Source organism: Notechis scutatus, chromosome 7 (genome assembly GCF_049901735.1).
Source record: "Notechis scutatus isolate UNSWTSFEM ecotype Mainland chromosome 7, rNotScu1.2, whole genome shotgun sequence".
Taxonomy (NCBI): domain Eukaryota; kingdom Metazoa; phylum Chordata; class Lepidosauria; order Squamata; family Elapidae; genus Notechis; species Notechis scutatus.
The window spans coordinates 4,557,621-4,629,046 of record NC_142015.1 but is presented as its reverse complement, the minus strand read 5'-3'; the positions used below and the strand labels follow the sequence as shown (position 1 = coordinate 4,629,046).

Here is a 71,426-nt window from a genome sequence, read left to right as displayed (position 1 = left end):
ATGCGACTATACATCAACACAGGGACTGCATGTTTTCTGGCGATCTATCATCTTCTATTGGGATTGCTTAGCTGCAGAATTTATAAACTTGCCCCAAATTGATGCAATGTTCAATTTTCTTTTCCAATTTATTTTTGGTTGAGCAAAGCAATATTGAGGTGTTTGCAAGACAAGGAGTATTACCAACCTATCCAGATGTTTCCAGTCTAAGCCGAACTTCTTATTGAGCAACTGTGCATCCATCATGGAAGGAATCGTAGTTGGCAACAGGAGAACTTTCTGACAAATTAATATTCTCTGCTCATGAAAATTACAATGTATCTCAGACATTTGTTTAAAAAAAAAACTTGGCTATTTTGGCTATTGAATCATTTGATTGAAAATGGGTGTATTACATCTTGCATCTATCTAAACCATGAGAGCGTAAGTAATGTTAATCCATTTGGTACACAAGTTTATTTATTTATTTTTATTTATTTATTTATTTATTTATTTGATTTGCCAATTGTTTACAAGATAATAAGTATAAGTGTATACATAGTTGTGAATACATGAAATGGGTACATATAAGAAAAATAAAAGAATAAGAGAAACAATAGGACAGGGACGGTAGGCACATTGGTGCGCTTATGCACGCCCCCTACAGACCTCTTAGGAAAGGGGTGAGGTCAATAGTAGACAGTCTAAGGTTAAAGTTTTTGGGGTTTGGGGAAGAAGTTGGTTTAAACAAAAAACAAGCATAGCTGAAACTTTTGGAATAACTGCATTTACAATAAAATACAATTCTGTTAATGTTGCTTTTCCAAAAATCACCAATGTGTAATAAGGAACAGCTGTCCAAGATATTCTAATTAAACCAATATGCCCATCCTTAAAATATGTGACATGCAGTAGATTCCTCTTACAGAATTAAAATAACATGTACTTCCGTTCTAACTGACATCTCCAAACTGGAGACAGGGTAAGTCTACATTTCTTATTTATATAGAAATGTATCCCTTCATTCTTATGCTAAAAAGGCTTCAAAAACAACTTAAACAATTGGTAATTTAGATCTGAATCTTGATATTAATCTTAGTTTTTCCTGCATCACAATCAGTGGTGGGATTCAATTTTTTTTACTACCGGTCTTGGGTGTGGCTTGGTGGGCGTGGCAGGGGAAGGATACCGTAGAATCTCCAGTCAGAGGTGGTATTTGCCAGTTCTGCAAACTACTCAAAATTTCCACTACCAGTTCTCCAGAACTGGTCAGAACCTGCTGAATACCACTTCTGAATAAGATGTACCCACATCTTTGGATAATTCAAAGTTATTCGTTATTTTGAATTATAGAATATGGTTTTTGTTATTTAAGAGTTAATCTTCCATTCAATTTGCACACTGGGACTGATAAAAATGTAACGGTTCAAGTCCTAACTGAGGACCTAAGAGCTGTTAAGGTAACATCTGAATATATAGACAGTTCCCAGTAAGATGGGTTTTTTTTTTCAAAGTCAGAATAATTAGATCTAATAAGCTCAAAATTTCCATATACCTAGGCAGCCCTTTGGGTCTTGTTCCAAGGGCTCCTATTACTACTGGTGCAACCATTTGATTTCTTTCTCCATAATTGCTCAACTTCAATTTGCAAATCACAATTATTAATGTATGGTGTTGTTACATTAGCCAGGAGATACAATGCTATTGCAGAGTAATAGTTTGGCTGCTAAGGTACTAGCTCTGTTGTGGTACATACTCATGTGTTTCCCAAAATATACCACATAAGGGCGAGTTAGTTTCGCACCAGAAAGATAGATAAGGGCTCTTCCTGCAGCCTCATCCAAAGCCCCCTCCCTCCACCAGGAGCCACCTTGCAAATAAGTGTTGCAACTGGGAAGGTTCAGGGCACCTACATGGCTCCTCCTACACGGCTGACGATTTACCAAAACATGACCAAGAGTAAGACTGTATGAAGAATTCCACTAGGGACTATTGGGTTTATATTGAACAATCTCCCAAGACAGCTTGCTGTCTGCTTATTTCTGCTTATTTATTTAAAAGATTTCTACAGTCACCTACCTCATGTAATCTTATGTATCATAACACTGAACAGCTCATAGTCAACAACAACAACAACAATAATAATAATAACAGATTTCCACCCCCCCCAAAAAAAATCCCCAATCACAGCCTTCCCAGCACCCCAAACATGGTACATAGCATACCCATGTATGCAAACAAAATGTAGAGCTTCCCTGGTCTCTAGCCTCATAGTTCCCCAAAGGTCAGGTCTTTATAGCTTTTTTGAAGGTTATAAGGGCAAAAGACTGCTGGATCTCAGGGTGTTTCAAAGGGTATTTCCAATCTATGGCATTCGCTCAAAGGTTCCAAGAGCCATTTCTGGAACATTGAAAACCACAAGATGGGTACCAGGGGATAGTGCTACATTCTGACAGCAACAGGAAATCTCACGGGGACTATGCTGCTGAAAATACACAAAAGAGCTCAACTGCCACCCTCAAATGCCTTAAAACGAGAGGTGACGGAAAAAAGAAGTGTTGCCAGAGTGAGCTAGATATTCCCGCTGAAGCAGGATGGAATTTATATCTGAGGTTGGATTGCCGAGTCCTACAGCAGGAATCAAAATTCATTGGATGATGATTTCTGCCATAAATTAGGCTTAATGAGCAGCTAGCTTACCATATCAGAGTGCTCTGTAATTTGATATAGTCTTCCACATACTAACCATTTATGTTCCCCTACATCCATTTAACGTTCCTATCCCTTCTTTTAGATTACAGATAACTTGACTTATAACTGTTCATTTAATGGCTGTTCACAGTCACAATGACTTTGGATGCTTCATAACTCGTAAACTGCTTCCATTCATCATAACATTTCATGCCAGCCGACCCACCCATTTCAGGGGTAGGATTCAAATTTTTTTTACTACTGGTTCAGTGGGTGTGGCTTGGTGGGCATGGCATGGCTTGATGGGCGTGGTAGGGGAAGGATACTGCAAAATCCCCATTCCCTCCCCATCCCACTAACCTGCTTTCCAACTCCGTTCTCCTGTGTAGGGCAACCAAAGAAGACCCAGCCGATCATCTGGGATTTAGAGAATAGATGGGGGCAGGGCCAGTCAAAGATGATATTTACTGGTTCTCTAAACTACTCAAAGTTTCCGCTACCGGTTCTCCAGAACTGGTCAGAACCTGCTGAATACCACCTCTGCCCTGTTCACATGACCACTTGATAAACTGTTTGCCAAATGCCCTGTGGTCATAGTTGTAGACTTTTCTAAATCAATTGCCTCTTGATATAAAGTGGGTTGGATAAAAATCAGTTACTTAAAATCGCCATTGACTTGAAAGCCATACCGTTCATGTTTTATTTTATTATACTTCTTCCTTTGCCCGATATATGTTTTAAAATATACAGTATTATCACATTCTCCAAACCGTAGCACTTTATGTGTTTTTCATTGTAATTCAAGAGACGCTTGTCTGGAAATCTACCAAGTTATTTGGGAGAAATTTAAAAGTGAGCCTCATATAGCATGTAGACAAGAGGTTTATAGATATATTATCCACGCTATGCTTTCTGCTGCCTGTCTGAATGTAACAGGCAATGAAAAACCTAGAAGTATTTAATATGTAGAGTCACTTGGGGACACTTGAACAATTACATAGTACATAGCAAAGCAGAAAGATCTTTCACATCTCGTTAACCTCCACCTTACAGAAAGATTTAGAACCTACTTTGGTTTAACATTTTAATGACCAGATAACCCAACGTAGATGTTTAAGTTCCACATTAGAAGATGCTAAAGATGCTATTTGAGGAATTGGGTTTTCTTACCACCATCCATCAATATTCAAATTGCATATGATTCTTTTTTTTTTTTAATAAAGTATTATTTGGGTTTTCACACATACAAACAAGTAAAACATCTTTTTTGAAAATAGCACGGTCCCGGGTTGAACTTTTTTATACAGACACAAAACTCAATTTCATGCTCCTTTTTGTATTCTATTCCATATCTTATACTATTTTACATTTTCTATATAGTTTTTCCCCTCTTTTAATTTTCTCAATTTTATTTTGATTATCTCATCTCAATTCAAATCATTATATTTATACTTTTGTCTGTTCTGTTTCAATTTCATATTATCTTTTCTCATTAAACAAATTTTCTCCTGTAGTTACTAATTAGAGTATGACACCTTTATATCTTTTAATTACATCCATTCAACTCTTATTTAAACTTCAATATATACCTTAAGTTTATGACCTTCAATATAATACATAATACATAACTTCCAATCGAATTCTGCTTGGTACATTCTTATAATACACACTATATTCTTTTTTTAAAAAAAGATTGTAAATATATGTAATTATAAACCGTCATTCCATTCCAGTTCAGTTCTATCATTAATAATCATTAAAATCTTAACATCTTTAACACTTCTGTTCAATTAAATATCATACTTCCTTAAAAACACATATAATCTCCATAATTAATTTTTCCTTATTTCTCTTCACATATGTTTTATAAATCATTAAATATACCTTTTGTTACATTTATTTATTGCCAAGCATTCCACTGAATTACGATAGCTATTTTATCAGACATTTTAATCATACATTGTTTCATATTTTCTAAAATTATTTCTGCTTCTAATATAACCATACTATCTTAAGTACCTTTGCAGAATCCCCTTTTCCATTAGATTTTCACCCATTATCTCTAAATAGGCCCTGTTTCTCTATATTTTGCTTTTGTCCTTTATACCTTCTTTTCCTTTCTTTCTTCCCTCTCATCTTCTTCCTCCCCTTTTTACCCCCTTGTGTCTCTAGTTCTAATTCTCTCTTCTGCATTTCCCTCTTCTGTTGCTTTATGATTTTATACTTATTTTCACTCTATTTTTTTTTTTGGAGTTGTTTTTCCCAATCTTAAACTTTCCATTCTCTTTCCCCCCTTTCCTTTTTTCCCCCATCTAAGATTACTTGTTCATTAAAGATGGCTTCTTCTCTGTCGCAATCTTCTTGTTCTGCAGGCATTTCTTGTTGTTTCTCATAATTCCAAATCTCCATTTCTAAAAACTGAAATACGAAGCCAAAAGAACCTCTCCCTTCTTGTGCATCTTCTTTGTACTTTTTAAGTTCCATTTTCAGTTCTTCTAAAAGTGGAGCCATTTTAAACAGTTTTAAACAACCACCCGATTGATTTTAGTCATTCAAAACAATAGCCAAGAATCCAGAAATCATCAAGTAATCCAGATAGTCCCGAGTTATATCTTCTTATTTCTTTTTCGACTTTCTCTTCCTGGGGTTTTTGTTCCGATATTTCAGTTAGAATGTATCTTTTGGAAGTCTTGTTGAGATTTTGCTGTAAGTTCTTTTTTAATTCCAGGCAGTCTCCTCCCTTCCAGATCCTACCCTTTTATTCTTTTTCTCTCCTTTCCTGTTTTCAAAAGCTTTTAATTATCCAGAAATCTTTATTATCCCTTTGACTTTTTATTTTCAACATTAAATGCCTATTGATGTCAAAGTGGATTTTTTTCCAATTTCTTGCATAAGTCTCTTAGCTGTCAGTATAGGAAAAGGAGAAAACCAAATCTTTTCCCTTTTCTCTCTCCTTCGCAGCTTAAAAATCTTCTTAGGGAACAATGTTATTGTTTTTTAACAGTTTCAATTCCAGGATACCTTATTTGTTGCTTTTGCTGTTTGACCCGGTCAACCAAAACTTTCTCCTCTTATCTTCCTCCTGCACATTCTTTTCCGGTCAAGTTCTTCTTTGTGGTGGCCATTTCTGACCACCGCTACAACCGCCTTCGGGAAGGGGAGTAATGGCCAGCTGGGGAGGAGAGATGAGGCTCTCCTCAACCCTGCTGGCAGTTTCCCCCCTCTTCACCACCTCTACGGGGTGGCTTAGCCCCGAAACTAGCCGGCTCGGGGCACTCCAGAGGCGAGCACGGATCGAAGCCTTGCAGAGACGAGGTTTCGGTCTGTCGCTGAAGAAGCTCAAACCGGAAGTCCCAAATTGCATATGATTCTTTTCAAACCTTAGTATTTAGTTATTATAAAATAATCATAACAAATAAAGTAATCTGGCTTTTTGCCACTCTGTTCAGGAACTGTCCCTGAGGAAATTGGGACTGTTAAGCCACCCGGGGCTCCTGCTTCTCTTGTGTGATTGTTTCCTAGGCAGCATCTCTTTCTCTCGCTTCCCAAAATCATCTGCACATTCCCTTATAAAGAGTCAGTGTATCACAGTGCTGGTCTAGAAACCAGAAGCCACAGAATCCTCCTTAGGCGGGAAAGCTAACTGGCTGACTTTGGGCTAAATCACCTGAAGGCTCTCAGTTCTAGTCTTGCCTTTGGCAAGAAAAACTGACTTGGTGACTGTGGGCCAGGAGAGAGAGAGAAAGCTCTAGTCCTGCCTTAGCAGTGGTGGGATTCAATTTTTTTTACTACCGGGTCTGTGGGCATGGCTTGGTGGGCATGTTGTGGCTTGGTGGGCATGGCTTGGTGGGTGTGGCAAGGGAAGGATATACTGCAAAATCCCCCTTCCCTCCCCACCCCACTAACCTGCTTTTCAGCTCCGTTCTCCTGTGCAGGGCAACCAAAGGAGACCCAGCCGATCAGCTGGGACTCAATGGGAGGCAGAGAAGAGATGGGGGCGGGGCCAGTCAGAGGTGGTATTGGCCGATTCTCCAAACTACTCACAATTTCCGCTACCGGTTCTCCAGAACTGGCCAGAACCCGCTGAATCCCACCTCTGTGCCTTAGGCATGAAAGCCGGCCAGATGATCAGGGGCCAATCACCAGGAGACTTCTAGTCCTACTTTAAGCATGAAAGCCAGTTGGGGAATTTTAGATTATTCACTGTTTCTCTCAGCCCAACCACCTCACATGTTTTGTTTTGTTTTTTTGTGGGGAAAATAGGAGGAAGGAGTATTATGTATGCTCACTGCCTTGAGTTATATATATAAAAAAAGAAGGATAAAATAGCAGCAGCAGCAGCATTCTGGAACAGCTGAAACTTCCAACTGTTTTTCAAGGCAGACCCATGTAGAGGGAATTTCACTAGTCCACATGTGAGGTAACTAAGGCAGGAGTGATTAATGAGAACACCAATCTTGACACACTTGCCTTCCGATTTCACTGGCTCTTCAACTAAGAGCTAAAAGTCGCAGAAGTTCCTAGATATGCCTTGTGCTCATAAGTGGAAAACATCCCACAACAAAGTTAACTTTTATCATCCCTGGGAAAATTTCATCTGTTATGCAATGTAATAACAAGGATAATAGTGCCATCTACTGGCTTTTTTCCCCCCCACTGTAATACTGTAAACATTTTACAATACACCATTGCTGCTCATTCATCTCCAGAATATTTCCAGGCAATTAAGGGCTTGATGTGGGAATATAAACCCACAACCAATACAGCAATAGAACAATCCGAATATCCTGCTGGAATTCTTCCTCCATTACAACTGTCCTGACAGAGGATATTCTACTGGAATGGTTGAAACAAAGCAGTCTGTGATATAGATTTGGTCGTTTTGGAGAGAACCTATGTAGCACGCTACAGTATATCTTTTCAGTCTACAGTCACATCAATGGGATAGCATTTTGTTATCCTATACCAAGATTAGTGAATAGCCTGTCCCCATCAATACCCTTTCTGCCCAATAGACTGACTCTGTTAACCGCTTAGAGAGAGCTGTAAAGCACTATGAAGCAATATATAAGTCTAAGTGCTGTTGCTAGATACAAACAGCTAATTCCACTCCTCCAAATCTCGACCCACAAATGCTCTGTCCTACACATTGGTAAAAACAAATATCAGTACACCAAATACAAGCTAGGTGGATATGACCTCATTCACGACCCTCACTCTGTCAAGGACCGTGGAGCACTCATATCAAATGACCTAAGCGCCAGAGCTCACAGCAACAGCATTCCCCAAAAGGCATTAAGAGTTGTAAATCTAATCTTACAAAGCTTCTCCTCCAGTAATACTGGATTGCTAACTAGGGCATACAAAACCTTTCCTAGACCAATACTCTAATACCATCTGTCTGGAATCCGCACTGTACATCGGATATTAATACAATTGAGCGAGTCCAGAAGTATTTCACGAGAAGAGTACAAGACTCCTCTGCTTGCAACGGAATACCCTACAACACCAGGCTTGAGATTTTGGGCTTGGACAACCTAGAACTACGCCGCCTATGGTTGGACATAACTGTAGTACACAAAATTATCGGCTACAATGTCCTACCAGTCAATGACTACTTCAGTTTCAACTGCAACAATACAAGAGCACACAACAGATACAAACTCAATGTAAACCACTCCAAACTTGATTGCAGAAAGTACGACTTCAGCAACAGAGTGGTCAATGCCTGGAATGCCCTACCAGACTCAGTTGTTACATCCTCAAACTCCCCACTCCTTTAACCTCAAACTATGCACTATTGACCTCACCCCATTCCTAAGAGGTCTGTAAGGGATGTGCATAAGTGCACAATCGTGCCTAATGTGTGTGTCCTCTTCTCCCCATTTATTTGTACCTATTTCCCGTATTCACACTCATGTTTACTCTTATATCTATTATCTTGTAAGTGATTGACAAATCAAATAAATAAAAAATAAATAAATAAAATACAGAGTTGTCCCATTTATTTTGGCCATGTCACGCGAGGGAGAAAGCAATCATGTTGGAATAATTCATGGGAAAACGAAACTAGGTCTCCAAAGACTATGGTGGCTGGCCTGGCTGCCATCGAAGCTGACACCAGTCAGAGCATAGATAAAATCAAACAAGCAGTGCATGATCTGGAGATGTGGAGGGACCTGGCCCATAGAATCGCCAAGAGTCAGACACGACTGAATGGGTAACATTATCATCACGCTTCAGGGGCAAGTCACATGCCAGTAATTCTACACAAGGAAATGATAATATAGTTGGTACAACTGTCTTTGCATTTATGTCCTCAGAGCTTGCTGAATTTACTACTCTACATATTAGTGTACGGCATTTATTAATAAACCAATGACTATTGGTACATTTAATATACAAAGTAATTTGATTTTCTTCTTTGGTCTGTTTGGTTTTTTAAAATATTTTTCTTTGTTTTGTGTTATTTTAAAAAAATAAAGTTTATACGTGGCCTTGTTTAATGGGGAGGATGTTAGTACATTTAGGTATTTGTCTAGTACAGTGGTTCCCAACCTTTTTTTTCACCCCGCGCCCCTAAAGAAATTTCACTCGAACCTTGCACCCCCTGAAATTTAGACTTTAGGAACTACTGAACGCGTTAAATATATGGTAGGATTGAATCTTTTCAGCTATGCATGTGACGGCCACTAAATAACGATACTTAACTCTAAAATGAAAACAAAGTTAATCCATTGCAAAAGAAAATAAAAATGCCAACATATAGCCAATATCCTATTATTTACCTGGACTTTTCTCGCACTCCCTGGAATATCGTCTCGCACCCCCAGGGGGTGTGAGCACCCCAGGTTGGGAACCCCTGGTCTAGTATTTCATTACTTCTTTGCTTGCTCAATTGCATACAATGCACTTATGTTATATAATGCTTTTTATAATGCAATGCCGTAAATAAATGAACAGACGTTGATTACTATACAGCTTCTATAGTACATAACTGCTTATATAAAAGCTTTAAAGCACTTTCTACAAATCAAATTCATAGCAAAGAACAGTCCTTTATAGTCATTAGTCTTCATTATTATTCTATTTATCCTTTTATACCCCATATGTAACACATATAAAATTTCTGCTTGGGCATAAAATTCAAACAAGCTCTTTGATGTTTTAACAATGTAGTAGATAGGAAAATTATTTGCTGGCTACCCCATCAGAGACTAAGGCAGTAGGGAAGACATATTGGCTGTTGACACACTGACTTCATGGCTAAACTAACTTCCACCTCCACAGGCCTATTCTGATTTCTTCCCCACTAGATCCCACTAACCACCACGCAATGTAGGGGTTCATTTGTGTGTGTGTGTGTGTGCATATACATTCAAACACAGATATATGTTACAGAGGAAACATCCCAAAGCATACATTTTTTACAGATATGATTTTAGGCACTGTTAAGAAAAAAAAGAAGAGCAATGTAAGAAAATGAATCAAAATATCTAATTGCCCCCAAAAATGTCTTCATAAAATGATGTACAAGTAGTTAAGTTCTTACCGTATCTGCCTGCTGATATTTAACTTCGGGGTTGATCCATTCCTTGCTGATCCGTTTACGATAGGCATTGCACCTTGGAATATATGTACAGCCAACATCTCCCAGTTCTGGGTAGAAAATTTCTAGACCCCCTCTGTCAGAAACCAACCATAAAAGTCAATTTGTAGGACCATGTTCATGTCTTACAGCAAAAATATTATAATAGTTAGCACCTTAGCCTTTTTTTAAAAGATATTTATTATTCTGGTTTTTATATTTGCAATTGCTGTTTTTATATTTTCTGTTTTATTTATTGTTGTATGCACTGCCCAGATTTGCCTTCAGTGAGATGGGCAACTCTATACATTTGATTAATAATTAAATTAAACTGATTTTTTTTCTTACAAAAGAGGAAAATGTCCAGAAAACATTGGGTAATAGAAGCAGAGGGCCAGTTTGGTACACTGTTGTAGGCACCATGCTAGAAACTGGAAAACCATGAGCTCTTAGCCTGCCTTTGGCATAAAACCAGCTCGCTGACTATCATTCTCTCTCAGCCATAAGAAGGAAGCAGCGGCAAAGCAATTCTGAAAATTGCAGAGATTTGTCAGGATTTGTCAATGTCTTATCAGGAGTCAAAAGGCGCACACATATGCACAAAATAGAAGCAAGGAATAAGAAGACTATGGGCCTTCCAGGTGTTGTCTGAAGTAGCTTAAATAATGGGTGAGCCAGGAAGCAGATGCTTCTTCATGCTTATCATTAATATTATTTTACAATTTGTAGGAGTAAATTCAGCAAATGTTCTCTTTTGAACAACCACAAATCTGGCAATTCTAGTTTCCTCAAATTAATTTTCATTAGACAATAAAATTACAATTTGTAATTACTGTTCTGTAATGGATGTATCCCTTTCTAGGTGCAAAATGAATTTCTCCTTGATGTTAGTGTAATGTGGCAACTCATCAACTGTAAAAGCAATTCAAATTTACTGGGACTGTTCATTTGTAATTCTGTCATATTATCTCTTGATATTTTGAAGATACCATTCGAAATCACAGCAGATAGACAGACAGAAGAAGGTGAGCTGGGAACTCGGGAATAATTTTTAAAGTACTTATATAAAATAATGTATATAAGGAGAAGCATTTATATCATACTTATTGGATTTATTAGGAGTTAAATCATAATGTAGTTTGCTTTCGGTTTAGCTATATAAACCAAGTTCATTTAACACAAACATATATTTGAAAAGTCCATATTTCGTAATAAACTATTTGATATAATTCAGTACTTCAGACACCTAAATGCAAATCTGTGCAAATATCGCTCAGATGAGTTCTGTATTTATGTCTAAAAACAAAAATACCCATCCTCTACACGCAAGAACATAATAAAAATAACGTTCTTGGGGGTAGAATGGGAGATCAGGAAGGTGTATTTTTATGAGGAATAGAAAACAATGAATGTGTTTATAATTATATAATTATCTTTATCTTTGTTTAAACAGTATAGGCTTTCCATAATTATTAAATTACTTAAATAATTATTACATAATACAATTATTAAAATGTAAGTTATTTCAGACAAGTATTTGGAGCATGAATTGATGCCATCTATTACCAATTAGTATCATTGGGATTGGTTGATTTTTATTTTGCAAGTTATACCATGGATATTTTAGTGCTTTTTATGGATGTTTTATTGCTATTTTAATGGATTATTGTAAACTGTTGAAAACCTCTTTTGATTGCAGCAGTCATTACAAAAGACTTTTGAAAGACTCAATGAGTTACAGTAAATAATAATCATTGGTATAGAAGTAGATTTCAAGGCCCTTTTGAATAACTGGCTTCTTTGGATTAACGACATGCTTTATATAAGGAATATTTCTGAGTGGATATTACATATTGGCTGATGTACAACCAAGATCAGATGCAGTCATACCCCTGAAGCTGGTGTTGGGATGATGGAAACAACCTAAGACTATTTTCTAAATCTAATCACAGGGTTGCCTTACTTGCCTTCCATTTGGACTACTACAGTGGAGTAGAATGAAAAGCTACAGTAGTTATTCAAGAAGTGCAGGATGAGGAGGAATAAAATAAATGGGAAATATACTGTATATACTCGAGTATAAGCCTAGTTTTTCAGCCCATTTTTTGTGCTGAAAAAATCCCCCTCAGCTTATACTCGAGTCAGATTCCCCTCTGAAAAAAAAAATGGTGTGGAGTCGCGGCCTCCGGCGGCAGCGACTCCCAACAGCCCCAGCCAGGAAGGGAAAGGCAAAAAGCGCTTTGCTTTTCCCTTCCCGAGGCGGCGGGACTGGGGCCGCGCCGGCGGTAGTGACTCCTGACTCAGGGGGCCTCCGAGGGAGGGGAAGAGAGTGACTCCTGCCTCCCGCTGTCATCATCATCTTCTTCTTTTGGGTTAGTGAATCAATTAAACCTTTCATGATAGTGAGATCGTTTCCCAAATTAATTATTTTTATTTTTGAAATTTACCAGTAGCTGCTGCATTTCCCACCCTCGGCTTATACTCGAGTCAATAAGTTTTCCCGGTTTTTTTGTGTAAAATTAGGTGCCTCGGCTTATATTCGGGTCGACTTATACTCGAGTATATACGGTAACACATTTTTGAAAGCTGTTGCCAGGTTTATTGGGGTGAGCGAGTACTTTTTAGAACATTCAGATCAATTTGAAAGTAGAATTCAGAAACATCCTCCTGTGAAATAAATAAAACAATTTGAAAGTTTCTAGATAGCCCACCATTTACTACTATCAACTATCTTCTGTCCTACTATAACTATGTCTACCCCACTTCCAATTCATCAAGGGACTTTATAATTATTATTTTTTAAATAGTTGCAGTGTTATTACTGATATGAGGAAAGATGGAGACAGAAACTCAAAAGTACACTGACTTCGCTAGCATTTTGTAAGCAAATCAATAAAATCTTATTTCAGTGTGTGCTTGGTCCTTAGTTTAGTTTCTTTAGTTTTATGAGTGTTTAAGCTTATTGTTGATGTTTTAAAATGACACTAACTGAATTGTTACCTTTTTATTTTTAATTTACTTTTTAAATACTAATTGAATTGCTACTTTTTAAACATTTTCTTTGTTTGACCTTGATATACCCCTGCTCAGTGCCTTCTAGAAATCAGCTAAGCCATAAATGTTGTGATGTAATAAATACTGCTTTTGCAAAAAATCTTTCTACATACAATTGACATATACAGAAAGGAGGCAAAATGTTGGATGATTCAGGGTCCAATTTATTGAAATATACTGATAAAAAAGTACATATCAAAACCAAAGATACCAATGTGAATGCTCATAAAACTATTTCATCTATATACTTCTTAATCAGATATAGGACTGATATTCTTTAAAAATTAGAAGCATATATCAGCTAAATTTAAAAAGTATGTCCTACAGTTTTAATATAGAGAGTAATTATATGCAGCTACTTCTATCCAGTAGTATCACTGGATAAATGCTTGTCTGTCAGAAATGCATTATTAATACCATGAAATGGAATAAATATTTTAATAGAATATTGCCAAAAAAGTTGTGGCTATCCCTAGGAAGTTAATTTACTGATGAAAATGTTACTGGTGTTGTATAAAAAATTTGCTTTATGAATGCCATGGAGATGATGAATGAAAATTGGTATAAAATGCCTATACTTATAAAGGAATCTGAGCTTACCTACAAAATGTTTTGTCTTCCCTGTCCAGTTTTCTAAAGGTGCATTCTTCCATTATGACACTGTCTTGTAAGACAATTAAAAGAAAAGAAACTGCCAGAAAATAGGAAACCAGAGGCATCATCTTGTCCTGCCAAAAACAAAATAGTGAAAAGTTAACAGATTCCACCAGACATAACTGTATTGCAAGCCTGCCTATATTTTTGCAAATTATTTTAAGCAATTCTTTCACCAACAGCACTTTAAATGTATCAGATCCATGAAACCTGATTTTACAGTATACCTTCTAATTGTTAACATGTATTTTATGTTTTGTATTCTGAGATGGCCTAATGGCTACTCAGTAACATGTTGTTACTAGAATAAATTAAATGCTTTTATACCCTACAGTAGGTTTCCCTCAATTTGAGCTCATCAGAGGGAAACAAAACAGATTAATTTGAACTGTTCTTCCTAATTCAGTAAATATAGAACAATCCCATAAAATGCAAAGAGCTGTCCACGTAGGCCTAGATTTAAAAAACGGTAGGGGTTGTGACTTGACTTTTTGACTTCTTCCCTTCTTGCAGACAAATGAGAATAAATAGTTCAGAAGCCCAGCATTCCTATATATTTTCAAATTTACTAGAGTTTGTATTTATAAGTAACTCAATGTGGGAAATATACCTAATACTATTTTTGTGTGTTTGTCTCTAATAAGCTAACCTAATGACCATTCTGCAATTCATGTGAATAAATTTCTGATCTACCAGTGTACATGCATAAAAATAAGATAATAAAAGTTTTAAATACTGTGGATGCGACTAAGCCTTGCAATCCTTCAAAATAAATACATTTTCTTTGTGTAAGAAAATCTGTAGAATAGTAAAATTTAAAACTAAGGAATTTATATCACAGAATAAGTGGTCTCATTATGTTTAACTGAACCACTGATGAGCTATTGTAAATGCACCTTACAAATTGCCAAGTATTTAAACACAGAAATGCCTAAATGTTTTAAGGATATTTACTCGAGTAAGATTTGAATAACTGGACACAATGGTTAAATATGGAAGGTTTAACCAAATTTCCCATGATCAAACTGTTTGTATTTGCAGAATCCCTGAGATACAGAACATAATACATACATTATTTGAATATCAGTGGCTTAAGACAAAAATATTGGCTAAAGATAAAAAGGTGATTAGAAGAAATAATAGCACAACAAATAGATCTAAAACCATAACTATTCTTATTAGGCATACTACTGGAAATATACAATAAAGGAATTACATCCTTAATGTTACATGTAATAACAGCAACTGGAATAAAAAATGCACAAAACTGGAAAAATGAATGTCAACTCATAAAATATTTCTCCAGTCTTTTTAGAGTTGCCAAAAGAAAGGGAGGGGGAGCAATGCAGCAGCTGGCAAAACTGAAACTGCATTCCACAAATGTTTTCAAAGATAGTAACTAGATGATTGAAGTTTCTGCTGCGCAAAATTCAAACTGGAGAACATGATTGATGACTCTTGGCTATGGATGTGTCCAATTGGTGAATATGAATTACGATATACTCAAGGGGTGGGAGGAAGATCAGGGTCAAGGGTGACAATGAATGATGTGCCTCAGAGTTGGCTACACCCAGGCAGTGCTGGACATTTTAACTCCCAATAAATCCTTTTTAAGTTTTGGAAAGTTTTGCTCAAGACTCATGATTTAAATGGGGGTAACTGCTGGAATCCTGACAACGAAAGTATACCTATATATGAACAGGTATTTAAAAAAATATTAGAATATGCTGAAATGGACAGGTTAATGATGGAAATTAAGGATAAAGAGGAAACAAAGTATTAAACATGGGAGCTACTGTACAAATGGTTAGAAAACAGATGCAGAGATTAGTAACTTTAGGATGGAAAAATAATAACAAAATAGAAGTACATACATACGTGTGTGTGTGTGTGTGTGTGTGTGTGTGCTACAAGTAATATTACTAATGGATTATACTTGACTACACATTATAGTCTATAGAGTGACCAGAGGAGAAGACTATATGATATAACTATGAGAAAAATGGTTATAATTATGATGTAAAATTATATATATATTCAAAAGAAATTACTTTGTATAATTATGAGAAAAATGGTTACAATCAGTGTATAAAACTATACACTTAAATGAGATTTGATACAACAGTATACAGGCAGTGCAGAAATGGAAACGTGATGTATAGTAAATGAAAATGTATAGTAAAAAACAATTTTAAAAAGAATAAGATCATTATCTTGGACTGCATATGAGACAAATGGCCTATTGGGATGCTTATTTTAAAACAATGCATTTCATGTGCAGTGAGAATCCACATGATTTTGGATTAGGTTCATTAGATACAATGCAAAAATTACATCTAATATGGTCCTTTATTTGAGCAAATACAGTTTGAGAACGTCCTCTGTGTATCTGATTGAGGTACACTGTAGGGGTGACCCAGAAATATGATTTGCATTTTTGTTTGTCTTTTATTTTTTAAACATATGATCTTAGTACTGTTGCATATTTTATGTTTTGCATTCTCAGCTGGCCTAATGGCTATTCAGTAACATGTTATCAATAGAATAAATTAAATGCTTTTATACCTCAATTTGAGCTCATCAGAGGGAGACGAAACAGATTAATTTGAACTGTTCTTTCTAATTCAGTAAATATAGAACAATTCCATAAAATGTTCTCGGGATAGCAAAGAGCTATCTGTGTAGGCCTAGATTTAAAAAGGGACTAGGTTGTGACTAACATCTTGACTTTTTGACTTCTTCCCTTCTTGTAAATATCCCTATAACTAACTGCCTTTAAACACAGGACTGGGTGTGAGGTAAACAAATGAGAATAAATAGTTCAGAGGCCCAACATTCCTATATATTTTATTATTTATTTATTTGGGTTTGTTTTTTTAAAAAACCTTGCCTGTATTACTTTATAAGTATCTCAAAGTGGCAAATACTCCTCTTAATTTCCCCACAGCAACAATTATGTGAGGCAAATTGGGAGAGAGTGCCTGGCCCAAACTCACTCAGGCGCTTTAGGGCAAGACTAGAACTCACAGCCTCCTGGTTTCACCTTAACTGCTCTCTCTCTCTCTTGCGTTCAGTAACAACCACACCGGTTTGCAATTCGACACCCACCATAAAAAGCTTTCAAAAACTCACTCAGGCACTTCATGTACCCAAGGTTAAAAAGCCAAAGGTGTGCATCGGAGGGTTAAATATGGGGGCATTTCAAAAAAGCTGGAACATTTTGTTCTCCCTTCACGAGAGAAAACATTTCACTCAGAATAATTTTCTGGGAGATTTTCACTTCAGCTTGAAAGAAAGGAGGATGGTTTTCCACCCACCCTGAAGAGAAGTCGTTCTACTTCTCTCATCAAGATGGCGGCAAACACATCTTCTTTTCCCTCCTTTCCACCCCCTCAGAATTCTCCCCGCTTCTTCCTTCGCCTCATCATGGAGGGTCATCCTTTTGCCTGCTCAGCTCAGCTGTGTGGCTGAAAAAAGAAATAATCACCAAGATAGCCATCAAAAGGACCACCTGGCTTGATGTGCTGCCATCTTGATTTTTTCCCCTATTTATTTATTTGTTTGTTTGTTTAAATTATAAGAATACAACATGGGCATCCATTCTGGCATTACAATGGTTATACATATATAAATTTTACTTCATCATTTACAATCCTCTTGTTTGATAACATTGTTTACTAATTATTCTAATCATCATCGCTACTTATGTTCCGCCCTTGCCTTCTTCTACGCAGCCACTGATAGAATTTATTCCATGTTTCATAGTACTCAAGATTCTCCCTTGTTTTTTAATTCTAGGTTTAACCTGTCCAATTCTGCACAGGCCATAATTTTCCTTATTATCTCTGTTTCCAGCGGTATTCTTTCCTTCTTCCAGTTATTGTGCATATATTATTCTAGCCGCCGTAAACACACGTACTATTAGATAAGTTAAATCCTTCCTATATCCTTCTGGGATTATTCCTAAATGGAAAAAAAAAATGATTTTGTTTGACCAACCCGGCAGCAAACAAATTTAATAAATATTTGTTTCAGGGAGCATAGGACATTTATTTATTAAATTTGGTTTTCACCCTATGTCGCTGGAAGTCAATTTTGGCGATAGCAAAAGGTTTCAAAAGTCTCAGCCAAGTATATCAGTCATGGGAATTTGAACGAGGGGATTCTTTGAATACAGCTAGTATATTCTATATTCTTTGAATACAGCTAGTGAAAAGAATAAAGGTAATAAAATGTTTTATAAAGTAAAAATAAAAACGTAAAATAAATCATAAAATAATAAAAATAAAGCTAATGAAAAGAAGGTCTAGGGGTGACATGATAGCACTGTTCCAATATTATTTTACAAAGATGAGAAGGGGAGGGGGCAAACTATTTTCCAAAACACCAAAAGGCAAGAGGAGAAACAATGGTTGAAACAAGGAGAGAAGCAACCTAAAACTATGGAGAAATTTCCTAATGGTGAGAACAATTAACCAGTGGAATGCCTTGCCTTCAGAAATTGTGGGTACCCCATCACTGGAGGCTTTTAAGAAAAGACTGAAATGGCATAGGGTCCCCTGCTTGAGCAGGGGGCTGGACTAGAGGGTCTTTAAGGTCCCTTCCAAGTTCCAAATCTATTATTCTATATTCTATCATTTTACTGCCACTAACTGACATGTGGGCAACAATGCCTAATTCTAATTCCAAGCAGATGAGTCTAGTCTTGTGGTTAAGGCACCAGCCTGGGCGACTTTGTGCCAGTCTCTCTCTTTCAGCCCAACCCACCTCACAAAGGTTGTTGTTGTTACGAGGAAAATAAAAGGAGGGTGTATTGGGTACATTCGCCATCTTGAATTATTTGTAAAGATGGGGTACAAATAAATGAATTGGCTCATCGATATCACTAGTTTGAATCCTGCGCAGAGGAAGTGGGTGCTACTTCTGGATAAACATACACTGGACTGGATTATTAGAATAGCCTCTTGCAAATATGAGCAGAGTATACATTTAATAAATAAATAAGATTACCGATCCTGCCTCATCTTCCACTCACTTGAATGCACCTGGAGCCTTCTTCCACCTGGCCCCATTATAGCAATAGCACTTAGACTTATATACAGCTTCCCAGTATTTTTACAGCCAGCTCTCTAAGCTGGTTACAGAATCAGCAAAAAACGCGTTAGGCCAAAACAAGCTCCATAAATCGGTAGAAGTTCCCCACCCCCCAGCTGCAGGGGATTTATACCTTCTTTTTCCTAATGGGTTTGGAAAAAACTGCACGTTCATTACAACCTACCAAAGGCAAGCGAACTTCAGGATAAACTTATTAAAAGCAGCTCAAGCGTGGGAAAAGGTCCCGGTTCTCAGAGCCTCGGTTACCTAACGTGCGAAGAGTCAAGGTCAAAACCCAAAAGTTTTCGGGGACAAGTTTTCCGCCACGACCCAGCCAAGAAATGCCCCCGCAGCTGCGTGGCTGGCACCTTAATTGTAAAGTCACCTGACGGACAGGTGGCAGGTGTGGAGAGGCGGGGAAATCAAAGGGAAGACGGCGGCTGATTGGGCTTCGCAATTCCTCGCCGTCCCTCGGGGTTGGCCGTTGGCCGGAGGTTCTGATCTTCCCTCCGGCCCCCGCTTGACCGGCAGCCGGACGTGGAAGGTCCGGCTGTTTGAGGTTTGAACGGAGCCTTTTGGTAGGCGCTGCGATTCCGGCTGCAGTGGGGAAACGGTGGGAGAAGGAGGTGGAATTTAAGAAGTGTTAGAATGAAAAAAAAAACAAACCCGACCATCCCCATTAGATGCTGGTCAGGAGACGTTTAACCACGATTCAGCCAGCTTGGGTGTAAGGCAGCCGTGGTGTCTAGATGTCATGGCTAATTGCACTTTTTTATTTTTTATTAAATTTCTTCCACCGCCCATCTCACTTAAGTGACTCTGGGCGACTTACAACATGTCTACAGTTGTTGTTTTCAATCTAAATTTAATTCAGATTCAAAGAGCCATTTATTTAATGGATAACCATTGGATAGTGATGGAAAAATATAAGCGAGCTATACCGAAACCCCTCTTAAACAGTTTCCAAGAAATTGTTTTCTGTTCCCACTAGACCAGGGGTAGTCAACCTTTTTATACCTACCGCGCACTTTTGTATCTCTTGTTAGTAGTAAAATTTTCTAACCGCCCACTGGTTCCACAGTAATGGTGATTTATAAAGTAGGGGACAAAACCCCTACCGCCCACCATGAAAGCTGGAACGCCCACTAGTGAGCGCTAGGGACCAGGTTGACTACCACTGCACTAGACTGTACTATAGGGCACAAGGACGGATATTTCAAAGGCCTGGAAGCACAGAGAGATAACTGACAGGTCCAATAGTTATTTCTAAGGCAATCTGTCCAAAAGTAAGATTTACACAGCAGGAAATTATCAGTATTTTGTTTTATTCATATTTATATTGCCATGGTTTTACCATAGAGGCTGCAATACATCTGGGAACCATCAGGGGGCAATAGCTCCCAGATATTCAGTGTTTTGCACTATTTTCTTAACAGAATGTGATACTTTGATGAGCAGTATAAATATATTGCCAGAAGATATATAACCTATCGGTAATAATACATGGTCCTGATTTCCCTAAAAAAAAGCCTGATTTAATGCAGTGGTTAAAGCATCAAGCTAGAAACCGGGATACTGTGAGCTCAGTCTTGGAAGGAAGCAAAATCCATGTCAACAATGACTCAACAGCATTCCCCTCCCTCCAAAATCTACATACCATTTGAGCCACAGAAGGGCAACATGTCTTATAGCAGGGGTCCCCAAACTTGGCAACTTTTAAGACTTGTGGACTTCAACTCCCAGAATTGAAGAGTTGAAGTCCACAAGTCTTAAAGTTGCCAAGTTTGGAGACCTCTGTCCTATAGATTTCATTATATTGCTTAAAAAGTCTACAATACCTCATTGAGCCGCCAGGGGCACTATTTATTTTACATTATACTTTAGGTCAAGTTGATGGAATCTACGCAAAATATTGCCCCGTGGTGGCATGATGAGATATTTGTGATTCAGAGGGGGGGAAATAAGGTGATGTAATGGAAGTGATAGGAAAGATGCAGTAAGATCAGAGGTGGTATTCAGCAGGTTCTGACCGATTCTGGAGAACTGGTTGCGGAAATTTTGAGTAGTTCGGAGAACCAGCAAATCCCACCTCTGACTGGCCCTGCCAATCCCATCTATTCTCCACCTCCTGAGTCCCAGCTGATTGGCTGGGTCTCCTTTGGTTGCCCTGCACAGGAGAATGGAGCTGGAAAGCAGGTTAGTGGGGTGGGGAGGGAATGGATATTTTACAGTATCCTTCCCCTGGAGTGGGGAGGGAATGGGGATTTTGCAGTATCCTTCCCTTGCTACGCCCATAGAACCAGTAGTAAAAATTTTTGAATCCCACCACTGAATAAGATGTAGCATTCATTCTCCATGAGTTTGACTGCCAAATGAGGAATTGTTGGCTTAGTATGGAATATTAGGGCAGTACATTGCTTGTTTGACAAGCAACCGAGGACACATTCTGATATTAGTGACAGCTGGCTGCCTGCAGCTTATAAACAGGACTCACTTTACCTGTTTTCTTTGCTGGAAATAATGTCTGGCTTTTGCAGGACTAATTCTACTCTTAAACCTTAGACTGGCAGACAATCTTGATCTGGCTCTTGAAGCTTGGCTTTTGGATTTTTCTGCAGTCTCTTTGAAAACAAACTCCAGAGACAAACCATGGCGCTGACATTTCGTGCTTATAGTGCTAAGTCTGACATCTGAAAATAAAACCGATCGTGTCTTAAGAAATGTTTGTGGCTAAAAATCAAAGCAGGAAACCTACAAGAGTTCAAGATCCGGCAGGCCATTGTTATTCCCTGTTCCAATGATCTATGGAAGTGAAAAGCAGGATAGGAAGTTTCTTAAGACATTTTGGAAGTATGGTGGAGAACATAAAACAAATGGATCAACCTTATGTTGTACCTTATGATTCTTGGCAGATATATCTTTTTTTATGTACACTGGCAACATATGCACCAAGACAAATTCCTTGTGTGTCAAATCACACTTGGCCAATAAAATACTCATTCATTCATTCATTCAACCCAGAGTTCTTGGGATACAAAATGACCAAGCTCAAATTATCCTATTTTCATCTATAATGTAAAAACCTATGGGAAAAGGCGGTTATGAGGTTGGGAAAATCCGCAGAGAAGCATTAAAAGGTTTTGCTTTTATCTCTGTTTGGTGTTTGTTTACTTGGAACAAGGTTTGGGTCAGAACACCTTCCTGCCCTGCCCTGAAGCTCTGGGTGTTTGGGAAAAAAAAATATTCTCCTAGATCAGGGGTCCCCAAACTTGGCAACTTTAAGACTTGTGGACTCCAACTCCCAGAATTCCTCAGCCAGAGGGATTCTGGGAGTTGAAGTCCACAAGCCTTAAAGTTGCCAAGTTAGGAGACCTCTGTCCTAGATTTTAAAAAAGTTACCCACACTTTGCTATACAATTTCATATTTTAATTCCATTGCTTGAACCTGGCCCTACTGCCACCTGCTGGACAGGTAATGATATGTCCTTAAGTTGCTGAGCTGGACTGTTCCATTTTCCAAATCTTTTCTCCAATGCCAGCACCTTCCCCTTCTTTGGTGTGGATAGGACCCTATTTCCCAGGGATGGAATCGCACCACCCTTGCTTCAGCAGCGCAAGCAGCCAGTTCGGGCATCCGATGCTGGAATCAAACCCGTTGAATTAAATTCCCAAGGTTAATTATCACGCATTGGTTCCCCACGGCATGCAGCTCAGTCTTAGGATTGATTATTATCTCGGCAAAGAAATCCATCTGGTCTAAATGAGCTGAACTGCCCCAGAGGCCACCAAGGGAGCAATTGTCTTGTAGCGGATTAAATGTTGGGAGTTTTCATCCAAGTCAATCACATAGTCTCTGAAAGAAATAGGACAATAAAAATAGACCGTTCTTGTAATTCTTATACATACTTATTCGTTAAAGACTTAATTCTCAGCTCTCTCTTTTTTTTTTTTTGCAGGAGTCCAAGTTTCTATAAATAATACAGAGCATTCTTTCTTTCCATTCTTGCTGCAATAGCCCTATAGCAGGGGTGTCTTTTTAAGGGCAGAGCTAGAATAAAAGCTTGGGGTTATAAATTTAGCTTTAATGGGTTTTGGGTGAAATTAAATCCAATACTATTGTAACAGGAGGTGAGCCTTCTCTGACATAGTACCTGCCCTTTGGCAGGTAATCTCCCTACCCCAAGTAAGGTTGGCCTCAACTCTATCGATCTGCCAGAAAAACCCTTAATACGTGGTTTTGTCAGCAAGCTTGGGCGTCCCATGAAAATAAGGAGCCCCCAAATGTCTGTATTGTAAGGTAGGATGTTGGATTAAGTCTGTTTGTTTACAGCAGGGGTCTTCAAAGTCGACAGCTTTAAGACTTGTGGACTCCCAGAATTCCTCCTCCAGTCATGTTAACTCAGGAATTCTGGGAGTTGAAGTCTACAAGTCTTAAGCTTGCCAAGTTTGAAGACCCTTGGTTTACAGCTTTAACTTATTTTAACGGTTTTTAACAGGCCTCTTTTAATCTTATTTGAATTGTGTGTGCTACCCAGAGTCACATACATGAGTAGCGACTACATTAAATTTAATAAAATGAAAACAACAATATAACAACTTTATCCCACTCCTTTCCACATCCTTAATATTCTCCATCTCTTCTTAAAACTAGAAGGGAGGACATCTTGCACCAAACTTTTGGGAGAGGTCTTTCATGGATTAAGGTGGAATCAGAGGTTGCCCAGATCTCTGGCTAACTGAACTTTTGCAAACAGCAAGACCGAATCTACCTGCACCAAACATTATAATTAAAGAGATCCCTTCTTTATGTTTGCCTTCATTTGCGAGATCCCTTCGCTTGAATCTGCACTAGAATATCTAACTTGCACCCAAAATGGGAAGTTTTGACAAGCGGACAAGCATCTTTCAGGACTACCAACAACCCCGTTTCCCCGAAAATACAACCTACCTGAAAGTAAGCCGTAGCTTGATTTTTACATCTGTGCCCAATAGAAGCCCTAACCCCAAAATAAGCCCTAATTAAGATCCCACCCACTCTAGAATGCACGGATAAAAATTAAAGCTAGGGGGGGAATGGGGGGGGTGGAGCTGCCCTACTACTTACTTTTGGAAAGTTGTAGCCAGGCCTTGCACACTCCAACACCTGCCTTGCCGACCCATTTTTTTCTGCAGCTGGCAAGGCTTTCCTGAAGGCCTCTGTAGCTGAGAACAAAGTTCTGGATCAATCCAGAGGTCTGTTATTGGCTGCAGAGGCCTTCAGGAAAACCTTGCCGGCTGCAGAAGAAGTTGTTCCTGAAGGCCTCTGACAAGGAGAAGGAGGCCGGGGGCGACGTGCGCCAAGTGAGGTTAGTCAGTGGATGACATCCCCTGAAAATAAGACCTGGTGCCTCTTTTTTGGTGGCAAAAAAAAAAAAGAAGACATGGTCTTATTTTCAGGGAAACATGGTATGTGAGGGCTGAAGAGGGAGGGTGGGGGAAAGAGAAGAACCATTCTGGTGTCTTGAAAAATCTCATCGGCCAATTAAAAGCCCAGCTGTTTTCTAGCTATTCTCTTTTCTCTTTGTTGCCAACAGAACTTCCAACCTGTTTGTCAGGATTCCGGCAGTGACCCCCATTTAAATCATGAGTCTCGAGCCAAACTTCCAAAGCTTCAAAAGGATTTTTTGGGTGTTAAAATGTCCGGCACTGCCTGGGTGTAGCCGACTCTGAGGCACATCATTCATTTGTCACCCTTGACCCTGGTTTTCCCTCCACCCCCTGGGGGTATCGTAATTCATATTCTCCAATGGGACACCTCCATAGCCAAGAGTCATCAATCATGTTCTCCAGTTAGAATTTTGCGGGGCAGAAACTTCAGTCACCTAGTTACTATCTTTGAAAAACATTTGTGGAATGCAGTTTCAGTTTCCAAGCTGCTGCACTGCTCCCCCTCCCTTTCTCCTGGCAACTCTAAAAAAAAACCATAGAAATATTTTATGAGTTGACACCTGTCTTCGTGCTCTGGTTCCACCATGATATTTTCTTGTCTCTCCTTTACTCTCAAGAAGACGAAGGCATCCAGGTTGGGCTTGGGAACTGCCGAGAAAGATCAGAGAGGAGAAAAAAAAAAAGTTTTCTTCAGCAGCACTTATAAAGATGTCCGGCCATAATATATGACAACACGAAGGCCTGCTAAGCTTCTACTGCCACTGTGTCTGTGCACGCGTATTGTTGTTATCAGCAGTAGGGGAAGGTGGTTTTCCAAAGGCCAGGCTCAATATCAGTAACTGTGAGAGGGATCTTGGAGTCTTAGTGGACAACCAACTAAATATGAGCCAGCAGCAGCCAAAAAAGCCAATGCAATCCTAAGTTGCATTAACAGAGGGATACAATCGAGATCAAGTGAGGTACTAATACCACTCTATAAAGCCTTAGTAAGGCCACACCTAAGAGTACTGAATCCAGTTTTGGTCACCACATTATAAAAAAGAGGTTGAGACTCTAGAAAGAGCGCAGAGAAGAGCAACCAGGATGATTAGGGGACTGGAGACTAAACCATACAATGAACGGTTGCAGGAACTGGGCTTGGCTAGTCTAGTAAAGAGAAGGACCAGGGGAGACAGGATAGCAGTCTTCCAATATTTGAGGGACTGCCACAGGGAGGAGGGTAGGGTCAAGCTATTTCCCAAAGCACCCAAAGGCCAGACAAGGAATAATGGATGGAAACTGAACAAGGAGAGATTCAACCTGGAAATAAGGAGGAATTTTCTGACAGTGAGAACAATCAACGGATGGGAACAGAACTTCAGAAGTTGTTGGAGCTTCATCACTGGAGGCTTTCAAGAAGAGACTTGGACTGCCATTTGTCAGAAATGGTGTAGGGTCTCCTGCTTGGGCGGGGTTTGGACTAGATGACCTACAAGGTCCCTTCCAACTCTGTAAATATGTATTGTTTGGCCCTTGTTTGGCCCGAAGGTCCTCCCCTCCCCCATCCCTTTCACAGATGTCATCTGCAGCTGTCCAGATGCTTATGGGCCTAAGGGCTGGGCCCTTCCTGCCCTTCTTCCTTACCAGCCTTAAGGAACTCCACTTTCTGAAGGTTTGGAGGCATATGTCTCAGTGCAACGTTTTTGAGATGGTTCTCTGTGTTTGCCATGTACCTGAAAAGAAGAGATCGTTTCGTTGTAAAGAAAGGAAGGAAGGAAGGAAGGAAGGAAGGAAGGAAGGGGTCTCCTATTTAACTTGAGCTATGCAGAATGACAAAAATGCAACTACAATGAAATAAACAGAATACTGGAGCCAAATGTTTGCTCATCTGTGCCCCCTACACTGCCCCACCCGCCCCCCCAGGGGGGTGGTGATTTTTCCTAAAACAATCAACTTCTACTTTGAAGTTGAATGTAAGCCTTTGTTCTAGGGTCCTTCCTCCTCCAGAGGGAATCCTTTTGAGCAACAGCAATAGCCCTTAGACTTACATACCGCTTCCCAGTGCTTTTACAGCCTTCTCTAAGCGGTTTAGAATATACATACATACATACATACATATGTTCGTCTTGGCTTCTAGGGGCTCACTAAGAAAGGATTTTTCGAAATGACCATCGGAGCATTAGTATTTCCTATATTATTATTATTAACAGGCTTTGATGCTAAAGAGTTCTACTCCCCCTCCCCACCTGAAAAGAAATATGTTCCTAATGCAAAACATAAGCAGAGGAGAGGAGTTTCAGTTTCACAGGGCCAAGCAGCTTTAGTACAGAACAGTTGAGCTAAGCCACACCCAGGCTCCTTGCTGTCTCCTTCCTCACACAGCAAAATTCTTTCAGTTTCCAAACAGCCCTCAGCTCTCTCCCACGCTGACAGGATGCTAGCCAGATGAATACCGATGGATGCTGGCAGGCAGAGGCAGAATTTTCCCCCCTCTTATTTTCCTCCCCCAAAAACTAAGCCCGACCACATCATTTCGTAGTGAAACATGGGTATCCAGGTAGTTTCAAATAAATCGTAAATTAAATCGTGTTTCTCCTCTTGGTTGCCTCATTGGGGTCCAGCATATTGAGGCGTGAACCTAAAACCCGTAATTGGCCATCAACCTCCTCCCAAATCTTTACTCACTCTTTGGCAAAGGCAAACTCTTCTGGGGACAAGATGGAAGGTTCTCCTTCTGCCCGAGTCTTTTCTTTCTCCAGGACATGGGGGAAATATTTCTCAATCTTTCAGAGGAAATAAACAACAAAGGTAAGAATAGACAGGCACTTCAGCATTGCCGAAAGCCAGCGATGGAACGAAAAATCTCTTATTTCCTTGGCTAATGTCCCTTTGCTCTAAGACTCTGGGCTCAAGGAATCTACCACTTGTTACTAACGATGCTCCCCATTCTCCAAAGTCTGTGGATAGTAACATCTACTACAATAGTAACCATGCTGGATGGGGTTAGTTTAATCTAGGTTGCACGGACACAGACAGAAGCATCAAGAAAACACGTGAACAAGAAATATGTAGAGAAAGGAGAGAAGAAGACTGTTTTCATAAACATTATACGCCACCGAAGAATATTGATTTCATTCTCGGCTTTGAAGAATATTTGAAGGTTATTGAATTATTGCAAACCTCGAAGAAAGAAACGTAAAAACATAGCAACAGCTCCTGATAGTTTCAACAGGAAAAATAATTGCTTGCAAAGCTATCCTTGCCTTGGTAAGCTAGTACAAGGAAGAGTCATGGAAAAGAGCCCCAAGCAAGAATTGAATTATTGAGACTTAATTTGGCATAGTAGTTTAAAGGGTTGGTCTTATGCTGCCTGGGAATTCTGGGAGTTGAAGTTCATAAGTCTTAAAGTTGCCAAGATTGGACAGCTCCATCTGGAGGACTTTGGACTTCCTACACTGATCTACCTCTTCTAGCCTCCCAGACTAGAGTTGGGTTCACTTGCCTAAACCCAACTGGTTCAGGCAATACGGTAGCCATGTTCAACTAGTTTACTATGACCAATTTAACCGTATCCTGGGTTTGTATAATGGCACAACAGATGTTAGGCCTCTGATTACTTCAACTCAGTTTGTTGTGTGAATCTAGTCCAGATTAACCTTACATTCAGAAATCATGGGTGCTCCATCACTGGAGGTTTTGAAGAAGAGACTAGACCCGTGATGGTGAACCTATGGCACGTGTGCCACAGGTGGCACGCAGAGCCATTTGTGCCAGCATACGAGCTGCAGGCAAACTTACCTCACTGCGCATGTGCGCGCCTCACAGCTGACTTTTGGCCAGTTTGAGGCCTTTTTGGCCTCCCGGAGGATTGAGGAAGGCTTCTGCAGGCTTCTGCAGGCTTTGTAGGCCGAAAACTAGCCCCATTTTGTCACTTCCGGTATTTTCGGAAAAACAGGAAGTGATGAAACGGGCCTAGTTTTCAGCCTACAAAGCCTGCAGAAGCCTTCCTCAAGCCTTTGGGAAGCCAAAAAAGGCCTCAAACCAGCTGAAAATCAGCTGTGAGGCGCAGTGCAGATAAGGGGGCGGGGGGGTGGGGGGGTGATTACGCACGCATGCATAGAGAGCGGGGGGGGATGCGCATTGCCTTTTGGTTGCTGGCACGCGAGCGTGCAAGTGTGCGCACAATTTTTGGCACAGGGGCCCAAAAAAGGTTAGCCACCACTGGACTAGACAGTCACTTATCTGAAATATTATAGGTTCTCTTGCTTGAGCAGGGGGATGAACTAGAAGACCTCCAAGGTCCCTTCTACCTCTATTCCTATTCCTTTTCCACTCCACTCTACTAGAGAATTTAACAAAATGAAACCCGCCAGTTGCACTGATGCCACTACCCTGAGATTTTTAATAACAACTGAAATGCCAGGAAAGAGACAATGAATATTTGGCTTCTGCCTTAAAAACAGGCCACAAGAGCCCTTCTAAATGCTTCTGCTATTCACAGACTCCCTTGGGTTTTCAATTAAGTCATTTACCTTCCGGAGTCGGCAACGCAAGTAACTGCTGAGAACGTAACGGATCCTTTCTACCTCCATGCGGTGAATACTAATTTTTAGGTCCCCTTGTTTGGCTCGTTTCAAATTCTCTTCCTACGGGACAAATAATGATTAAAAAAAAAAATCACTGTAATGTTTCAATAGGCCAGGTTTAGGATTAGGGTCAAATTTTATTACCACGACCCTCGAAAATGATTGGATTTGTCCGATTTGCTCCATTTGAAACAAATGTACTACAGGCAGTCTTTGACTTACAATGGAGCCGGTGGTGGGATTCAATTTTTTTTAATACCCTGTTTCTCCAACAATACGGCCTCCCCCAATAGAAAGTCCCAGCATGTTTTATAGGCATGAAATGAAATTAAGCCCTTCCCCCCAATTAAGGCCTATATTGAAACATGCAAAATGGGGGGGAATGATTGCCGTTAGGAAGTACTTTTGTTGCACACCCGGATATGGTGCTGCCTGCGTTGACCCCGATACAAAGTGCCCCACCAACGCTGAGGTTAACATCCAAGTCGTCGCCGCCTGCCCGAAGATGCAAGGGGGGGAAATTAAGTCACCCCCGAAAAGACGGCCTAGCCATTTTTTCGGGGCTCAAAAAAAATAAAACCCGGCCTTATTATATGAGAAACACGGTACCAGTTCTGTGGGCGTGGCTTGGTGGGCGTGGCAGGGGAAGGTTACTGTAAAATCCCCATTTCCTCCCCACCCCACTAACCTGCTTTCCAGCTCCATTCTCCTATGCAGGGCAACCAAAGAAGACCCAGCCAATCAGCTGGGACTCAAGAGGCGGGGAATAGATGGGGGTGGGGCCAGTCAGAGGCGGTATTTGCCGATGCTCCAAACTACTCAACATTTCCGCTACGGGTTCTCCAGAACTGGTCAGAATGCCACCTCTGATTATGGGATTGTTAAATGAAGACGAGGACGCAGCAGCCGCATAGACAGATTTTCTCCATGACCCACGTGATTTGACACACAAGGAATTTGTCTTGGTGAAGAATCGGTCCGAGCCAGCTGAATACCACCTCTGAATTGAGCCCAAAATTTCCGCTGTTAAACAAGACCGTTGTTGAGTGAGTTTCTCCTCCCCATTGTATAACCTTTCTCTGCAGCGAATCACTGCAGTTGTTAAGTTAGTTAACCTGGCTGTTGAATGAATCTGTCTCCCCCCACAGATTTTGTCTGTTAGAAGGTTGATCCCAGGACTGCAATTTGTCATAAACACGAAGCGGCTGTTGCCAAGCATCCAGGTTCGGATCACACATATGGATACTGCAGCAGTTGTGTTGTGGCTCTGAGGTTTGAGCCTGCTTTATTAGAGGACGAAGACTCGGACAGTGGGGAAGAGGAGGTTTTGGAAATGCCTTCCTCCTTGATTGTGCCTCAGGTGCCGGCAGGTAACCGGGAGGGAAGACCTGAGGCTGATCAGGAAAAGGAGGAGGGCATATCAGAGTCTCTGACTGAGAATCCAGCAGAGGAATGCTGGCTTGATGCGAGGCAACGGCGTAGGCAAAAGTGCGAGCTGCAACGCAGAAAGAAGGGACGAATCAGAGACCGAGATGAGGGACTGACACGCCCCTCAGGGAATAAAAGTGGGTGTGTTCGCTCTGGGAACTTGTTCGGGATGTGTTACTTAGTGAGAGAAGCTTCGGTGTGTAATCTGTGTTGTGGCAGCTTGTGTGATTTATATTCCTCTTATCTGGCCAGACTTGGCAGACAGCGTGTGAGAGACTGCCAAGAACTTTATCGGCTCAAAGGAGTTAACTCCATAATTGCTGGATTTGCTTGCCTGTTTGTATTCAGTTGGAAATTTGGACTTCTCACCTCGTTTGTACAGGTGAGACATAACAAGTTGTGTGAAAAGCGGTCATTGTAAGCCACTTATTTTCAGTACCGTTGTAACTTTGAAAAGCCACCAGTCAAGGACTACCTTTACTCACTAAAAGATACGCAACTTTCATCCTACTCTTAACCCATCCCACCCCTTGGCTACTTGCCTCTCCTTCAACCTACAGCAGGGATCTCCGTTCCCAGAATTCTCCAGCCAGCCATGCCTGCTTTCTCTCTCTCTCTCTCTCTTAATCTCCTAAAGTGGAGAGAGATTGCAGAGGAAGGGGTTACAAGAGAGTAAGCTATGCTGGCTGGAGAATTCTGGGAGTTAAAAGTCCACAGGTCTTAAAGCTGCCAAGTTTGGAGACCTCTGCCCTACAGTAAGTCAGCAAACAGGAGTAGCAAAATCACAAGAACAGCAAAGTCAAGAGTTCAGATCCTACTGGGGAAAAAAAGGAGATCTTTGAACCTCCTGATTTTTCAGTGCTGTGAGGCAACACGGTCTGTTAATGGGTGCCAGCAGAGGCCTCTGCTACAGAAGTGAATGCCAAAAGCAGCATCACACCGATGTGTTTCAAGGCCCACCTCCATTGTATATGTTTTATACCCTATGATTAAGTGTTGTACCTTATGATTCTTGACGAATGTATCTTTTCTTTTTATGTACAAAGACGAATTCCTTGTGTGTCCAGTCACACTTGGCCAATAAAAGAATTCTATTCTATCTAAAAGGAGCAATGTTTTGCATCGCAGTGGTGTGGCATTACCTTATCACTTTCCCCAAAATTGGTTGCCCTCTCCCCTCTTTGGAAGAGCTTTATAGCTCCCGCTGCCTCAAGAAAGTTCAAAACATCCTGAAAGATCCATCTCATCCTGGGAACCCTTTTTTTGAACTATTACCATCTGGCAGACGGTACAGAATAATAATAAAAACAAGGACAAATAGGCTGAAAAACAGCTTCTGTCCCAGGGCAGTAACTCTACTGAATTCTACTGTATAAGGTAAAGGCAAAGATTCCCTTTGCACATACATGCTACAAAGCCAAAGAGACAGCACTGTTCGAAAACGTCTCCGTGGTCATGTGGCCGGCGGGACTAAACACCAAAGGCGCACGGAACGTTTCCCACCAAAGTGGTCCATATTTTTCGACTTGCATTTTTTACATGTTTTCTAACTGCTAGGTTGGCAGAAGCTGGGACCAGGAACGGGAGCTCACTCCATCACGCGGCACTAGGGATTAGAACCGCCAGCCTTTCTGATCGACAAGCTCAGCGTCTTAGCCACTGAGCCACCGCGTCCCCTATTTCTACTGTACAATGCAATATTAAAGCAATTATCAGGGGTTTTTAATTCAGTTGTACAGAATGCGAAGGATGTGTGTTTGCGTTTTATTTTTATAGTTATAAGGTACACCGAAGATGGCATTTCATTTCGTTGTATGGGATGCAATGACAATAAAATAAACTGAATTAAACTAAACTAAAAGAGGGTGACTAGGCTGGAACAAGAGTGAGGCCTGATTGTCTTTTTGAACTTAAACCCAGTCACCTTCCATTTACCTCTTGGGATGCCTTACCATGTGTTCCAGCTGTTCCATGACACATTCAACAATTTCCGTTTTGCTTTCTAGAAGCTCCGGGGCAAATTTCTCATTCATCCAAGCCTGGAGAACAAATAGCAGAAAATGGGCATCGTGGTTAACTCCTGAAACCTTTTCCCGATACTCGCAGTCCTCGGAACTTCATGCTCCCAGCTCTCCAATGCTTTTCTTATGGGCCCAGGTTATGGTCCCCTTCTTCCAAATCAAGGCTGATCAACAGCTCCCATCCTTTCAAATCTATATAACCAGAAAGTCCAGTGGCCTCTTGAAAAAAAAAAAAAAAAAAGCACCTTTGGGAATTGCATGAAGTTGTTTTGTTCAGGCCCAAGGATGCTTGGATGGGAGCGAGGATGGACACAGAGACGAGTTATTCCTGCAATAAATGAACAGCTACAGCTAGAGAGCCCCAGACTGGCAATTGGCTGCTGCTGGGGGCGGGGGGACTGCTGATTGCTAACGGCACCAGAATAAAATAGAGCTGAAAGGGACCATGGAGGTCTTCTAGTCCAGCCCCCTGCTCAAGCAGGAGAACCTATACCATTCCAGACAAGTGACTGTCCAGTCTCTTCTTAAAAACCTCCAGGGATGGAGCACCCATAACGTCCCACCCACAAGTTACTCTTTTGGAGCCAGAGGGATAAATTGGTTAATATTATATAAAGGCAAATATCTCTGTAATGGTAGCTTAAAACTCTGAGGATGTCAGCAGAGGCTGACGAAAGCTCAGTGAGTACATTAAATGTACTTTTTAAGTTCCAGAGATTGCAGGATGTCTGTTTCTTCATGTATGTATGTATGTATGTATGTATGTATGTATGTATGTATGTATATATATATATATTGTTTTCTTAAGTTTTCGCGGGTACTTACATGTATGGTATTCAGCTTTGTTGGGTATTTTCCCACGTCATTATAGTTGTGCTTTTAAAGTTGTAGCTACAACTTTAAAAGCACAACTATAATGACGTGGGAAAATACCTGAACAAAGCTGAATACCATACATACATACATAAACACATACATACACACATACATACACACACACACATATATATATATCCGAACAAAGCTGAATACCATATATATGTATATGTGTGTATGTATGTATGTATGTGTGTATATATATATATATACATACATACACACACACACAAAGAGAGAGAGAGAGAGATTAGATAGATATATAGGTAGATAAGATAGAGATTAGTTATCTAGATATATTATTATTTTCTGGGTATCATTCATATGAATCAAAATCACATGAACAGTATTAGTAATCTCTATCACATTTATCCAATTTAAATCATTAGGTTTTTCAAGTTATATATAAGCCAAAAAAAATGCCTAAATCCTCCTCTTTATCTTTCATTTATATCTTTCTTATTCAATCTCAACATTTCTCTATCGTCTATAAACAAGTTTAACTACGTTTCATTCCATACTGATCCAATTCATGCTGACATTATTAATACAGGTTTATCAAATTTTATGTAATCCTCATATTATTTTAGGCATATATTTCTCCCTTTTTTGTATTTCAATTTTTATCCATTTTTTCATATTAATTCACAATAACCGCATGAAGAGATTTAACTTAGTAACATTCATATTCCTCCAATTCACGCTAACATTATCATTCATCTCTATCACATTAATCAAATTGATACAATCTAATATACATAAGCCATCAAAACGTGGCTTCTTGAACCCCACACAGCTTATAAACGGACACCTAACAGCTGGGGCTGCCCTCGGCAAGCTCAGCCCTGGCCGGTTACTTACGTGTCAGCTGCATTCACACGGCTTTACGGATCGAATGCCATTTTCCCGAGCTCCACGCATCTTGCAATGTTTCCCTTCTTCCCGCTTCCCCTCCCCGACTCTGAAGCCCGGGTGCGCTGCAAAACCAAGCCGGCAGCATTCGCGGGTCGGGTTCAAATGAAACGGAGCCCATTCCTACGTTTTTTTTTTTTTTTAAGGTTCCCAATGAAGGAGGGGGGGGGTTCCCCAAGACCCTCCCGGCCTCACCTCCTCCAAACTGCAGATGAGCTGAGCCGGCGTGAGCACCACCTCCACATCGCTGCCCGCATCCGAGTCCAGCAGCTCTGCCATTCCCACGTTTCCCGCCACCGCTGGGTGACGTCAGGTCCTCCAGCGCGCGAAAAGAGGAGGGATTCCCCGCCCCACCAGTCGGGGGAAAGTCCTCTTGGCCCCGTCCCTTTTCTTAAACGAACCCTCGGCCGAAAAAAAAAAAAAAAGAAATATAGTAGAGTAGAATAGAATTCTTTATTGGCCAAGTGTGATTGGACACACAAGGAATTTGTCTTTGGTGCAAATGCTCTCAGTGCACATAAAAGAAAAAATTACATTCGTCAAGAGTCTAGAATCATAAGGTATAACACTTAATAATAGTCATAGGGTACAGTAAGAATAGAATAGAATAGAATAGAATAGAATAGAATAGAATAGAATAGAATAGAATAGAATAGAATTCTTTTTTGGTCAAGTGTGATAGGACACACAAGGAATTTGTCTTGGTGCAAATGCTCTCAGTGGACATAAAAGAAAAGATACATTTGTCAAGTCAAGAATCATCAGGGACAACACTTAATAACAGTCATAGGGTACAATAAGAATGGAATGGAATGGAATGGAATAGAATAGAATAGAATAGAATAGAATTCTTTATTGGCCAAGTGTGATTGGACACACAAGGAATTTGTCTTTGGTGCAAATACTCTCAGCGTACATAAAAGAAAAGATACATTCGTCAAGAGTCAAGAATCATCAGGGACAACACTTAATAAAAAATAGAATAGAATAGAATAGAATAGAATAGAATAGAATAGAATAGAATAGAATAGAATAGAATAGAATTCTTTATTGGCCAAGTGTGATTGGACACACAAGGAATTTGTCTTTGGTGCAAATGCTCTCAATGTCCATAAAAGAAAAGATACATTGGTCAAGAGTCAAGAATCATCAGGGACAACACTTAATGATAGTTATAGAGTACAATAAGCAATCAAATCATACTAGGAAACGGTCAATATAGATCGTAAGGATACCAGTGACAAAGTTACAGTCATACAGTCCCAAGTGGGAGGGGATGGGCGATACAGAGTGATGAGAAGATTAATAGTAATAGTAATGCAGACTTTGTAAATAGTTGGACAGTGTTGAGGGAATTATTTGTTTAGCAGAGTGATGGTGTTTGGGAAAAAACTGTTATTGTGTCTAGTTGTTCTGGTGTGCAGGGCTCTGTAGCGTCGTTTTGAGGGAAGGAGTTGAAACAGTTTATGTCCAGGATGTGAGGGGTCTGTAGATATTTTCACAGCCCTCTTTTTGACTCGTGCAGGATACAGGTCCTCGATGGAAGGCAGGTTGATAGTAATTGTTTTTTCTACAGTCCTAATTACTGTCTGAAGTCTGTGTCTGTCCTGTTGGGTTGCAGAACCAAACCAGACAGTTATAGAGGTGCAGGTGACAGACTCAGTAATTCCTCTGTAGAACTGGATCAACAGCTCCTTGGGCAGTTTGAGCTTTCTGAGAAAGAGCTTTCGCAGAAAGAACATTCAAAACTTAAGGAGAAACATTTAATGAGGAACATAATAAAGGCTGTTTTTACTTCCCATCATCAGAGAAGTTCACAGCAAACCACACCAACACCAAAATGCCTTAAAATCTGGAAGAGTTGATGTAAATGCCACTCCTCCAGATTAGTACAAATGTGAGGGACACAAGTACTGTACATAACAGATTAACAGAGTTGAAAGGGACCTTGTAGGCCATCTAGTCCAACCTCCCCTGCCCAAGCAGGAGACCCTACACCATTTCTGACAGATGGCAATCCAGTCTCTTCTTGAAAGCTTCCAGTAATGGAGCTCCCACAACATCCGGAGGCAACTTCTGTTCCATGGGTTGATTGTTCTCACTGTCAGAAAAATTCTCCTCATTTCCAGGTTGAATCTCTCCTTGTTCAGTTTCCACCCATTGTTCCTTGTCTGAGATGGTATGGTTTCCCCTGCTTGAGCAGGGGGCTGGACTAGAAGACCTCCAAGGGCCCTCCCAGTTCCTATTCTAGTCTAACGTGGAAGCAGAGAGAGGCTCCCATCGACCCACTACTAGGTTTTTTTTTATTGGCGCTTTCCCACGTGTCTGCCTGCAAGGCATTTTGTTTTTTTTGAGGGAATCCAGCTTTCACACACCCCAAGACGTGGTTCAGAGCTCTGATCTATGAATAACAGAAGAGTTGGAAGGAACTTTGGAGGTGTTGGAAGGAAAATCCAGGTCCAGTTTAAAAGAAAATAAAAGTGCAAAGAAGAACAACTAAGATGATTAAAGGCCTGGAGGCTAAAACATATTATGAAGAAGGGTTGGAGGATTTGGGTTTGGCTAGTTAGAGAAAATAAGGACTGGGGAGGATATGATAGCAGTATGCCAATATTTGAAGAGCTGTCACAAAGAAGAGGGGGTCAACTTATTTTCCAAAGCACCTGAAGGCAGGACAAGAAGCAACGGATGGAAACTAATCCAGGAGAGAAGCAACCTAGAACTAAGGAGGAATTTCCTAACTGTTAGAACAATTAATCAGTGAAACAGCTTGCCACCAGAAATATTGGGCGCTCCATCACTGGAGGTTTTTAAGAAGAAATTGAACAGCCACTTGTCTAAAATGGTTTAGGTTCTCCTACTTGACCAGGGGCTGGACTAAAAGATCTCTAAAATCCCCTTCAGCTGTATTCTGATTCTGATTCCAAGCTGGGAATAAAATGGAGGTTGCTTTAAGAAGGTGGTGTGTTGATGAGCAGAACCAACCACTGCTTGCAGCTGACAAATTAGCTTTGATGAGTGCAAGGGTGTTTTTTTTTTAAAAAAATAGAGTTTACAGTATGTGCTTTTTATTATTTGATCCTATTATATCCTAAAGATCATGTTCTGTCTTTCTGAATCCCATCGGTTGGAGCTGAAGGTGTTTTGCTTGTGAATAGATTGGCCCGGATTTCTTAATGGGCACAAAATACCCAGCTCTGAACGCTTCAGCAATTTTGCGCTCGAAGTGGAAACGAATGTAACTTTGATTTTGGGTTTTACCAGTTTAGATCAGGGGTCCCCAAACTTGGCAACTTTTTAAGACTTGTGGACTTCAACTCCTAGCCAGAATTCTTTCTGGGAGTTGAAGTCCACAAGTCTTAAGAGTTGCCAAGTTTGGAGACCCCTGAGTTAGACTGATAGATGCTTATACAAATGGCTAGTTTATATTATTATGAAAAACAAACAAACCCAAACCGTCGTGGTTTGAGATTGATGCTTTTACTGCAACAGGAGTCGGAAGGCAACCTTTTTTTCCCAACCCTTCCTCACTTCTCTTTCTCCCCTTTCCCCTCATGTTTTCCTGGTTACTTTTGTATTTTGCATCTTACTTTATAACTCAATAAAATGCTCCCATATAAAGACTTCGGGGATCTGCAGGAGGCTGTTGGGGGGTTGCTTCCTGCTTTTGTGAAGATTTTTCTCCATTTCTCCTTTCGGGGAAAATATATTTTGCTTGCTTTTAATATTCCCCCAAATATTTCATTCTTTAGGAGTGGGGTCCCACAGAGGTCGTCTAATCCAACCCCCTAGTCAAGAAGGAGACAATCCCAACCCTGACTCGGAGTCGTCTTGTAACTCCCCATACCCTGTGGGGGGAAATGAGGCCTGCACCCAGGCACATCAGGACGGCCAAGAAGCTTCCGAGCTCAGATCACGGAAATCATTTATCATATTCTTAAATCGTAATTAATCGAAGCATCCAGAAATTCACAATATAGTACACATTAAGTTAGAGGGGTTTGGAAACAGGACACCGAATCTGAAGGTAGGGCTACTGCAAGCCTTCATCAGGTGACAATCCGGGCTGCAGGAAAGTCAATTCGACCAGGATCTGGTGAGTGGGTTGGATGGGAGACCACCAGGAATCCGAATTGCGGATTTGGAATGGCATGTTAAAGAGAAAACACTGAAGTGAAGGCATCTGTAATTCTTTTCATTGTGTGCTTGAGGCTGCCTGGACTCTCCATGAGCTCACCACCAATTGCATATGATGCCTTCTGCATTAGCCCAAGGGCTAATAATATATCCATGGCCATGATTTTCCCCCCTTCTCTTTAGTTCTTTGTTTTTTTGTTCATAGTGTTTGCTTCCAATTTGTCCATTCTTAACTGACTTAAGTGAAACTGACCAGAATAGAATTATTCTAGGATTAGTTGTGGCTAACACAAACGTCCTCTGCATTCTGCTTTGGTTTTGGTGGTTGCTTTGCATTTTATAACAAGGGTGTTCCTACCCGCCCCCTCATATAGCAGGAAACAGTACTATTTTCAGCAGAAAGGCTCCCAGGGTGGCAAAAACCAAGAAATTATCAACCTATAAATCGTTGGATGTATTTGCAACCCCCCCCAAAAAATACTGTGTGGTTTTGACCCTGAGAAGTTATCAGATTACTCTGGCCGTAAGTTAGGTGGCTTTGTTGTGCTGTAAATGTGTTACAGTACTTGTATCAACATGCAAAGATGCCCGTTTTAGATCTCCTGAATATGGATCTTCCAGACTGGGCTTGTAAATACATTTTTCTGTAAACTGTCTGGCTGGCAAATTACCTTTTCTCTTGGTTTTCAGCCAGAGATGGCAGAGAGAGATGGAACCCCAAAAGTACATTGCTTCCTTTCTAAAAACTGCCCCAACTGCACTGGCCAGGAGGAAATGAAAAAAATAATGGGCAAGGGGGAAGTTAAATCTTAGGTCCTATGCCCTATGGCAGGGGTCTCCAACCTTGGCAACTTTAAGACTTGTGGACTTCAACTCCCAGAGTTCCTCAGCCAGCAAAGCTGGCTGAGGAACTCTGGGAGTTGAAGTCCACAAGTCTTAAAGTTGCCACGGTTGGAGACCCCTGATCTATGGTTTATCAGGCCGTAGGTTTTATTTCTCGAACGGGACCAGGAAGTGAAAGCCAAGAAGTACTGTACCCTCATGGTAAAGCCATTAGCCGTAGATTATAAGTCCTGGTGGTTGGCTTCAAACAAATATGTGCCCCCCAAACAAATCACATGGCTTATTGCTACGGCGTGCACATTGCAACACTTGGGCGCTTCAGACGGAGTTAGGAACAGCCCACGAGAAATTGGCCACCAACCTTGGCTGAGAACGCCAGGTGTCAGGAAGCAATGAATGATAAACACACGTCCCAGCCAAAATTCGGATACACGAATTCCATGAGGATCACGCGGCGTTTAGGGATACCGTACAGCAGATTATGCAATTTTGTCACTTCGAGGCAAATGTGAGTGGATCTAAAAAAGCCATATTTTCTCTTCTACCTCCTGCCCACATGGAACAACTTTCCATGGGGTGGGATTATTTGTAGAAGTTAATCTGGCATGAATTCTGCTATCCTGCTAGTGTGTCACTGAGGCTGTTGTTAAAATACTAATGCTCAACTCCTTCATACAACTTCAAGGTGTAATTTAAGTGTTACACAATGACAATATATTCCCTGACCTCTTCAGACTGTAGTAGTGTAAACCCTGCTTCGCTTCACTGTCAGAATAAAGGACCTTTGTTCTGACCACCCATTTCACTGTTATGAAACAAAAAACAGCCTGTATTTTACACCAGTGCTAGCAAATGACCATTTATTTAAGAAAAAAAGGTTACTAAGCCATTATTTCCCAAAGTCAAGTGTAACGGGTGCAAAAGGCAAAATACTGTTACAGATTAGAAAAACAGCTCACGAGTTTCTATATATATATATTTCAAATATTAAACTTTTAAACAGGATAAAGAAAACAATGAAGAAAGGGGACTGGAGAATTATACACCTGAAAACCTTGATCCACTATTGGTGTCTCTTCTATTGCTCACAGAAAAAAACGAACGAACAAACAAACTACGCCACCAGTTTCAAAACTGGTCTTGTTTGGCAAACTCCCGAATACCTGGGTCATGAGAGAAGAGCAATCTTCCACGCAGCAGAATTACTTTGCCGTTTTAGAGTCAACGAGATACAGAGAGTAACCCACATTTGACAGAGAAGAGGGAACGGAACAAAGAATCTTTGATTATTATTATTTTTGATACAGGGGTAAAATGTTCCAGATATTTTTGTAAGCATCACGCTGGAATGTCGAGCACAAGTAGAAGTACTGCAGAGACGACATCTGGGAAAGGAGAAATAGCTGACGCACTGAACACCGTTTCTAGGTTGTTCTAAACCTGTTTGCCCTAAACTAAAACATCTATAAAACCCCAAAAGCATATTCATTACCTACATTTACATATTCAACATTGAAAGGCGGAGGAGGGCCGAGAAGTGACACTTTTGCTAATACAACATATTTTGGGGCTGCCACCTTTTTCTTAACCCACGGCTGACGGCTTCTTCTCATCAAATGAGCACTGAGAGCAGGAGGCTCCATATCCCAAAATACGCCAGCAGTAAAAATGAAAAGCCCTCTGCGATTTCTTAGCGGAGTCAGTCAGCAAAGATGGGGGCTTGGGTCCCTTCTTGACAAATCAGCAGGTCGTACTTCATAAGGATAGGCCTCATTTTCGGAAACGCAACACATGGTTGCTTTCTTCTCCAGAAGCGGATAGAAGCCCAGAGTCGACCGAGTGTTTTCCCACTGCCTTGAGGTCATTCCCGGTTGGTCTTCTGGGCCAAAGGAATTGGCCACCTGAGAGACGCTGGAGCTTCAGGTAGAACAAAGCAAGACGGATGCTGCCCACCTGCGCTGGGCTTCCCCACGAAAGAACAGGAGTCTGAAAAGTTTTGTCCTTGTGTAAATGGCACCGTGGAGTTCAGGAAAGCAGAGGAAAGGGTGCTAGGACAGAAGCAAGGAAAGGAGCAGAAACCGGTTCGCTGGTCCCTGGAGAGAAAACAAAGCTTCATTAACAAAATTTGAAAGCACAGCATGGCTGCTTTCAGGACCTTACATCATCCTCTTGGGACCGTTGGAAGGTATTAGCAACACAAGGCTGTGGCATGGCTTGGCCCCTTATTAAATGAGGAAAAAAAACCACAGTAGCTGAAGAGCCATTTGAAGTTTTGAATCCCATCACATTAGAAAAGAGGGAGTAACCATTTTATCACGTTGCTATTAATATTATCTCCTGCTTATCTTACTGGGAACAAATGGATGGTTTAAGGGCAGGGTAGTCCAACCTTGGCAACTGTTAAGACCTGCAGACTTCAACTACCAGAATTCCCCAACCAGCATGGGTTAAAGTCCACATCTTAAAGTAGCCAAGGTTGGACACCCCTGATTTAGGGAATCAATAGCCTGGCTCTTGAACACACACAGTTGTAATTGTCCTTCTTTCCAATTTGCTTCTTTCGGTAGCAATTTGACAAAGACAGCAAGCTGAAGAAAAGAGCTTGCTTCCAGCCTGTGTTTTTTCTCACAGATTCGTTTCATTGCCAGCAGTTCCTCCTTTTGTTAAGGCCTTTGAGCATATTTTATTGTGTATCCTAAATACATCTTTAATTACGTCTGCTACTGACGCCGAGGGCCCACAAGATATTCAATATTTGGAAGTATTATAAATTGTCTCTTTAAAAAAAGGCTACCTTGAACGAGACTGAATCCTTTTTTTCTACAAAGAACCGATTCACACGAAGTTATAATTTAAATACAGCTTGCTGGGCAATTCATAGCTAGTGAGACACCCCGGGGGGGGGGGGAAACAGGGTCATAGGTGACCGCAAATTACATCTGGCAGAATTGGCTTGCTGTCAGGGTTCCCATGGGCTGGTTGTCATCCATCACATTCTCCAATGAAGGACTTTTGTAGGCATAAGATCTGGTAGCCTAGGCTACAATCTTTGCAAGATAAGCATGGAATGTACTTCCTGGTTTTAATTCCCATACCGCTCCTTCAGGTTGCACCCCCCCTCCCTGCTTTTGGCAACTTGAAAACAGGCACAGGAATGCTTTACAAGCTGACATCTAGATTCACAAATCATACTGAACCGGGAATCATTATAAACCAATGACTGATTTTATGCCTTCCGGCCCAAAACTCCGTTAGGTATGTTTTCTTTCCTCCCACTGAAATGTATTTCTGATTCTTGGAGATTGCCTGGACCAAGATTGCCCTGCAGTTTTCTCCGCTGTTTTTTGTTGTTGTTATTTTAGAAGTGGCTTCCCATTGCCTTCTTCCTAGCTCTGAGAGGGAGTGGCTGGCCCAAGGTCACTCTGCTGATAACGCCTTTTGGTTCAGTTCCAACGAGGGCGCAAGTTGTGCAAGACGCCCTCTGCTCAAGCTCTTCCATCACCCTCCAGCATGGCCGTATCGCATCCAAGCTCCCAGAAGAAACCGAGGTCAACCTAGGTTATTCCAATCCAGACGAAGCGGTAAAGCGACACCTGTCTAAGTCAGCAGACACGGATTCAGTGTAAAATTAGACATGAAAAGCTAGAAAAGGATGGCAGGTAATGCCAACAGTGTCTATTGCCCCAGGCAAATGGTCTCTTCCGGGAGAAAATGAAAAGACAAAACAGGTAGTTCTTGACTTATAACCATTGGTTTAGTGACCGTTCAAAGTTATAATGGCACTGAAAAAAGTGACTTAGGACCGTTTTTCACACTTACGACCATTGCAGCATCCCCCCTGGTCACGTGATTTACATTCGGATGCTTGGCAACTGGTTCGTATTTATGACGGTTGCAGAGTCCCAGGACGATGTGATCCCCTTTGGCGACCTTCTGACCAGCGAAGACAATGGGGAAGCCAGATCCACTTAACAACCACAGTGCTTCACTTAACAACTGTGGCAAGAAAGGTCATCAAAAGGAGCAAAGCTCACTTAACAAATGACTTGCTTAGCAACATAAACTTTGGGCTCAATTGTGGTCGTACATTGAAGACTACCTGCAATTAAGAAACCCACGATTTAAAAGGCAATATAAAATGTTAAAAAGTCGTTTTCGGAGCCCCTATGACCAGGTGCTCATTTGGAGAGAGAGCAACCAGAAAAATGAAAAATCAGAACATTGTTTTCTTTCCTCTTCTATTGCCCCACACTTGCCAGTGGCTCACAGAATTATAGCACAGCAAACTTTAGGGATGACAACTACTGGAGCGAAACCAATAGCCCATTATCACTCTGGAATTTCCAGGGTTATTCGTGGCCTAAAACGCACTGACAAATCTTCAGCCAGCGCAGCAGATGGAAAACAGGATGGTTTCCAATGGGAGGGACAGAGGCTTGCACCAGTTCAGTCACCAAGAGTTGGGACTGTAAAACATGCCAGGAGGACAACATTTTTAAACTTCAACCCACAGGAGTATGCCAATATTCATACACACCAAATATAACATAGATGTCAAGATCTTAAAACAGCAGTCACTGATAGTTTATCATCACATAAGATCCATATATACCATCCCTAATGTGCTTTATCCTGGTTTTTAACCACATCACCTTCCATGCAAGGGTGTAATTAGGTTCTTAAAAAAAGACTTTCTAAGTTAAGAAAAGTATTCATTGTTAATGAATTACTGAGACTTTTATGCCACTTCATTCCAGAATGAGGTGGCTTCTTGTCTACCTAAAATCCTCCTTTCTGGCTACGTTCTGTTCTATTCAGGTGGTTTTAGTCATAATAAATTAATTAAAAGTTAAAAAAAAAAAGGTGGGCTTGGAAACCGATTGCTTTTTCAAGTTTTGGCACGCCATTTGCCAGAACATCTTGAAACGTCTTACCGGCTGTAATATAGTTTTCCAGCGGTTCTTTGCGATTTCTTTGGAAAGAACAAAAATTTGCTTGAATCCGCATTTTCAAAACCTGAGCATCCTTGCGGTGCCCGAGACAGTTTAAATGGGGACAAGTACTACCACCATTTACTGAGAGCACTCCTGTTATTTTAATTTGCAAGTTTTCAGTCCAAGCCCCATAATCTCCACTTCCTCAGCCAGTCTGCATTTGAAAGACTGACATGGCCAGGTTCTATGCTGTGCATGTTGGCAAGCTGAAGACGCAGGTAAATGGTTTAGACATAATATAATGTATTAATTTAATTTACAGCCCACATCTTCAAGAACAGGGGAGAAAAGGAATTCTGGCCCATGCAACAAGTAAAAAACAGCAATAATTCATTCAGCGGCCACTAAGGATAAGTGGCTCCTTGAGCGTATTAGAATTAATGGCTCTTCCAAGCCCAAAAAGCAGATGTTTTTCCCATAATGGGGCTGCCAACTGAGACAAGCCTTACGCAACTGTATATTAAAAACCAAGACAAAAATGTACGTCTATGGTTAGAAGCAAATAAAAAAACTCTTTTTCACTGGGGTAGTTTGAAATAAAGACGCCCGTTACCTGCTATACTACCACTCTTTAATTTTAATGGTGAATCGTTGTACATTATTGTAGCAGAATTTTGGAGGTTTTGAAACGCCTAGATTTTATCAGTTATTGGGGACATATATGAGTTACATTCTAATGTATTTAGGGCACTGCGAGGGGGTGTTTGTTCCTTAGAGTGTTGGTAGAATAGTCAGATAACTGGAATTTTGGATAGGGAGGTTTTGGTGAAGCACGGTTCAGAAAGCTCAACAGTTACGTATTCATAATGTTTACCTTTGACATCAAAGGTTTATCTTCCACTGCTCACACCTCTGTCTTCATAAATGGTAATTTCGACCTGTAGAGAACATCTGTTAAGGAACATTGCCAGCGTTCCAACTAAAAACCAACTCCAACCGATAAACTCCAAGACAGGCATTCCTCAAAATCCCATTTTATTAGAACTGTCATACTGGCACATCTGGGAAAACCCAAATCTGAGAGTTCCGGGTTTTCCCCTTCCCAAAAGAGAAATCAAAGACCCAACCCTTGCACCCATCAGTCCATCACATGGTCTAATCAAACATTATCCCAATTGGAGACATCCCTTCAGTCCCTCCCCTCCAGGTGCAACATGTCCCTTGACTTCTAATTGTCCAACTCTCTAGGAAATCCCCCCCTCCTGAATTCCCAGGCACTAAATGTGGCAGCCTGGAAGCTTCTAAGTGAAATATGGCTTCCAAGGCTGACAGAAAATATTCTGCAGAGCCAGTCAGGGACATTAAAGAAACGGAGGGAGATAATAGAGTTTAATCTACATTTATAACTTGACGTCCTTCAGAAGTGCTGGACTTCTAACGTTGACATGGAGGCCAGGGATTTTGGAAGCTGAAGTTCAAGCTCTAGGGATGCTACCAGGAGAGAGAGAGAGAGTGGATTGCTGCATTTCTCCTTGCAATCGTTTCTTCATGTGTAAATAGCAGTATTCCAGTATTTGAGGGGCTGCCCCAAAGAAGAGGGGGTCAAATTATTCTACAAAGCACCAGAGGGCAGGACAAGAAACAATGGTTGGAAATTAATCAAAGAGAGAAGCAACTTGAAATTCAGGAGAACAATGAGAAAAATTAACCAGTAGGGAACTACTGGCCTTCAGAAATCATGGGAGCTCCATCACTGGAGGTTTTTAAGAAGAGACTGAACAGTCACTTGTCTGAAGTGGTATAGGATCTCCTGCTTGAGAAGGAGACTGGGCTAGAAGACCTCCAAGGTCCCTTCCGGCTCTATTCTATTCATTCATTCTCCTTCTGGTGACAGAATTGCCCCAAGAAGCAAAAACACACACACTCCCTCGGTAGCAATCTTGAATATTCAGAGATATATGGAAGGGCATTTCTTCTAAAAGTCCATCAGCTAACCAGAATCTAATCATGGCACCTTAAATGACAGGCCTGTTATTTGGGGCTTATGACATAAAGGCCTGTTTGCTATAGAATTAAGGAGCAGAATTGAAATAAATAAAAGTAACCTTCACAGCATGAATCCTGGAACATCAAAATCATCAACAGTTTCACTCGGCTCCGTCATTTATTTTTAAAAAGCTACAGTGTGGTTTTTCAAGTGCATGAAGAGATGAAGAAAGAAAATCAATCCACGAGCTAGCAAATGTTTAGGAACCCACAGGAAAGGATACAACTCTTAGTCCCCGCTCAATGGGGTCAGTCAAGAGGAGGCCTTGTGGAGCGTAGATCTTCTCGTTTTGCTCCTGAATGTACTTGGCAATTTTCTTTAGAACCTGGAATAAAAAGACAGATGCTTGTTTCGATTCCAGTTGTTACAAACTCTTGGTAATACTTTTAAATGACGAAGGTCTGACAAGAGGGAGATTCATGAACATGTTCAAGCAAATCACTCTCTCTTACAATCACCCTCACAGAATTAATTATTGTTATGGGAGCCCTATATTGTGATTAAATAAAACACATTCCAAATAAAAATACTGGTACTCAACTCACAAGGTTCATGAGGAAAGGCTAAATCATTGGTTGCTATAGTAGCAGGGAATCATTATATAATTTAACATCATTCTCATAGAATCTAAAAAAAAACAAACCAAGTGCTTTCTTATCACAGGACATTCCTGTGTTTAACCAGCCAACCAACCAACCCAGCCAACTCACCCACCCATGATTTAATGATCTGACTCAATTGTCTTGGTTTCCACAAGACTGAACCATAAACTCAATGTACACACATTACACTGGGCCACAAACTGGAGCACACCACATTTTAGCTCAAGATATTGTATACAATATACATTATGCCCAAATATAAAGTAGCCCAGAACACCAATACACTTAACAACTGTTTACAGCCACTAGGGGAAAAAAAGCCTTCTACCATCAAGGTCAACTCATGGTGATGTCATGGACACTTCCTTGAAAAAAAAAAACCCTACAATTTTCCTAGCAGCCAGCACTGTGGAAGACGACTTTCCATTCTGCCATGATATTTCTTTTCTTAGTCTAGCCTACATCCCAATAGTTTCCCATCCAAGTATTGGATCCTGATTATATTTAACTTCCTACCGCACAGAATACCTGCAAGCTATTCTCACAACTGACTCTGACCTCTCCCTGCAATGATGGTATGATGTTGTACACAATTGGGCACGCACATGAAATATTACTCTCTTGAGGCAATGCTACCAACAACTACTATGGCAAATGCACCCTTGCCACCAACCCCAGTGGAAAAAATTGAAAGGTTGTTTGACACAGAAATGGACGTTGCCTGGATCACAACGGAGTAGCCACAACATGTATCACTTAAAATATTTGTAAAAGGTTCTCTTCAACTAGAGATTAGCGTTAAGACAGAAGTGGGGTGCTTGGAAAGTATTTTATCCCAAGTTCAGAATAGGCAACCTTCTGAAAGCCAACTTGGCTGGAACTAAATGTGTTCTGTGTCTATTTTCAAAAAGAGAATACCACAAAGGCACCCTCAGTAGAGAGACCTCTGAGTAGCCACAGACTGGCACAAAATCCCGATGATATAAAATCGGGAACAGAAGCTATTAGCGTGAAACTGATACTCCCTGGCAAAGTCAGAGAACCCTGTCATGCTGACTTCTGAGAAAATATGACCTTTTCTAAATTTTCTAAAATATCATTATCTGGCCAAAAACAAGGCTTTTAAGGCCAGGAAAGTGGTGGGTGGGGGAAAAAAATGCCATTCATATTTTTTTTTCCAGGAAAGCCACCCTGAAATGTTATCAATGGCAGGAAAGACAACTAGCTGGTAGGGGCGATAGGAGTGTGGAGTGGAAGCAGCAAAAGTTATTTTCGGTGGCTGAAGTTATGGCAATAAAACCCTAAGTGAAATAGAAGGAGGATATCTTGCTTGGAGCAGCTCAAGGCAGCTTTCATAGCACCATGCTGTTCTCAAAAGGAGCCTGTGTACTCAACCACATAATCCATTGGTTGATTTTAAACCAGGTTTATTTCTCTCCTGTTTTACAAGGCTCCTTGTAGAAGCACAAAAGGAAGATTTCCCGGGTATTTTGGTTCTTTAAAGGAAGTCAAGATACACTTTTAAGAAACAAAGACCGTGAAAAAGGAGTAGGAAGAGCCTTTCTCCAATGTACTGAAGTACAGCTCAAAGAGAGAAGCAACCTAGAACCAAGGAGAAATTTTCTGACAGTTAAAATCAGTGGACTGGCTTGCCTTCAGAAGCTGCTATATTAATGTTCTTTTGAATCACTCACAATTGGCTGAAAGCACTGTATGAAGCCGTAAATCATGGTTTATAAACTAGAATGATTAGGTTCACACAATACACTATCTCTGCTTAGCAAAATGCAGGAACAATGGATTCCACTGTGATTATCTCCTGGCCATACCCTTGTTTTCATATTCCATTTGCCTACCGCTTTTACAGTTGTTTGTGTTTTTATTAGTTTTTATAATTTCATTGCTTTGTAAGATTTTCATGTTCTTGTGATATAAACTACAAGAAGTCTCTCTTTTTTTAATGTTGCAACATATAAACACAAGAATTAAATAAATTTTATCTGCCTTGTCTGGAAGGAAAAAAAAACCACACATAATGGAACATTTCCCCATCTAAACAGAACCTGCGCTAATCTAGCCTTCCTCTTGATGTAGTTAATTTTTTCATAGGCAGACACTTTGATTTATACCAAAATATTCTATCATGTGATACTGCTCTATCATAGGGGAGCAGATGCCGGAGAGTGAGTCCTAATACTTAGCCACATGAAGCTAAATACATCTCCTGTAACTGCTATCAAAAAATCAGAATGGAAAATGACATTCTTGACCATAGAATGGAAGCAATAAACCACATCCTGCTCAGGCTTTAATAAATGAGGTTTAACAGGACGTCTTTCCAATATTTTATTGCAAAGGGATTAGATGCTGTTCCTTCTGTGGAATTTTTTTTTTCTGCCATCAAGCCTCCAAGTTGGTATACATTACCCTTTTTTTTTTCTTTTAGGGAAAGGAAAGGAAGTCAGCTGACCTTTTCATAATGTGTCTCCATGCACAGAAATATAGTGTAGGCAGTCAAGCAAGCCAAGCACCCTTCCAGGTAGGACTGGCTCCCAAGTTTCTCCGCTTCAGCATAAAGGTTATTCAAGGTCCTTACAGTTTCTTCAAACTGCTGCCTGTCAATCTGAACAAAGGATCACATTTAGAAACAAGACGTTCAGGCAGGTACAAAATCTACTTTCTTGAATGGAAACAACCTTCAACATATTTAGATGAAAGCCATATGCAATTTCAATTTCAATGGCTCAGATCCCCAGGAAATAGAACTTGACTTATTGGATGAAAAGTTATATGCCAGGAGCCTCGTGTGCAGAACTGGGGCTAAGGAAACAATTACAAGTTTTAAAATAGTCACAGAAAGAATGCAATTTCCTTCAGAAAAGCATTTCAATATATTTTTTCAAAGCTGTTCCTGGCACAACTCAATTCACAAAAGAAAGCAATCAGCTGCTACAATGAAAACAGTATGTTTTTCCTTGGTGGAACTGCTGATCAAAAGATCACAACGAGAAATCATATTTGCTTTTGCTTTCAACACTGATATCCACCCAGCATAAGTAGCCAGTAAATTAGAGTATTTGAGAACAAAAATACCAGAAAATTCTTCAACAGCAGAGAAAAGCTTGACCCACGTAGCAAGAACAGTAATTCCAGAACATACAAATGTTAATTATTCTTAAACCATTAAGGACGACTCTACCATGATTACATTTAATATACAGTATTTTTTCTCCTTTTCTTTCACTTGGAAGCTAAAAGGTGCTTTGAGGCAGAAATCTCAGGCTAGATCCACTGTGTTATATAATTTCTTTATTAATTTTTATTGTGCCTTTATTACTTACTAGGAGAATTGTTCTACACAATAAAGTTTACTTTCCTCCAGGAATCTTAGAAGCCGAAAATGCTGCCCTCAAAGTGCAAGTACTCAAATCCTGAGGTCCTTAACTAGATTAGTTAAATGTGATCTTAGCAGCTCCATATTCATACATGCTACATTTGATTAGACTTATTTTGTGGCTTTCTGAACAGCGCCAATCCAACCTATTTTATGATTCAGTGCATTGATCTGAACACAGAAAGCTGCGATCTATTCTGCCATCCTGTTTCTATGGTTCTTGTGGGGGTATTAGCCACACTGAAGTGACACTCCAGCAAACATATTTGATCGATTGAACTTACATGCTACCAAATCCTTGCAAATTAATGTCACTTTTCAATCCAAGTAAGACATCCGTAGCAGCAATATGTAGAAAATTTCCAGAGTCTCCAGTAAATATTAAAACTAAGTGCTCTTTTTCCAGCTTTGTCAAAAACATCTTCAGTATAAAACCATCTATAATAATGCAAAAAATAGCCCTGACTGAAATCCAGAGTTTCTGTTTATAATTCTATTGTTTTTATACTATTGTTGTTTTCTATCATACTTTGACATAATTTGTATGCTGCCTAAAACCTTTAGAGTGAAATAGCTTATGAATGTTATAAATGATTGGGGGACTTTGAAAAACTTGACAAGAAAACTGCAGAGACTTGTCCACGCAGTCACTTGAGGTCAAGACAGACTCGAAGGCGCGCGCACACACACACACACACACCACCTATGTATTCCTAGTGTCATAAAAAAAAAAAGAACCCTGTCCTTAGCATCTACACAATATCTAAATCAGGGGCATCCAACCATGGCAACTTTAAAGGTCTGTGGACTTCAGCTACCAGAATTCCCCAGCCAGCCATGCCAGCCACCCATGAATGCTCTTCTCCGTACTCGCCATCCCGCTCCCTGCGCGTTCACAAGACTCCCAAGGGAAAGGGGCTCTCGGAAGTCTATTTTGTTTTGCTTTAATCCCAATGCCCTTAAGAGGGAACCATGTGCAGTAATGCCTTCCTAATCATTATTCTCCAAAGCACCAGAGGGCAGGACAAGAAACAACGGATGGAAACTAATCAAGGAGAGATGCAACCTGGAATTAAGGAGAAACTTCCTAACAGTGAGGACAATTAACCAGTGGAACAGCTTGCCACCAGAAATCACAGGTGCTCCATCACTGGAGGTTTTTAAGAAGAGACTAGACAGTCACTTGTCTGAAATAGTATAGGTCCTCCTGCTTGAGCAGGGGGCTGGACTAGAAGATCTCCCAGGTCCATTCCTATTCCTATCCCATCCTATCCTATTCCTATAACCAAAGGCTCCACTGCCAAATACCCTGCCATGCAGAGCTGATGTCACTTGGTCCTTGTCGGGTTTTATTCTTTTGGTTAGTGGCAGATTCAAACTTGAATAATGTAACCCCAAGAACTGAAGCCCAATTGAGAGATGCTGGGACAGGATGTCCTGTGTTGCTTTAGTTACCCCTGTAATAAAGGGATTTCCACAGACAACACTGGCACTTGTGTGGTTAATTGCTTGTGCTCAGCAGTCAGCCGGACAAACCTGTTTTGCATACTTCTTAACAGGAAGTAGGCACCATCCAAGGGTTACAGCTCTGAGATTTCACATCCAAAGCTTATGTCTGTCGTATAAACTTAAATCCAATCAAAAGTTACCATCCTGCAAAAATCAAAAGTATGAGAAACCAAAGAATTCAATCGGTAGAATTGAAATATTTGCCTGTCACAGAAGAGAAATAAAAGGAGGCTCTGAAATGCTTGTTAAATGATTCAGTGGTTTTTAGAACAGCTCTTTCAAAATCTGTACGGTAACAGGATTTCAGTTAAAACAACAACACTGATCTCTCATTTGTTGCTCTAGAAGATGATCTCCCATACTTTGCTTTGAAAAATATGGCTTTTTTCTGCACCTCTGTCACTATTTATTTCAGTTTAATTATAAATATAATTTACAATCTTGAGTGTCAAATTTAAAAAAAACAACCCAAAGACAGAATGGTAAAACAGCTAAAGACAACTGATGCAGAAATCCAGAAGAAATAAAATCCAGAAGAAACACAACTTTGCAGTGAAGATTGTGTAGGAGGAAAGCCTCATTAGTCCACAACAGCTCTTCAAATTTGACAGCTTTAAGACTTGTGGACTTCAACTCCCAGAATTCCTCCTCCAGCCATGTTAGCTCAGGAATTCTGGGAGTTGAAGTCCACAAGTCTTAAACTTGCCAAGTTTGAAGACCCTTGGTCTACAATCACCCAAAACCAGGAGATTGGTAGGATCTTTTCCAACCAGCAAATTCCATTAAAGGACATAAATTGCAGCCAATCAACTTGCTAGTCAGAAAAGTTGCTACCAGATTCTTTTTGATTCTATGCAGTGTAATGTCAACTACATGAAATGGCAATTTTAACTTAAGGGAGAATCTATCCTTTCCTCTCAAAAAAGTACTTTCATTGCTTTCAAAAAGCCAAAAAATGTTTTCACACCCAGTGATTTTAGTTGTATATAATTACTGCTCTGTGATTAGCCTTTGCTTATAAAAGGGACAGCAACATAGAAATCACTGTTAACCCTTCCTCTCTTCTCTGTTCCACCCAGCCCAAGGCAACAATTAATGATGGGGGTTGGTGTTCTTTGAGCTTGGTGGTTTTCTTGCAGATGTTTCATTATCCAAACTAGGTAACACCATTAGTAAGGAATGGAGTTTGCTCTCTATATTCTAGTGGCTTGCCTTGTCATTGTTGTTGGGATGGTCTTGGAGGTTTAGGTTCTACCCATCTCTAAAATCCACCTATACTTAGCATTATCAGAGCTAATTTTATGTAACTTGGCTCTTCATTTTTCATAACTGCTGAAGCAAATACAATATAACGTAATGCAATTTACCGAAGCCTTTGTAGCCCTTTAAATAAAACAGCCTTAGACTGGGCATAGAGCCACTCAAAACGCTCCCATCAACGGTCATTCTAAGACAGCTAGGAACTGGAGTTCATCATCATTTGGAAGACCAGATTTTTTTTCCCTATCAGAAAACAGATTTTCCATCTGGAGCTGATTTAGCAAGGGACAAATCCTACTCACTGAAGCCAAAGCATAAAGGGCAGCACGGAGGTTTCCACAAACATGGGAGGAGGGTGCTGCTAGTGGATCCACAAAGAGCTGGCGCACCTGCTGTGTGAACTCTTGCAAAGCTGCTGATACAAAAGACACAACTGACAGAATGCCTTCACACTCACTGTCCATCCCTTGCAGCAGAATACTCCCAAGTAATTCTTTGCTTCGTACCACGCTAGCTCCTCACTTTTTAATTAAAATACCTACCGTAGATACAGATTCAGCTGAGACACAGAACCAAGCAAGCCACTGTGAAAGGTGGAAAATTTGGTCCCTCAGGCACAGTGCGTTTTATTTTATTTATTTTGATTTGTCAATCGCTTACAAGATAATAGGTATAAGTATATACATAGTTATGAATACATGAAATGGGTACATATAAGAAAAATAAAAGAAATAGGACAGGGACGGTAGGCACGTGGGGGCGCTTATGCACGCCCCCTACAGAACTCTTAGGAAAGGGGTGAAAAGTCTAAGGTTAAAGTTTTGGGGGTTGGGGAAGAAACCACAGAGACAGTCAGAGTATTCCAGACATTGACCACTCTGTTGCTGAAGTCGTATTTCCTGCAATCAAGTTTGGTGCGGTTTACCTTGAGTTTGTATCTATTGTGTCCTCTTGTGTTGTTATGGTTGAAGCTGAAGCATTCATTGACAGGTAAGTCATTGCAATGTATGATTTTATATACCATACTTAGATCAGACGGAAGACGGCATAATTCAAGGTTTTCTAGGTCTAGAATTTCAAGTCTGGTGGCATAAGGTATTCTACAACGAGTAGAGGAGTGGAGAACTCTTCTTGGGAAATATTTCTGGACTTTCTCAACTGTGCTAATATCAGATACGTAATGTGGGTTCCAGACTGATGAGCTGTATTTGAGTATTGGTCTAGCAAATGTTTTGTATGCTCTGGTTAGTAGTGTGATATTACCAGAGAAAAAGCTACGTAGGATTAGGTTAACAACTCTTAATGCCTTTTTGGCTATGTCGTTGCAGTGGGCTCTAGCACTTAGATCATTAGAGATGAGTATTCCAAGGTCCTTTACAGAGCTTGGATCATCAACAAGATCTTGACTATTCAGCTTGTATTTTATTTTCTGATTTTTTTTGCCAATATGTAGGACAGAGCATTTATTTGTTGAGATTTGAAGTTGCCATTTGTTTGACCATTCTGATACATAGTCAAGATCTTTTTGAAGGGTAGCAGTATTGTCTGTGGTATTGAACAGCTTTACATCCTCAGCGAAGAGAATGCAGTTGCTCTTAATATGATCACAGAGGTCATTTGTGTAGAGTATGAAGAGAGTTGGTCCTAGAACACTGCCCTGGGGGACACCACTACTGACAGGTACAGAATTTGATAGGACACTCCCAATTTTGACCATTTGTTGTCTGTTTGACAGGAATGCTTCTATCCAGTTATGCAGTTGTCCAGAGATACGTTATATGGATCCAGCCAGTTTTGGCTTGTTAAAGCTAGGGATAGTTTAAAGCTAGGGATTACTCACCCGATTTTCCAACTCTGAGGGGAATTTGGTCTGGAACTGGCACTTGGTGCCACTGCTGTAGTCCCTTTGGATGAAGACTTTGCTGGCAACAGGCGGCTGCTGTGGCCTCATCTCGCAGCTCAAACTGGCCAGTCTAGGTGTGAAAGGACAGATAAGGTATCAAAGTATGTCCCACTGTTATCAGGTCACTCTAGTTTTATATCCCGTGTGCTGGCTGCATTGGAACATGTGCCTGGCTGATCAGCTCTCTGGTTCTACACACTGGGCAACTATTATAATCAATTAAATGGTCCTATACATTTGGCATACATACTGAAGGCATTATAAGGATGAGTATTTAATATGTATAATAACATTGCTCTAGTCATGAGATACAAGTGATGTTCAACATCCTGCTTTTTGTACTGTAATCTTGAATGTACTCCAAGATGGCTCTTTGAAACATGATTCAGCTCTCCTTGCAACTCAAGAGCCCCACTGTTGTGGTTGTTTTTAAGGTCAGTGAGGAGAGACTGAAGAAACTGGGGATAGTTAGACGGCAGTTTCCAAATGTATGAAAAGAAGGGGCCTTGTTTCCATCACCCCAGAAGGCACAGCATGGACCAGTAATCTGAAGTCAGAGGAAAGCATACCCCAACTGAGTGTTAGGACAACCTTTCTAATGATAAGAAGAATTCAGCAGTGAAAGCAATGGCCTAGGGACTGTGCCTATTTTGAACAGATTCAGTGGCTTCCAAGGCATATACCATCTCTAAGAGTCTATGCCAGTAAGAGGTACATGATCTATTGCTAATTTTCTCTGTCTCAAAGATCCAGAGCTTGTTCCACCCTTGGCTCACCTCAGCACTAAGAAGAATTATTTAACATATTGCAATTGAATCTTTTAGCTTAAGAATTCCCATGAATGTACTGGTGGAAACAGGGTTGGTGTAATCAGAGCAAAACTGCTCCCTCTTGATGCAGGTCCAACACCCCAGTTCAAATTGCCTCTCTGCCCCAAAATTTATTTTTTATTTACTTACATGTATCCTGCCTTTACTATGTTTACAAATAACTTAAGGCGATGAACATATCCAAGATACCTGCCTTCTCCTATTTTCCCCACAACCACCACCTTGTGGGATGGGTTGGGCTGTGAGTGAGTGACTGGCCTAAAGTCACCCAGCTGGCTTTCACAACTAAGGCAGGACTTGAACTCGGTCTCCAGCTTGCAACCCTGGTGCCTTAACCACTAAACCTAAACTGGCTCCCATCAAATCAAAGAGAGTGTTGAAATTCATGCAGATAAGACCAGATAAGGCCTTAGACCAGCCAATCACATCCCAATCATCCGCGGTGGCATAGTGGCTAGAGTGCAGCGTTATAGACTAACTCTGCCCCTGCCAGGTGTTCGATCCTCACCAGGCTCAAGGTTGACTCAGCCTTCCATCCTTCCGAGGTCAGCAAAATAAGGACCCAGATTGTTGGGGGACAATAGGCTGATTCTGTAAACCGCTTAGAGAGGGCTGTAAAGCACTGTGAAGAGGTATATAAGTCTAAGTGCTATTGCTATTTGTCTCCCATCTAAATAGAAACTGGGGTATCTTATCTATGGTTTCTTTCTCCCTGATGTGGATACGAAACACCAATTTTTTGATAGCTTCAGAAGAGGCTCTTATTTAAAATCATTTTCACAATTGGAGAGAAAAGAGCAAAGTCTTTCCTATGGTGGCTCCCCATTTTGATGGCAGTGCTTTTCGTCCCCCACAAGCTGTTGATACCCTCTTTCCATCTTTGAACTCCAAATCAAATCAGGACAACTGCATCCACGAAGCACTTTAAAATGCGCCCTATTCTTTCGATGTCCTCCTCTTTCCTTTTAAGACCAACTTTCCTCCAACTCCCTCTCCAGTCCAAAGCAGCAGGGAGTAAAGAGGGAATCCCAGGTATAAAAGCCCAGAAACCTACAGTCCAGAAATTTGTACCAATTTCCCCCTCTCTTTCCTACAGCTGCAAAAGCCAGGGGTGGGTACGCTTCCCTATGTGCCACAGCCTTGCAGGGTATCGTTTCCTGCCCCATCTCCGGTTTATGCCCTGTAACAGATAACAGATAATCAGAGTTGGAAGGGACCCTGTAGGTCATCTAGTCCAACCCCCTGCCCTAGTGGGAGACCCTACACCATTTCTGACAGATGGCAGTCCAGTCTCTTCTTGAAAGCCTCCAGTGATGAAGCTCCCACAACTTCCAAGGGCAACTTCTGTTCCATGGGTTGATTGCTCTCACTGTCAGAAAATTCCTCCTTATTTCCAGGTTGAATCTCTCCTTGTTCAGTTTCCATCCATTATTCCTTGTCTGGCCTTGGAATGCTTTGGAGAATAGCTTGACCCTACCCTCCTCTCTGTGGCAGCCCCTCAAATACTGGAAGGCTGCCATCCTGTCTCCCCTGGTCCTTCTCTTCCCTAGACTAGCCAGGCCCAATTCCTGCAACCATTCACTGTTTCAGCCTCCAGTCCCCTCATCATCCTGGTTGCTCTTCTCTGCACTTTTTCTAGAGTCTCAACATCTTTTTCACAGGGTGGTGACCAAAACTGGATGCAGTACCCTAGGTGTAACCCTACTCCTATTTCTGAGGTCAGGGAGCCCTCTGTGTGTGTGTGTGTGTGTGTGTGTGCACGCACAAACTCTACGGCTCATTTTTCACCCCTTCGTATATTTCAGATCGACACCCCCCCCTCAAAAATAAGAACCATGTACGATACGAACATGATTCCATCCACGCCACTTCGACCCAGCCTACCTCGAATAATAAAAATAAGGATAACATCGATCCATCCTCCCAGAGACTCCCGTGTGTGTGTGTGTGTGTGTGTGTGTGTGTATCGATCACTTTGGAGAAGCCTGGCTTATGCCAGAGGGACAATATAACCCCCCCCCCGCAAAAAACCACCCCCTCCCCCCCCAAAAGAAAAGAAAAGCCTTTATATGGCAGCTCAGGGGCTGAAGTCCATTCCGCCAAGGGGCAGGGGGGGAGGAAGGAAAGGGGGGTTTAGATGTTTAAAGGTGTGTGTGTGTGTGTGTGTGTGTGTGTGTGTGTGTGTTTTAAATTAGACATTTTCGCCCAAAGACCAAGGCCATAAGGAGACCCCCCCTCACCCCCAGGGAGCCCCCTCCCCACCCCCACCCCACTCCCAGCGCTACAGGGCCAGCCTTTTTTCTCTCTCACAAGTTTAATTCCCCCCCCTTTAAATGGCCATGGGGCTCCCCCTCTTTTCAGCCTCCCTTCCCCCCCTCCCCAAGAGAGACAGGACCACCGCCCGGCGGAGAAGGAAGGGATGCCCCTTTCCGCCCACACGGCCTGAGGGAGGGGGTGTTTCCCAGCCCCCCTCAGAAAAAGAACAACAACCCTCCGAGGTAGGCCAGGCCGGGCTGTCAACGAGTCGGCCCTGAGGGGATTGCCGCCAACCGCCATTTCCCCCCCACACTCAGGCCCGGCCCCGCCCCTCGTCCCAACGGCCGCTTCCTCCCCCCTCTCTCCTTCCCCCCACCCTTACGGGCAGAGCCCCCGCCGCGGCCGCTTCTCCTGCCTCCGCTTCCAGCGTCGCTCCGCCGGCGACGCGAGCTCCTTCACTTACGGCTGTCGCAAACCTCCGCCTCTCTTTCCCTCCCCCCCCTCCACCTCTTGCCTGAAAGTTTTGAGGGCGGGGCAAACTCTTACGGCCGCTGGGCTTGTGCGGCCCCGCGCCGTAGATTTATACTTTGTCAGGTCTGTACAAGAGCGGTCCTCGCGCTCCCGGGTGGGTCGCTTCCGGGTTCCTCTGGAAGGAAAAGAAAGGCTTTGTAAGGCCCGGCCTGGCCAACCTTGATTTTTATTTTTATTTTTATTTTTATTTTTTTTAAGGACTGGTGGTGGGTTTCAAAGCCTTCTGGTCACGTTGTCCTTTCGGTAACTTGAGGGGAAGAGAGAAGCTGCAGAACGAGGCTTCCTTGGGATGAAGGACCACTAGATTCTAGAAAGAATGCAGAGAAGAGCAACCAGGATGATGAGGGGACTGGAGACTAAAATATGAACTGTATTCGAGTATTGGTCTAGCAAATGTTTTGTATGCTCTGGTTAGTAGTGTGATATTACCAGAGAAAAAGCTACGTAGGATTAGGTTAACAACTCTTAATGCCTTTTTGGCTATGTAGTTGCAGTGGGCTCTAGCACTTAGATCATTAGAGGTGAGTATTCCAAGGTCCTTTACAGAGCTTGGGTCATCAACAAGGTCTTGACTATTCAGCTTGTATTTTATTTTCTGATTTTTTTGCCAATATGTAAGACAGAGCATTTATTTGTTGAGATTTGAAGTTGCCATTTGTTTGACCATTCAGATACATAGTCAAGATCTTTTTGTAGGGTAGCAGTATTGTCTGTGGTATTGAACAGCTTTACATCATCAGCGAAGAGAACGCAATTGCTCTTAATATGATCACAGAGGTCGTTTATGTAGAGTATGAAGAGAGTTGGTCCTAGAACACTGCCCTGAGGGACACCACTATTGACAGGTACTGGATTTGATAGGACTCTCCCGATTTTGACCATTTGTTGTCTGTTTGACAGGAATGCTTCTATCCAGTTATTCAGTTGTCCAGAGATACCATAGGATTTTATTTTTAGGAGTAGTTTGTCGTGTACCACTGAATCAAAGGCTTTACAGAAGTCTATGTAGATTGCGTCTATTGCTTTGCCCTGGTCGAGTTGTGTCGTCCATATGTTTTTGCAGTGTAAGAGTTGCAGATTACAGGATAGTTTTTTCTGAAACCAAATTGTTTATTGGAGAGTAGGTTGCTTGTCTCTAAGTGGAGGATGATGGATTGGTTAATAATTAATTCCATGACTTTACAGGTGACGCAGCATAAGGAGATTGGCCTGTAATTTTCAACTAGGCTTGGGTCTCCCTTTTTGAAGATGGGGATGACTGTGGCTTGTGACCATAGGTTAGGCAAGGAGCTGGTCCTGAAAGATTTTTGAAAGATTATGCTTAGAGGTTTGGCTATGGCAGTGGATAGCTTTCTTAGGAAGTAGGCACATATTCCATCCGGTCCAATAGATAGAGATGGTTTTAGTGTATTGCATCCAGTGAATAGAGATTGCCAATCAAGGGATGAGAGATCGTTGTCTATAAGATCATAGTTGCCTTTTTGAAGTTACAATAGGGGATTACATCATTGTGGTGATTTTTGTGTGGACGTATGTTGAGACAAAGTCAATCATATTGTGGTCACTACTGGAAAAGGGTTCTTTAGTTTGTATTCCGTAAATTAAATTCAAACTGTTGCAGAAGATGAGATCGAGGCAGTTGTTTAGTCTAGTGTTGTTGATTACTAGTTGTTCCAGTCCCAGATTTGTAATAGCATTGTAGAAGGTTGTGTGTATGATTTCAGTTGTACAATCATTTAGGGTATATATATATATATAATGAATGGTTATATAATTCATATATAATGAATGGTTGCAGGAACTGGGCATGGCTAGTCTAGTGAAGAGAAGGACCAGGGGAGACAGGATAATATCTTCCAATATTTGAGGGGCTGCCACAGAGAGGAGGAAGGGGTCAAGCTATTTTCCTAAGCACCCGAAGGCCAGACAAGAAACAATGGATGGAAACTGAACAAGGATAGATTCAACTTGGAAATAAGGAGGAATTTTCTGACAGTGAGAGCAAATCAACCCAAGGAACAGAAGTTGCCTTCAGAAGTTGTGGGAGCTTCATCACTTGAGACCTTCAAGAAGAGACTGGATTGTCATCTGTCAGAAATGGTGTAGGGTCTGCTTGGGCCGGGGGTTGGACTAGAAGATCTCCAAGGTCCCTTCCAATTCTATTATTCTTTATTCTGGACCTCAGTGGAGCAGAGTATAATATAATATCTATAGATCTATAAAGCCTTAGTAAGACCACACTTAGAATACTGCATCCAGTTTTGGTCACCACACTATAAAAAAAGATGTTGAGACTCTAGAAGAAGTGCAAAGAAGAGCAACCAGGATGATTAGGGGACTGGAGACTAAAACATTATGAAGAACAGTTACAGGAAATGGGCCTGTCTAGTCTAGTGAAGAGAAGGACCAGGGGAGACAGGATGGCAGTCTTCCAATATTTGAGGGGGTGCCACAGAGAGGAGGAGGGGGTCAAGCTGTTTTCTAAAGCATCTGTAGGCCAGACAAGGAATAATGGATAGGAACTGAACAAGGAGAGATTCAACCTGGAAATAAGAAGAAAATTTCTGAGAACAATCAACCAATGGGACAGAAGTTGCCTTTGGAAGTTGCAGGACCGTCATCCCTGGAGACTTTCAAGAAGAGACTGGACTGCCATTTGTCAGAAATGGTGTAAGGTCTCCTGCTTGGGTGGGGGGTTGGACTAGATGACCTACAAGGTCCCTTCCAACTCTGTTAATCTGTTAATCTCTTGCTAGGTGAAGTATTTTAAATACTGTAATGCGGTCTTAGTAGGCAATTGACATAAAGCCTCCTGACTTGTCAGACCAACCTGTCAGGAGTTGGACCAGATAACTTCTTCTAGTCCAAAGAGAATTGGGGACTAAAACACACAATGAACAGTTGCAGTAACCGGGCATGGCTAGTCTAGGAAAGAGAAGGAAACCAGGGGAGACATGATAGCGGTCTTCCAGTATTTGAGGGGCTGCCGCAGAGAGGAGGGAGGTCAAGCTATTCTCCAAGGCACCTGAAGGCCAGACAAGGAATAATAGACGGAAACTGAACAAGGAGAGATTCAACCTGGAAATAAGGAGGAATTTTCTGACAGTGAGAATAATCAACCAAAGGAACAGAAGTTGCTTTCGGAAGTTGTGGGAGCTTCATCACTGGAGGCTTTCAAGAAGAAACTGGACTGCCATCTGTCAGAAATGGTGTCGGGTCTCCTGCTTGGGTAGTGGGCTGGACTAGATGACCTACAAAGTCCCTTCCAGTTCTGTTATTCTGTATGACACGGGCTGCTGCATGTTCTTTCCATTTGGGAACAGATGCAGTTTTGCATGAGTTGGGACCAGATTTGGAAAGAGGAGCAAATTTATTTATTGCTACGAATGGGAGGCTTTAATACCACCATGTCCCATATGCACCTGGGATTCAACGGATTTTCTATTTTAGGCAAATTTATTTAGTGCTAAGAATCGGAGGCTTTAAAAAACCACGATGTCCCAGTGTTTTCACTGCACCAATGGGCGTGCCATTTCTTTTTAACCACACCTCTTGTACAATTTTTATTTTCAAACTTTTATTTATCAAAATATAAAATACAAAAATACAAAGAAAAACGAGAAACATAAGAAAATAGAGAAGGAGAAAGGGGGAAATGTGTTAGGGAAAAAAGGAAAAGGAAAGCATTGACTTCCAACTCTTTTTGGCACAGAAAATAAGGTAATAACATAACGTTTTACTTTTAAATCATAATATATATTAGCCATTTCTATAACAACAAGCCTATCTAATCAGCAAAACCCCAAATCAAAGTTTCATTTTTTTCCCTTCTCAAGCACAAAGTCCAAAAGCGGTTTCAAAATAGAAACAAAATTGAATTGTATTCTTTTCTTCCATCAAACACTAAATTTAGCCATCTCTGCTAATGCCACCAACTTTTGCAGCCATTTGTCCATTGTGGGAATCAATATCTTTCCATTTTTGTGGCCTAGAGTATTTTTGCTTCTGTCACTTTATGGATACTCCTGAATGTAGTAATTAAGGCGTTGGCTTAACCCCAAGGAAATTAATTTTTGAAAAAGTCTGATTATAGAATATAGAAGGGCAGATCCACAGAAGCCAGAGCCATATTTAGGGAACAATGAAGACACTTTTCTAGTGCTACACATGGCATCAATCAGAAAATTGGAAATTTTGGCTTTCCAAAATTGGCTGATACATTTCACTTATAGCACGTATTAAATTGAAGCTGGAAATCCCACCTGGTGGGTTGGCTTCAATTCCCAGAAATCCTTGGCCAGAATGGCCATTGCTAAAAATTCTGGGATTAACACCTACATGCCTGGAGGGGTACTAAGATTGGGGCAACTTGATCTGACCAATTAAAATCGAACCCCCCCTAGTTGTTTTCCAATATGTTGGGTTTCTGCCTTGGATGAACAATTCCAGAGAAGGAAGAAATTACTCTGAAAACAACACTTTAGGTTCAAGAGCGTTGGGTGAATCTAATAATCTTTCCTGCGCTCAATGTTTTCTGACCAAAATATTAAGAAAATCCATTATCCACTAGAACAGGCTGGAAAAAAATATATGACTCCAAATGACCTCTAGGTGTCACCCTTTTGCAATAATTGGTGCCTTCTGCCTATTTCTTTGCAATCAAACTTTTTCAGAAATTGGGGTTTTAAAGTTTGAATACTTGGATTTTTTTTTCACTTCCCTTCCCTGGCTCTCTGACACTGGATGCAATTCTCTTCTTGCATTTTTTACACAATTGTCTTCCAGATGCCAGAATCCTGCTCCCAGAAAGGTATAGGTCAGGGGTCTCCAACGTTGTCAACTTTAAGACTTGTGGACTTCCATTCCCGGAGTTGAAATCCACAAGTCTTAAAGCTGGGAGTTGAAGTCCATAAGTCTTAAAGCTTTGCTGGCTGAGGAATTCTGGGAATTGGAAGTCCACAAGTCTTAAAGTTGACTAGTTTGGGGACCCCTGGTATAGACATAACATGCATAACTGGTCTTGTTGCAAGCTGTGGACATTGTCGGTTATAAAGTATAGTCTGCTTTTTGCTTTTCCCAAGGCAGGAGGGTATAAATGGAAATTATTCTCTATCATTTCAGATAAATTCTAGGTCTTACATACACTGTGTCCATAACCGGCTGCCAAAATTTATATGGCCACTAGGGGGCGCGATGAGAGTTTTCTATATTGTTTTGATAATCAGTCTAGATTTTTTTCCCCCCAGCTAAATTACCTTGGTTTTAAGCCAATTTTGGGGTAACAATTTATAGCGGTCACCTCACATAACACACTATGCCATGGCCCAGTAACCCACACTATTAACGTGGCAGGAGATGCAATGTCTAATGTTTCAAATATTTAATATTTAAGGAGTGTTCTTCAATTTTAAAGAAAATAATTTTTTTTTGTACATTTCTGAGCATTGGATGTGGCCCTTGTTATTTTGCCCTTGTTATGCCTCTCAGTGGCTGAGAGCCCTTTATCCTAAAAGACAGGATATCCTTTTTTCCTAGATGGTTGGTGATTTGCCCCTTTTACCTTAAAAAAAGTTTTTCACACAATTTCCACCGTCAAAAATGGGAGGCAACCAACTTCACCTAGGTGGAATGATCAAAACAGTCTGGCTAGACCTGACATTATGAAGCTAATCCAGAGCCAAAGATGGATGTATTTTCTCAACGGAGAAGACAACCCAACTTCTTTGGTTTGTGGCTAACAGGAAACGGAGCCTCTGCCCAAGAGCGTAGCTATAGACTAAACTCTGTTTCATAAAAACTTCCAAATGCACAGGGCGTGGGCTAATCTGAAATCTGGGTTTATTGACATTTATATAGAAACTTTTTAACTTAACACAAAGAAGAGGAAAAGAGGAGTATGCATAAGTTGTTTCCAGCTCTAGGGGGTGCTGCTCACCTCCATTACAAAGCCAAAGAGCCAGCGCTGTCCAAAGAGGTCTCCGTGGACATGTGGCAGGCGGGATTAAACGCCTTCAAAGGTGCACAGAACGCTGTTCCCTTCCCACCAAAGCGGTCCCTATTTTTCTTCATTTTTTTACATGCTTTCAACCTGCTAGGTTGGCAGAAGCTGGGACAAGAAACAGGAGCTCACTCCGTGACGCAGCACTAGGGATTCGAACCGCCGACCTGCCGACCTTTCTGATCCACAAGCTCAGCGTCTTAGCCATTGAACCACTGTGTCCCTTCTGTTCAATATAAACAGTGTCAAAGGACCCATCAAGTGTACCATCTTATTGGTTGGAAATTATGTGTGTAAAGCAGAAAAGGAAATGTGGGAGGTTTTTTTTTGTTTTTTTTTGTAATAAGAGAGAAGGCAAAGAGTAGACAAAGAATGAATCTGTCCACTGACTACCTCCCCAGTCCTTCTGTCCAAGTGTTTTCTTCAGACACGGGTCCAAAGTTTGCATGAACAGAGTCAAGGAGTGGAGCAAATTTAACATCCTTCACTTGGCATCCCCGTATATCCAGGCGGGCAGACATCTTAATGGGTTGCCCAACTGCAAGTTCCTGTTTCGTGGCCTCTGGATTCGTCCAAGGTTCCATTTCTGCCTTTGGCGGTAGATGGCTAACCCACAAAGAAAAGTGGATAATTGAACACATCTTGAACACTTAAGCCAAAGAAAACTAATGGAAAAGAGGAGAGGGGAGGAAATGTGCTTTATGCTTTATGGAGACGTGTCTATCCCACACTCACAGTCTGGGGATACATCACCCTGCCTTACCCAACCAGTGGTTTTCAACCTTGGCAGCTGGGAGTTGGGTGGAGCAGAAGGTGGCATTCAGCCAATTTGGGCCGGTAACAGAAATTTTGACTGGTTCAGAGAACCGGCAAATACCACCTCTGGCTGGCCCTGCCCCGCCCCTTCTAGGAGTCTCCACGTGCCCCATTTTGGCTCCCAGGTAAGTGCAGGGAGGTTTACTAGGCCCAAAACGGGGTGCAGGGGGACTCCAGAACTCATTTTTGCTCCCAGGGGGTGCAGGAGACCAAGTGCTGCCTGCTGTCAGGACTCCAACAAATCCACCATTCAAATCATAAGTCTCTAGCTGCATCTCTCAGAAGTGATAAAATTGATTTATTGGAAGTGGCCATGTTGGTGTTAGCTGGATGCAGCCGATACTAAAACACACCATTTCCCCCTTGACCCTGGTCTTATCCCCACCCCCTGGATGTATATCCTCCAATGGGACACATCCCTAGCCAAGAGCCATCAATCATGCTTCTCCAGTAATATTCTTGCGCTCCAACAACTTTGGGCTGCCAGGATGATTATCTAGGCACTTAAGGAATGCACTGTTTTCCCCCACTCCCTTTTTCTGGCAGCTAAAAAGACCAAAGAAATCTCTTTTTAGTTGACACCAGAGGTGGTATTCAGCAGGTTCTGGAGACCAGTTCCGGAGAATCGGTAGCGGAAATTTTGAGTAGTTCGGAGAACCGGCATATACCACCTCTGACTGGAGATTTTACAGTATCCTTCCCCTGCCACGCCCACCAAGCCACACCCACAGAACCGAAGTAAAAAATTTTAATCCCGCCACTGGTTGACACCTGTCACACACCCCTGGCCACGCCCACCATGGCCACGCCACCCAGCCGGTCATTAGGGCAGAGAACTGGTTGTTAAATTATTTGAATCCCACCTTTGGTGTGGACCATTGCTTGCTGGGCAATTCCGGGAGTTGAAGTCCACCCAATCTTCAAATTTGCCAAGGTTTGAAAATCATTGCATTCATATTGCGCCGGTTGAATCGAAGGACACGCAACCTTTGAGTTATTTCGCTTCTCTTTACAATATTTGCTAATATTTGCAACTATACTACTAGATTTTTGTTTCCCGATAGATTGGCTGTAGAGAGGATGGGAAGGGAAGAGTAGCTGAAGAGTTCCAGGTTGGTGGATAAGTTGTCAAAACGGAAAACCTCGAGTTCCTATTAATTTTTCAATTTGGGAGCCAGGGAGGAGAGGGGGTCTGTCCAGATTTAAGACTGGTCATTCATGAGACTTTGGGCCTTTCTTTCCTCTCCCTTGGCAATTAAAAAGGCAAAAGCAGCAGTTTTAAAAAAGCTTAAGAGTGCTTAACAAAAAAAAAATCCACCCTTCCTTTATAAGACGCCCTGAATGACAATGTAGGATGGGGCGGGGACTATGGGATTGCTTCATAAAAGCACTGGAAGCATAATTGGATAATTCTTTACAGATAATGTTCTGAGCGCCCTGGCCAAGAGGGTTAATTGTTTGTTTAATGCGAAGCCTTGTCAGTTTGAAAAGTATTTACAAAGAAATGGGACTGTTAGTACTTCAGCCAATGGAATGATTCAGTTCATTCCCGGTGACCATGAAAAGGAATTCTTCTTTTTTAACAGGGCTTTCTTCCCTGCTGAGCGGAGTTGGAGTAACATCTCGTGAGAAAAAAATAAAATAAATTGTCTTTAAAAAAAACAACCCAAAAGAGATGCAAAAGAAAGAATGTTTTTCTGGATAAATAGGTAGATAAAGTCGGCTCCTCCTCCTTTCTAACCTAAACCCTGGATTAAAATGTATTGTGTTACTCAAATAGATAGACACTCTCACACAAACATGTGAGACGTGTGTGTGTGTGTGTGTGTGTGAGAGAGAGAGAGAGAGAGAGAGAGAGAGAGAAAGAGAAAGAGAGGAAAAGAGACTGAGAGAGAGAGAAAGGGGGGAAGAGATTGAGAGAGAGAGGAAAAGAGAGAGAGGGAGGGAGGGAGAGAGAAAGAGAGAGGAAAAGAGACGAGAGAGAGAGAAAGTGGGGGGAAGAGATTGAGAGAGAGAGGAAAAGAGAGAGAGAGAGAGGGAGGGAGAGAGAGAAAGAGAGAGAGGAAAAGAGACAGAGAGAGAGAGAAAGTGGGGGAAGAGATTGAGAGAGAGAGGAAAAGAGAGAGAGCGAGAGGGAGGGAGAGAGAGAGAGAGAGAGAGGAAAAGAGACTGAGAGAGAGAGAAAGTGGGGGAAGAGATTGAGAGAGAGAGGAAAAGAGAGAGAGAGAAGGAGGGAGGGAGAGAGAGAAAGAGAGAGAGGAAAAGAGACTAGAGAGAGAGAAAGTGGGTGGAAGAGATTGAGAGAGAGAGGAAAAGAGAGAGGGGAGAGAGAGAAAGAGAGAGGAAAAGAGACAGAGAGAGAGAAAGTGGGGGAAGAGATTGAGAGAGAGAGGAAAAGAGAGAGGAGAGAGAGAGAGAGGAAAAGAGACAGAGAGAGAGAAAGTGGGGGAAGAGATTGAGAGAGAGAGGAAAGAGAGAGAGGGAGACACACACAGAGAGAAATGCGTTCTTGTTGAACTTCTGAAACCTCCAGACTTCAACCCAGCCTGGTTCTTATCCCTGACAGTGAGAGCAATCAATATATTCAGAAGTTGTTGTGGGTTCCGGAAGTTGTGAGACCGGACAACCATATATCCAGAATGGCATAGGGTTTCCTGCTCAAGTTGGCACCCCCAATGTCCTTCCAACCTATTATTCTAGGTTCTGTTTGGGGCACCTGGAGGGAGGGTGAAAAATAAAATCAAGATGGCACCCACAACAATGTGATCTGCTCCTTCTCAGCGCCGCATGTGGGATGCAAACGGAGAATCGGTCTTCAGTCATATTGGGGTGGGTTCAGTATTCCTGCCAGTTGCATTAAGCCCCCTCCCACCTCTCTCAGGTGCATAGAAATAAAAAAAACCATTGGAAAGAGAGAAGGAAGGAAGGAAAAAGGGAGGAAGGGAAGGAAAGAGAAAGAATGGGAGAAAAAGGGAAAGGAGGAGAAAGATGGGAGAAGGAAGGGAGGGAGAGAGGACGAGGGGAGGAAAAAAGGAAGGAAGGAAAAGGGAGGGAAGAAGGGAAGGAAGGAGGATAGGAGAAAGAAGGAAGGAAGGAAGGAAGGAAGGAAGGAAGGAAGGAAGGAAGGAAGGAAGGAAGGAAGGAAGGAAGGAAGGAAGGCTTTCAGGATTATGAACCATAGGTTATCCACCCCTATAGTAGATCACTAAGCAGCAGAGCAGGACTTATAATACATCCTTTCGCCCCAAAATCAGATTTTTCTAAAACTGGCAGCCATGATCTTATTGAATAGGCGTGCAAACCTCCTTGCCTTAGTCCACCTGGGACATTATGTCTTCAGCCTCCTCCTCCTTCCTTATTGTACTAAGAGGAGCTGAAAATTCACCTTAATCTCTCCTGGCATCTGAATATGAATGAGAATGGAAGATTGGAATCCAATCTAAAACAATAAAGTAAATCTGCACCAGGAACAAGGAAGCACAGACTTGCAAATACGTGTGGCCAACCCCATCTTAGCATCTCAGCCAACGTGGTGAGGAATTCTAGGAGTGCTGCTTCACTAACTGGATGTGTATATCCTCCAATGGGACACATCCCTAGCCAAGAGCCATCAATCATGCTTCTCCAGTAATATTCTTGCGCTCCAACAACTTTGGGCTGCCAGGATGATTATCTAGGCACTTAAGGAATGCACTGTTTTCCCCCACTCCCTTTTTCTGGCAGCTAAAAAGACCAAAGAAATCTCTTTTTAGTTGACACCAGAGGTGGTATTCAGCAGGTTCTGGAGACCAGTTCCGGAGAATCGGTAGCGGAAATTTTGAGTAGTTCGGAGAACCGGCATATACCACCTCTGACTGGAGATTTTACAGTATCCTTCCCCTGCCACGCCCACCAAGCCACACCCACAGAACCGGAAGTAAAAAATTTTTAATCCCGCCACTGGTTGACACCTGTCACACACCCCTGGCCACGCCCACCACGGCCACGGCCACCCAGCCGGTCATTAGGGCAGAGAACTGGTTGTTAAATTATTTGAATCCCACCTTTGGTGTGGACCATTGCTTGCTGGGCAATTCCGGGAGTTGAAGTCCACCCAATCTTCAAATTTGCCAAGGTTTGAAAATCATTGCATTCATATTGCGCCGGTTGAATCGAAGGACACGCAACCTTTGAGTTATTTCGCTTCTCTTTACAATATTTGCTAATATTTGCAACTATACTACTAGATTTTTGTTTCCCGATAGATTGGCTGTAGAGAGGATGGGAAGGGAAGAGTAGCTGAAGAGTTCCAGGTTGGTGGATAAGTTGTCAAAACGGAAAACCTCGAGTTCCTATTAATTTTTCAATTTGGGAGCCAGGGAGGAGAGGGGTCTGTCCAGATTTAAGACTGGTCATTCATGAGACTTTGGGCCTTTCTTTCCTCTCCCTTGGCAATTAAAAAGGCAAAAGCAGCAGTTTTAAAAAAGCTTAAGAGTGCTTAACAAAAAAAAACCTCCACCCTTCCTTTATAAGACGCCCTGAATGACAATGTAGGATGGGGCGGGGACTATGGGATTGCTTCATAAAAGCACTGGAAGCATAATTGGATAATTCTTTACAGATAATGTTCTGAGCGCCCTGGCCAAGAGGGTTAATTGTTTGTTTAATGCGAAGCCTTGTCAGTTTGAAAAGTATTTACAAAGAAATGGGACTGTTAGTACTTCAGCCAATGGAATGATTCAGTTCATTCCCGGTGACCATGAAAAGGAATTCTTCTTTTTAACAGGGCTTTCTTCCCTGCTGAGCGGAGTTGGAGTAACATCTCGTGAGAAAAAAATAAAATAAATTGTCTTTAAAAAAAACAACCCAAAGAGATGCAAAAGAAAGAATGTTTTTCTGGATAAATAGGTAGATAAAGTCGGCTCCTCCTCCTTTCTAACCTAAACCCTGGATTAAAATGTATTGTGTTACTCAAATAGATAGACACTCTCACACAAACATGTGAGACGTGTGTGTGTGTGTGTGAGAGAGAGAGAGAGAGAGAGAGAGAGAGAGAAAGAGAAAGAGAGGAAAAGAGACTGAGAGAGAGAGAAAGGGGGGAAGAGATTGAGAGAGAGAGGAAAAGAGAGAGAGGGAGGGAGGGAGAGAAAGAGAGAGAGGAAAAGAGACTGAGAGAGAGAGAAAGTGGGGGAAGAGATGAGAGAGAGAGAGGAAAAGAGAGAGAGAGAGAGAGAGGGAGGGAGAGAGAGAAAGAGAGAGAGGAAAAGAGACAGAGAGAGAGAAAGTGGGGGAAGAGATTGAGAGAGAGGAAAAGAGAGAGCGAGAGGGAGGGAGAGAGAGAGAAAGAGAGAGGAAAAGAGACTGAGAGAGAGAGAAAGTGGGGGAAGAGATTGAGAGAGAGAGGAAAAGAGAGAGAGAGAAGGAGGGAGGGAGAGAGAGAAAGAGAGAGAGGAAAAGAGACTAGAGAGAGAGAAAGTGGGGGAAGAGATTGAGAGAGAGAGGAAAAGAGAGGGGGGAGAGAGAAAGAGAGAGGAAAAGAGACAGAGAGAGAGAAAGTGGGGGAAGAGATTGAGAGAGAGAGGAAAAGAGGGGGGGAGAGAGAAAGAGAGAGAGGAAAAGAGACAGAGAGAGAGAAAGTGGGGGGAAGAGATTGAGAGAGAGAGGAAAAGAGAGAGAGGGAGACACACACAGAGAGAAATGCGTTCTTGTTGAACTTCTGAAACCTCCAGACTTCAACCCAGCCTGGTTCTTATCCCTGACAGTGAGAGCAATCAATATATTCAGAAGTTGTTGTGGGTTCCGGAAGTTGTGAGACCGGACAACCATATATCCAGAATGGCATAGGGTTTCCTGCTCAAGTTGGCACCCCCAATGTCCTTCCAACCTATTATTCTAGGTTCTGTTTGGGGCACCTGGAGGGAGGGGTGAAAAATAAAATCAAGATGGCACCCACAACAATGTGATCTGCTCCTTCTCAGACGCCGCATGTGGGATGCAAACGGAGAATCGGTCTTCAGTCATATTGGGGTGGGTTCAGTATTCCTGCCAGTTGCATTAAGCCCCCTCCCACCTCTCTCAGGTGCATAGAAATAAAAAAA

General features: G+C 41.4%; 3 protein-coding genes across 8 annotated transcripts in view; all 3 read right to left on the bottom strand.

Moving 5' to 3' along the window:
* Nucleotides 1-19,662, bottom strand: part of PEBP4 (phosphatidylethanolamine binding protein 4) — a 272,514-nt gene extending 252,852 nt beyond the window's left edge. Inside the window, exons 1-3 of one of the 3 annotated variants that reach the window (XM_026683988.2) lie at nucleotides 19,328-19,662; nucleotides 13,913-14,040; nucleotides 10,223-10,355 (exon numbers count right to left, since the gene is read on the bottom strand). In XM_026683988.2, coding sequence (XP_026539773.1) covers nucleotides 10,223-10,355; nucleotides 13,913-14,034 — 255 coding nt within the window. In that variant the 5' untranslated portion in view covers nucleotides 14,035-14,040; nucleotides 19,328-19,662. Of the gene's footprint in view, nucleotides 1-10,222; nucleotides 10,356-13,912; nucleotides 14,041-19,244 lie in introns of all 3 variants that reach the window. The other 2 variants (XM_087969659.1, XM_087969658.1) reach the window with 2 other exon arrangements.
* A 2,803-nt stretch (nucleotides 19,663-22,465) lies between these two features.
* On the bottom strand, nucleotides 22,466-34,632 carry GINS4 (GINS complex subunit 4). Its single transcript, XM_026683990.2, has 7 exons — nucleotides 34,485-34,632; nucleotides 32,433-32,519; nucleotides 28,999-29,112; nucleotides 27,152-27,249; nucleotides 26,111-26,199; nucleotides 25,048-25,135; nucleotides 22,466-22,913 (listed from the first exon to the last, which is right to left on the bottom strand). The coding sequence occupies exons 1-7, from the start codon at nucleotides 34,566-34,568 to the stop codon at nucleotides 22,817-22,819; spliced, it is 657 nt and encodes a 218-aa protein (XP_026539775.1). The 5' UTR covers nucleotides 34,569-34,632; the 3' UTR covers nucleotides 22,466-22,816.
* A 5,480-nt stretch (nucleotides 34,633-40,112) lies between these two features.
* On the bottom strand, nucleotides 40,113-58,474 carry GOLGA7 (golgin A7). 4 transcript variants are annotated; one of them, XM_087969663.1, is made up of 6 exons: nucleotides 58,402-58,474; nucleotides 54,856-54,988; nucleotides 49,323-49,475; nucleotides 46,474-46,575; nucleotides 45,078-45,141; nucleotides 40,113-41,362 (listed from the first exon to the last, which is right to left on the bottom strand). In XM_087969663.1, the coding sequence occupies exons 2-5, from the start codon at nucleotides 54,964-54,966 to the stop codon at nucleotides 45,094-45,096; spliced, it is 414 nt and encodes a 137-aa protein (XP_087825789.1). In that variant the 5' UTR covers nucleotides 54,967-54,988; nucleotides 58,402-58,474; the 3' UTR covers nucleotides 40,113-41,362; nucleotides 45,078-45,093. The 4 variants fall into 4 exon arrangements, with proteins under 4 accessions (XP_087825789.1, XP_087825787.1, XP_087825788.1 ...); XM_087969661.1 differs by having other exon boundaries at nucleotides 58,420-58,474; XM_087969662.1 differs by lacking the exon at nucleotides 58,402-58,474 and adding an exon at nucleotides 56,820-57,000.
* Between the last annotated feature and the right edge of the window lie 12,952 nt (nucleotides 58,475-71,426).

What these genes read in the sequence shown, in the direction of transcription:
- GINS4 (XM_026683990.2), bottom strand. Translation starts at nt 34,568, where the DNA reads ATGGCAGAGCTGCTGGACTCGGATGCGGGCAGCGATGTGGAGGTGGTG. An exon ending in TGGAACAGCTGGAACACATG is followed by an intron (nt 29,113 to 32,432) that starts GTAAGGCATCCC and finishes TTTGTCCCGTAG; the next exon opens with GAAGAGAATTTGAAACGAGC. An exon ending in TGCGTTGCCGACTCCGGAAG is followed by an intron (nt 27,250 to 28,998) that starts GTAAATGACTTA and finishes TTCCTCTGAAAG; the next exon opens with ATTGAGAAATATTTCCCCCA.
- GOLGA7 (XM_087969663.1), bottom strand. Translation starts at nt 54,966, where the DNA reads ATGAGGCCACAGCAGCCGCCTGTTGCCAGCAAAGTCTTCATCCAAAGG. An exon ending in TGGAGACACATTATGAAAAG is followed by an intron (nt 46,576 to 49,322) that starts GTCAGCTGACTT and finishes TTTTTATTCCAG; the next exon opens with GTTCTAAAGAAAATTGCCAA. An exon ending in TTGAGCGGGGACTAAGAGTT is followed by an intron (nt 45,142 to 46,473) that starts GTATCCTTTCCT and finishes TGTTCTCTACAG; the next exon opens with GTCGAAATTACCATTTATGA.